Source organism: Lingula anatina, chromosome 6, assembly GCF_051362555.1.
Source record: "Lingula anatina isolate TDL-2025a chromosome 6, LinAna3.0, whole genome shotgun sequence".
NCBI lineage: Eukaryota > Metazoa > Brachiopoda > Lingulata > Lingulida > Lingulidae > Lingula > Lingula anatina.
In genome coordinates, this window is record NC_141772.1 from 1,385,972 (window position 1) to 1,447,394 (window position 61,423).

General features: G+C 36.3%; 2 protein-coding genes and 1 long non-coding RNA gene across 5 annotated transcripts; 2 read left to right on the forward strand and 1 right to left on the reverse strand.

Moving 5' to 3' along the window:
- Window positions 1–8,830: 8,830 nt before the first annotated feature.
- Window positions 8,831–12,167, reverse strand: LOC147760966 (uncharacterized). 3 transcript variants are annotated; one of them, XR_015335051.1, is made up of 3 exons: window positions 11,486–11,754; window positions 9,980–10,072; window positions 8,831–9,572 (listed from the first exon to the last, which is right to left on the reverse strand). It is a non-coding gene; the product is annotated as an uncharacterized LOC147760966 (long non-coding RNA). The 3 variants fall into 3 exon arrangements; XR_015335050.1 differs by lacking the exon at window positions 11,486–11,754 and adding an exon at window positions 10,196–11,059; XR_015335049.1 differs by having other exon boundaries at window positions 9,980–12,167.
- Window positions 12,168–17,211: 5,044 nt separating this feature from the next.
- Window positions 17,212–23,353, forward strand: LOC106157810 (uncharacterized). The gene is made up of 6 exons (XM_087015092.1): window positions 17,212–17,718; window positions 17,936–18,004; window positions 19,566–19,603; window positions 20,631–22,278; window positions 22,963–23,118; window positions 23,298–23,353. The coding sequence occupies exons 1-6, from the start codon at window positions 17,235–17,237 to the stop codon at window positions 23,351–23,353; spliced, it is 2,451 nt and encodes an 816-aa protein (XP_086871218.1). The 5' UTR covers window positions 17,212–17,234.
- A 1,436-nt stretch (window positions 23,354–24,789) lies between these two features.
- Window positions 24,790–32,563, forward strand: LOC147760967 (uncharacterized). Its single transcript, XM_087015093.1, has 4 exons — window positions 24,790–24,795; window positions 25,234–25,381; window positions 25,956–26,045; window positions 30,696–32,563. Exons 1-4 carry the CDS (start codon window positions 24,790–24,792, stop codon window positions 32,078–32,080), a joined length of 1,629 nt encoding a protein of 542 aa, XP_086871219.1. The 3' UTR covers window positions 32,081–32,563.
- Window positions 32,564–61,423: the final 28,860 nt, after the last annotated feature.

Below are 61,423 nucleotides of genomic sequence, written 5' to 3' on the forward strand. Positions count from 1 at the left end.
GCCAAGTATAATATAAATATACCTATAGATCAATGAAATGAAAAGAAATACGTTTCCTTAAACTAGTAAATTTACATAAATATTGATTTAATAGTTGGTAGGATATCCCATCACTTCCGATATTCATGGTCATTTATGAAGCATTGTGCTACATTTAGCATTACGTAATGTTTGTTAGGTGTAGATTGTATCATCGTTCGTGGAAAAAAGGCGACATTGCAAAAAACACAGCTCTGGGCAATCAACAGGCAAATCATCAACGGTACTAAAGGAGCTCATTGTAAATTATAATTTGCAAATGGAGCATAAAGTGCGGACAGAATCTACGTGGGGTCAAAGTTTTTCTAACATTTTCTTATATCTGGGTGCACATATTGGTCAGTTTTTATTGATGAAACAGGCTGTTACTATGAAACATTTGAAAAATAGTTGACGGTTAATCTACTTCGTGAAATCTTATTATGCGCTTTTGAACACTAAGAAGGCTGACGTTAAACCTTTAAAGGATTATAATTTGTACGACAACCCATATCGTAATTAACTACGTGTTTTTTTATGGGGGGAGGGGAGGTTGCACACACAAATAAATATATATTACTATTCTAATTCGCTTATGCCTAAACGTATATAAATTATTTATCGTCTAATAACTCTCAACGAACAAAACCACTTTATCTTCAAACAATAAATTATTTATTTATAAATAGGAATGAATCAATGTGCGTCTGCCTGTGTACAGACACCAGCGGGCAAATTATGTTGTTTTAACGTTGAAACAACGTTGAACCATAACGTTGATAAGACGTTGGATAAACGTTGGATTTGAAAGTTGAATCAACGTCAGATAACAACATTGTATCAACCCCAATTGTTAGACAACATTCTTGCGTGAAAAGACTTTAAAATGACCTGAAATGTTTTTATTTTTGGTACAAAACACAGGTACACAATTGTAACGTACACTGTAAAAACATCCAAGCGCCCGCTTTTTCTGATTTTTTTCAATGCATTTAGCTCCTACATGTAAGCATGTTTTGCACCGAAGCATGGTACACCCTTTTAGCCTGGATGTGTTTAGCATTAGGATGGCTTAATATATGTAGGGTATATATAATATAATATAATATAATATAATATAATATAATATAATATATTATATTATATTATATTATATTATATTATAATATAAGATAATATAATATTATATTATATTATATTATATTATATTATATTATATTATAATATAATATAATATAATATAATATAATATATGTAGGGTATATATGCAGCGACTTAATCATCCCAGTGTTAGCTGACCTTGCAAGGAAGTTTATTGGAATGTATTTCTGAATAACAAGTTAATAAAATTCACTAGTTCACTAAAGACACAAAACAACTGTCACTTTTACTTTAAAACACTTTAAATGTTTTGATAAAGTTAGTTACAGTATTGATAAACAAAGTATTATGTTTTCAATAATTAATATTTTAGATTACAATCCATGTCTTGCATCACGACTGCCAAACAACAACGTTGAGTCAATGACCAAAATACAACGTTTAGTCAACGTCACATTATGACGGTGTTTTGACGTGGCTGGATCAACGTTGATTTTACGTTGAATTTAGGTAGATCAACGGCAATTCAACGTATCAACCTGTTTTCAACGTTGATTCAACGTCACTATGCCTGCTGGGTAGTGTGCTGTCTGAGACGATCTAATATTACATACGTGTACATACGTTTGTTCCGTCACCAGTTAAGCTACTCTTACAACCATTCGTGTGTGCTTCTACGAGCGGTTTGCGTGAAAAAAAAAAATGGCCAAGTAGTAAGATACACGCACGTGGAACGTACTGTTTTTGGTGGACGCAAACACGACGCAAAGCACGCAGCCCGAAAACTGGCCGGCCAGTTTTTCGCTACGACCTGTCTGCGACAAATAGAACGCCTGGAGCACGCTCGTAACACGCAAGACAAAAGTACTTAGTAAATGCTCTGGGCGTGCGTGTAACGCAGGAAAAGCATGCAGAAATTCCGGGGTATTTTACCTCAAAGACGTATACTTACGACGCAAGAGACTCCCCAGCGGGCAAATTATGTTGTTTTAACGTTGAAACAACGTTGAACCATAACGTTGAGTAGACATTGGATAAACGTTGGATTTGAAAGTTGTGTCAACCTCAGATAACAACGTTGTATCAACGTCAGAAAACAATGTTATATCAACCGAACCCAGCGGGAAATTAGCCTGGATGTGTTTAGCAGTAGGACATGTTTGATGGCTAATTATATGTAGTGTAGAAATGTATGGCCGTTAAGTTAAAATTTCCAAGGTTTATATATATATATATATATATATATATATATATATATATATATATATATATATATATCAAAGTCACAGTCACCTCAACCTGTCTATCTATAACAGGTTACCAAGAACTGTTAACTCCATCACATTTACAGCAACTTATTCATCCTAGTGTTAGCTGACCTTGCAAGTATTTCAGTTTATTGGAATGTATTTCTGAATAACAAGTTAAGAAAATTCACTACTTAACTAAAGACACAAAACAACTGTCACTTTTACTTTAAACCCCTTTTGTTATTATATTGATAAATTTAGTTACAGTATTGATAATTAAAGTATCATGTTTTCAATAATTAATATTTTAAATTACAATCCATACCTGCAAGGTTGTGTCATTGACCAAAATACAACGTTGAGTCAACGTCACATTATGACGGTGTTTCGACGTGGCTGGATCAACGATGATTTAACTTTGAATTTAGGTAGATCAACGGCAATTCAACGTATCAACCTGTTTTCAACGTTGATCCAACGCAACTATGCCTGCTGGGTCGTACGTTCAACTTGCTTTCAATGTACGTGTTAAAGGACAATGTTCATGTAAAAATCCATTTCTCGAATTTTGAAGATACAGCACTCAATCTATACACTAGAGGTATGTTTTAATCGATCCCCGCCATTTAAAAATTATAAAAAAATCTATTAGTAGAAAAAAAAGCGTTTTAGTAAACCTCACCTCAATATGCAAAAATGAAGCAACAGATCTGGGTCACGTGGTACTGTGACGACAATCACGATAAAGGTCTATGAGACTCAACTGAGCTGCATGGTGCATACTGTACAGACGGAGAAGTTAAGGAAAGTTGTGTTGAACGGAGTTGAGGAATTTTCGTTATGCCTCGGTGTGTTGCCGTGGGATTCAGCAAAATTGCAGCTCTCGTTGACAATCTTTCTTTGTCTGTGACGGTCTTCCGTGACTTACTAACTTCGGTGACAATAGTTGCGATGCTCTAGATCATGGTCACCTCAGGTGGTTTAGATCATATCAAGAGCTGGTAGTCTTTCAGATTAACTGTCATCAGTTGGCAAACTTACTGATTGCTGATGCATTTCAAATGCATTGTAGTTGACCAAAAGCTCGTTTACAACAAACCTGTTAATTATGCACCTCTGCAATTCCCAAGCCAGGTAATAACAGGTATGAAACTCGTCTTGGTGGGCTTTCATATTTTTCAATATATCTCATTTATTTCATGGGGTTATTTTATTGGTATTTGTAAATGACGTTAAATATCAATACTTAAACAATTAAGTTCAAACACGGTCGCGAACATTAATAAAAGAAATTGCTCTCAGGGTATCTTGAAGCTTCCGTGGAAGAAAACGTGTTGAGGAAAAACAGGAAAAAGAGCGTTATATTAAAGAAAAAATGGGAACTGCTATAATAAAATGGTTCGTTATCCTAATTAGTTTATGCTTTGAGGATTTGTTTCTGAAGATTATTTCATCTGAAATATTAAATAATTTAAAAGATTGATCATTTTATAACTTGAAACGCAAATTCTGCGTCAGTACGCATTTTTTTTTTTTGCAAATTTGTAAGCTTATAACACCGTGCTATAAAGATCTACTCAAGAAAAAAATTTGCTTGGGTGAAATTGAGTACGGAATGAACTGGAGACACTTGGCTTGTCATTAAGTTTACACGAAAATATGTCAGGTAACTTTATACTGTCTTTGAAAGAGTAAAGATTGAAAGATAATTTTAGACAAACTTTGACGGGGGAAATACCTACAAAGAGTAATGGGCTATTTCGCCAACATCTTGTTGAAAATTTTACACTGCAATTCTATTCAAATAAGCTAAGGAACTAATTGCCAAATTAATACTTTCATCACATAACAGGGGGGTAACCAGACCTGCAAAAATTGTACGCACATATTTAAAAAGATTACAAGCACATACAGCAAAATGTAGACTTACGCAAAACATGAACGACAGCGTAATCACAGCAAATGTACCTCATATAGTAGCTTAATTTCCATTAATAATAAAATCATCATTTAAGTCAAAAATATTCTTGCGATTTAATAACTTTTTTAATTTACCCAGAACGGTATATTTATTTTAAAGGCGGTTAACTGAAATATAGTTTTATGATTTGTTTGTGAAAATTGCCCATGTCACCCTGTTAGTTTGGAGGTCTAAGCTGGATCAAGTCCGTGTTAAAATTCCTATGAAGTTGTGCAGGAAAAATTCTTCCTTTCTTTCTCTAGCTCCTCGATAAACCTGGTGTTCAGATTTTATCTAGTACCCCCAGGTCTACGGGAGCTGCGCTTTGTAACTAACGCACAGGTAGATTTTTACCTGAGATAACTGGAGTAAAGCTTAGATAGAGAGTGCGTTCGATACAAGCAAGACAAATTGAATGCCATTTAACCCTCTAATTAAGAGGTAAAGGAAGTTCCAGTTAGATGGATGATTAAGATAGGACTTGTCAAGGTAACGGGCATTGTTTACCTCAGTTTAATAAAAGTATGCAAGACGGAGTGTCAGCGGTTTAATAAAATAAATTAAATTTCACAAATAACATGGACCTCATATGCAATAATCAACATTTCCCTTAACTCATTCAAATGCAGTGTTTAATACAACTTGGGATAACCATCATGAAATGCTTGTTAAAGAAATGACTAGACGGGAAATGGTTTTACACAGCTTCACGAGGATTTAGACCCCTCGGGTAAGAGATTTGAATGAGTATAAACTTTTATCAGAAGCCAGAGAAGTCATCTTACAGGTAGACAATGCAGCTCAGTTTGACAGCTAAGCACGCTCTGTTCTCCAGTGGCTCGATTGTCGTCATTGGACCACGTGACCTCGTAGCTCATTAACTCCCAGGCCGAGCAAATAGGACGTTTTTTAAAGCCAAAAATTTACAAAATGAGCTTTTAATTTGTGTATTTGGATTAAGATATCGTTAGTTGGGCATGTTTTCTGAAGAATATGTTCCGTTCAGGCCATTCTGACGGCATGAAGCAAACCCTTTAAAGGACAATGTTCATGTAAAAATCCATTTCTCGAATTTTGAAGATACAGCACTCAATCTATACACTAGAGGTATGTTTTAATCGATCCCCGCCATTTAAAAATTATAAAAAAATCTATTAGTAGAAAAAAAAGCGTTTTAGTAAACCTCACCTCAATATGCAAAAATGAAGCAACAGATCTGGGTCACGTGGTACTGTGACGACAATCACGATAAAGGTCTATGAGACTCAACTGAGCTGCATGGTGCATACTGTACAGACGGAGAAGTTAAGGAAAGTTGTGTTGAACGGAGTTGAGGAATTTTCGTTATGCCTCGGTGTGTTGCCGTGGGATTCAGCAAAATTGCAGCTCTCGTTGACAATCTTTCTTTGTCTGTGACGGTCTTCCGTGACTTACTAACTTCGGTGACAATAGTTGCGATGCTCTAGATCATGGTCACCTCAGGTGGTTTAGATCATATCAAGAGCTGGTAGTCTTTCAGATTAACTGTCATCAGTTGGCAAACTTACTGATTGCTGATGCATTTCAAATGCATTGTAGTTGACCAAAAGCTCGTTTACAACAAACCTGTTAATTATGCACCTCTGCAATTCCCAAGCCAGGTAATAACAGGTATGAAACTCGTCTTGGTGGGCTTTCATATTTTTCAATATATCTCATTTATTTCATGGGGTTATTTTATTGGTATTTGTAAATGACGTTAAATATCAATACTTAAACAATTAAGTTCAAACACGGTCGCGAACATTAATAAAAGAAATTGCTCTCAGGGTATCTTGAAGCTTCCGTGGAAGAAAACGTGTTGAGGAAAAACAGGAAAAAGAGCGTTATATTAAAGAAAAAATGGGAACTGCTATAATAAAATGGTTCGTTATCCTAATTAGTTTATGCTTTGAGGATTTGTTTCTGAAGATTATTTCATCTGAAATATTAAATAATTTAAAAGATTGATCATTTTATAACTTGAAACGCAAATTCTGCGTCAGTACGCATTTTTTTTTTTTGCAAATTTGTAAGCTTATAACACCGTGCTATAAAGATCTACTCAAGAAAAAAATTTGCTTGGGTGAAATTGAGTACGGAATGAACTGGAGACACTTGGCTTGTCATTAAGTTTACACGAAAATATGTCAGGTAACTTTATACTGTCTTTGAAAGAGTAAAGATTGAAAGATAATTTTAGACAAACTTTGACGGGGGAAATACCTACAAAGAGTAATGGGCTATTTCGCCAACATCTTGTTGAAAATTTTACACTGCAATTCTATTCAAATAAGCTAAGGAACTAATTGCCAAATTAATACTTTCATCACATAACAGGGGGGTAACCAGACCTGCAAAAATTGTACGCACATATTTAAAAAGATTACAAGCACATACAGCAAAATGTAGACTTACGCAAAACATGAACGACAGCGTAATCACAGCAAATGTACCTCATATAGTAGCTTAATTTCCATTAATAATAAAATCATCATTTAAGTCAAAAATATTCTTGCGATTTAATAACTTTTTTAATTTACCCAGAACGGTATATTTATTTTAAAGGCGGTTAACTGAAATATAGTTTTATGATTTGTTTGTGAAAATTGCCCATGTCACCCTGTTAGTTTGGAGGTCTAAGCTGGATCAAGTCCGTGTTAAAATTCCTATGAAGTTGTGCAGGAAAAATTCTTCCTTTCTTTCTCTAGCTCCTCGATAAACCTGGTGTTCAGATTTTATCTAGTACCCCCAGGTCTACGGGAGCTGCGCTTTGTAACTAACGCACAGGTAGATTTTTACCTGAGATAACTGGAGTAAAGCTTAGATAGAGAGTGCGTTCGATACAAGCAAGACAAATTGAATGCCATTTAACCCTCTAATTAAGAGGTAAAGGAAGTTCCAGTTAGATGGATGATTAAGATAGGACTTGTCAAGGTAACGGGCATTGTTTACCTCAGTTTAATAAAAGTATGCAAGACGGAGTGTCAGCGGTTTAATAAAATAAATTAAATTTCACAAATAACATGGACCTCATATGCAATAATCAACATTTCCCTTAACTCATTCAAATGCAGTGTTTAATACAACTTGGGATAACCATCATGAAATGCTTGTTAAAGAAATGACTAGACGGGAAATGGTTTTACACAGCTTCACGAGGATTTAGACCCCTCGGGTAAGAGATTTGAATGAGTATAAACTTTTATCAGAAGCCAGAGAAGTCATCTTACAGGTAGACAATGCAGCTCAGTTTGACAGCTAAGCACGCTCTGTTCTCCAGTGGCTCGATTGTCGTCATTGGACCACGTGACCTCGTAGCTCATTAACTCCCAGGCCGAGCAAATAGGACGTTTTTTAAAGCCAAAAATTTACAAAATGAGCTTTTAATTTGTGTATTTGGATTAAGATATCGTTAGTTGGGCATGTTTTCTGAAGAATATGTTCCGTTCAGGCCATTCTGACGGCATGAAGCAAACCCTTTAACGAAAAGGTGGGTGAGCGCACTTCCTCCGTGCGTTTATCCAAGGAGTTATAACAGAAGGAGATTACACGCAAGCCTTTCTTTTGTCCGATGTCTGTTACGGTGGGCGGAGCTAGCTACGGGGGGCCTCCGGTCTCAAGGTTTCGTCTGCGTCGCTCTCCTCAGCTTGGAGATAAATTTCATATGCGTTATTTCGCGTTAGAATTCGAGATCAGTAATGTCAAAGCGCTGCTGTATGCTGACGATTTTTTTCACAGGTAATTATTTGGACGATGTGCTGGAAGGGAACGATATCATAGAAAGCGATTATAAGGTGGTGACTGAGGATGGTCGCCATGAGCTTTTTTAAGTCGGTGATAGATGGCTTTTTTATGGCACAACCCGGTGAAAAATCACCAAGGAGAAGTCAAAAGAAAACGTCCCAACTGTGGTTTGTGAAAATGACATTCAAGTGAACGTCTGTCCTCACTGCCAAAGGACATAATATTAATACATTAACGTTTGGACCCTCCTGCCCTTAGGTCCCATAAACATATACATTGTGACAGTGCCTACGCTTTGTGTCTGGTTTTAAATTTCTTAAAGTATTTTTTCTCTCACTCGGTATAATTTTAATATTATAATGCATTTAATTAAAATTTTAATCCAAGGTTGAGGCAATGCCACGACACGTCAGTTTACTGAATACTCGTTATAAATTTCTTTATCTTGGAAATTTCCCTTTTTTTCAGGATTATTTGACACGTACTAACACTGTTCATATTTGTCGGTAAACAAGTGCACAGTGCTATACATTAAGAATAATTTTTATTCATTCATAAATATATTTATGTACAAAACATATCAGAAATTTTAGTATTCACTGAGCTCTTTAAAGTGAAACAAATAAAGATGAGAATATTGAATTTCAAACTATTATTTACTATATTAACTTAAAATATCTTTTAAGTCAACTCTATACTCAAGCACTCTATACTCTATACTCATGAAAGTAGCATCTGTGAGTGAAACCATTTTATTATATCAATAGAAGAACAAAAACAAAAATTTTACACATAAGCAGTAATAAATGAAGTCATAAGAATGATTAAGTTGCTACAGTTTTCCAGTTTTATGCAGTCTATGATGGCATTTTTTTCAACCGTGCAAATAGAAATAATTATATTCTTTTTTATCTGACTTGCTGATACCAGTCTGTGCCAGATACTATTCCACTTACAGGCCAGCAAGGTCTGAGAATCTAATGGGCCGAATGAAAAAAAAATCCTAGAAGATAAAGTGGTTAATTCTTACAAATAGGATAAAAAACATGGGATTTTCAAAAGGTTATTATAGATCAAGACAACACTTAGTAAGAACATTTATAAAATGTAACAGCTGAAAAAATTAACTGGTAAGTAAGCAGTAAGTGACTGCTTTAAAGAAATTTCACAGAAACAGAAATTTCACTGGCAATCAGGTAGACTGTTATACCATGGCACTCAACAATTTATATATAGGTTTTGAATTTTTTTCCACGTAACAGTAACATAAAATTTATGTCCACTTTTGCAATGTATAGAGTCAGTTAGGTGACTGAAAATATTTTAAAATGTCATAAAGGAGCACTATTAATTTAATGCAATCTCTGTTGGCCAGTCTTATCCAGTTTCTTCTCCAAAAAGGACAACTCAAGTGAGAATTTCTTCAGGGCCTTTTCTTCTGCCTTGCTAATGCCATGCCACTCAGAAAAGAGAGAAACCTGTAGGTTAGAAAAAAAACCATAATAATAGCATTATGAACTAATTGTATCCATGTAGACATTATGGAATTACGCAGTGAAGTTTAATGTGTCTTGTTATGACTTGACTGAAATAATGTTCACCACATAAATGAACAATTTACAACTAAATTTATATAGAACATCAAGATTCATGATCACAAGCTAATAACCCCAAGAAACTGAAAGAAATTGTACTTATTACAAGAAATTATTTAAATCCGCCCTGGTTCCTACTCTTCTGACAGGACAAAAAGGGGATTTCAGAGAGGCTGGTTGCTAAAAGGAAAATGCCCAAGGTTGTTGTATTTTGAAAAAAAAAATTAAAAAGGGTACTGTTGTTAGTGAATGTTTAATGCATCTTAGGCATTATGACAAAAGTAACTTACCCCAGACACACTGACCTCCTTTTTTCATTGACATATTTTAATTTTTTCCAGCCTGACCATAATTCATATATTCAATGCAGCCTTCTCCCACATCTATAATAGAAAAAAAAACTTGAGTAGTGTTAAGATATGCATGTCAAATTCATTATCAATTTTGAGAGAATTTCTGTTTCAACACTACAAGATGAAATATTTAATTTCAAGTAATGAATAAACCTTAATAGAGTTCTATTCTTTTGCAACCACCAAGGCAAAGCTTCTTTCTTAAAATGAACTGAAACATCCAAGCTTGCCACCTAACATGCCAAAGTAGTGAAGTATAATTTAAGTAGAGAAGCAAGTACCCCTTAATTATAGAGGTGTCTTACACAATAAGGTGTGTCTTACACACCTTGACTCAAAGAGAGATGTGTAGTGAGATAACAGGTTAAGTAATTGGTGGAGCCTAGGTGAACTTAAAACCTTAAGACTTTAAATTAAGAAGCACCAGGATTCATGTGTGTTCTTTTTTCAAAGGTTTAATATGAATTAAAACATACATATGTAAAAAGAAGACTAAATAAGTTAAAAATAACTATACCAAAGACACTGTGAAGTCAAACTTCCTGTTAGACCGCCATGATGGAAAATGCTGGGTGGAGGCAAAATTTTCCAGTCAAAAAAACTGAGCACTTTACTTTAACAACAAAGTTACCACTCCAAAGCCACCCACCATGGTGAGAAGAAAAATGATGACCAACTGTCATGATAAGTCTTTTTAGATTTAAACATGAAAAAGGTAAAGGCCAAAATGGTACATTTACCCATAACACTAGAGTAAAAAATTGGTATTCTGAACAAATCAGGTTATTTTTTTCAAGAAATATTGGAGCAGTATCCATGCAATATATACCACGCCACGACCAAGATGTTCAAGAATCTAAACACACCAAATTTTTTTATAATCTTGCATTTGAAAAGTACAAAAAGCGGTAAGGCTTTTGGCCGTAACAAGCGTAACACTTTTTGATCGGAACTCATGAAAATTGTCAATTGTCGTATCCAAGCTAGACCACATGTAAAATCGCATAAAAAAACAATACTGCTCAAGCAAGTGTGTTGCACACATAAAAATTAGTTAAATTTTATGACTGTCATGTGACACAAGTTTCAAAAAGTAGGAGGAAAATGTCTTTTGGAGTAATTTTTTTTCGAAATATTAACAAGATGGCGGCTTAAGCATCTGCTTGTTATTCGGCTACTGAAAGTGCACCTAAGTTTTATTCTTTGCTATTGCCACAAATTACTTAACAATTGCAACTGTATAAAGACCAAACTTTCTTCATCTGATACTATATTTATAGGCACTTGTTATGAGTGGGAAATATTTTTCGTGCAATATTTATTCTCCACACACCACCTCGCGAGATCAACGTGTAGCTGGACACTTACACAGTGAGACCCTACGACATAAAAGTTGCAATTTATCTTCATATTTCGTGTAGTTATGCATTTAAAAGCACTTACCTGTTTTTTTGAAAACCTTGTCCAACGTAATATCATATAAATTCTGTATTTCTCTCATTTTTTAGAAACTTGGGACTCCGTTTCTGTTTCTGTCCTCAAAAATCAACAGACGAAGGCACAGATACTAACAAACGAGATTTAAACGAGAGCAACAATTAAGCGTAACAGAGATAGGCATCCATTGTTCTCTGGGTTCTATTCATTCCGACCAATGAGAGACCGTAATACGGGCTCCGCCCCCACGCGTGTAATCTCCTTCTGTTATAACTCCTTGGTTTATCTTACTTCCAAAGTGCGTGGCGAGTACTACTATCGTACTTATGAAGTGCGTCACACTGAGACGACGCATGTGACCAGCACGATAAAAGTGCGTCACAAGTACTTGCTTAGGTGCATCGTGCGCCTATATCAAAGCTGATACGAACAGTCTGCTTTCAGTTCAAAGTCGATGGCGCATCCTTCTTGGAATTGCCGATTTTGGAAGACAAAACAGTGAATGATAAAGAGACTCGGTTCTCCCTTTTATACTATTTTGATTATCCGTGCGTTCCACCAATTTGACGCACGAGTGTCGTGCTTAACACTCCCGTGCTCATTACGTTTCTCTTACGTTTCTCTTATTTAGTAAGTACGATTTCTGAAAACACTTACGATTATCTCACTCACTGTGTGCGACACAAGTACAGATCGTGCGTGCGCCTTACTTCTTCCAACTTCCACGTTTAGAGCACGACACACCTACTCATGAAGTACATACTACTTACTACTTAATTTTCATCCTGCGACAACGCTACGCCTGACAAGAACTCCGAGGACGTACGATCTCTTAGCACGCACGACGGGTTGTAAGAGAGGCTTTAGATCTCCCTCATAGCCCAATTCCAATTCCGGTACAATTCGTACTTAGACAAATCTGATAATTTTACAACGCAGAGAAAACCTTATTAATATTTATATAATGGTTTTATACAAAAAATGTTATTTGGAATAAGCTGGAATGTCCGTACAGCAGCGTAGCTTGACTTCGAATGGTCGTTTCCCTTGTATTCCTCGCGTGATCTGTTCACCTTTTGAATACAGCGCCCCCTGTACCTCCTAATGACCTTCCTTCTAAGACACGTCATCGTCGACCCGTTAAACGACAATTAATACATTAATTCGCCCTAAACTATGAAATACCTGTGAAATAGAAAATTATGCTGTGTATGCATTAATTGTGGCATAATTCAAGTCTCAGACAGAAGGAAACAGAAATATGCTAAAAAAAAAAGATGAACATAGATTAGTTGTCCCCCTGCAAGAATCTAGAATATCACTGTCTGTTACTGATATCACATGATCTCTGCTAGTACAACCTAGCCCTGGTTGGTTTACAACTTAACCTAATTTTGTTGCCTCGACCAGGTGACAATTTCCAAGAACTGTAGATAACCTATATTAAACTAGTACAGCTTAGACTTTAGATCCGCCCTGGTTGTTGACAACATCACCTGATTTTACTGTGTCGATTGGTAACAGTTTTGAAATTATACATAACTTATTAAACTGGTGGGTGCGCAACTGCCTTGATAGTAGCTGATTGAGTGTGTCAGCCGACGAGCTGGGGGTGGTGGGGGGGGGGTTGACTGAGCCCACTTAGGTCCCTTGGTGCAAAAAATTGGCATTTCATTCAATTAAAAGATAAATAATAAATTATATTATGTAAGCAGCACTTCAGCTACAATGTAGCTGCCATAAGCCCCCATTCTTTGTTCCCTTTGAATATAAACATTTCAGCCTTTACTGCTAAATTAAGTTTTGAACAATGGGTTTAAATACGTTTACTAAAATCCCGTTCACTCTGAGCGGCGTCCTTTCTGCGTCCTTCGTGCGACCAAAGAGTTATAACAGGAGGAGATTACACGCAAGCCTCTCTATTGTCCGATGTCTGTTACGGTGGGCGGAGCTAGCTACGGGGGGCCTCCTGTCTCAAGTTCTCGTCTGCGTCGCTCTCCTCAGCTTGGAGATTGATTTCATGTGCGTTATATCGCATTAGAATTCGTGATCAGTGGTTTCAAAACGGCGCTGTATGCTGACGATTTTATTCAGAGGTGATTATTTGAACAGTGTGCAGGGAGGGAATGATATCATAGAAAGAGGTGATAGGATGGTGACCGAGGACGGTCGCCATGAGTTTGATTTTCTATCGATGATACAAGGCTTTTTATTCCACACCCTAGAGATAAATCACTTATAAGTCGATAGAAAACGTCCCAACTGGCTTGTGAAAGTGACATTCCTCTCTGCCAAACGATATTATATTAAAACATAAAAGTTTGGACACTCCAGCCCTAAACATATAGATTGTGACAGCGCCTATGCTTTGTGACCTTGGTTTATAATTTCTTAATTTTAAGTATTTTTCCCTCAGTAGGGCCTATAAATTTTAATATTATAATGCATTAAAGTGAAGTTCTAAACACTGAGTCGAGGCAATACAATACATGTGATAGTTTTCTGAATACAAGTTCAAAATTTATTTATTTTGGAAACTTTATTTCAGGATAACACATACTAACACTGTTTATATTTGTCTGTGAACAAGTGACTGCAGATACAAACATAGTGCTTATCATTAATAATAATTTTTATTCATACATAAATTTATTTATGTACAAATCGATCAGAAAAATTAATATTAACTGAGCTCTTAAAAATGAGACATGAATGAAGATGAGAATACAAATTTCAATTTCTATTTACCATATCAACTTTTTAAGTCAACTCTGTACTAAAGTTTAGTGATAGTAAGATATGTGCATAAAACCACATTTTACTGTATCAATAGATGAACAAAACCAAAATTTTACACATAAGCAGTCATTAATAACTACACAAGTAAGATTAAGTTGCTTCAGTTTTATGCAGTATAAGTTTGCTTTTTTCAGTTTTGCAGATAAAAATAATTATATTCTTCTACATCTGACTTGATTATTTCAGTCTGTGTCACATACTTTTCCAACTCACAGGCCAGCAAGGTCTAAGAATCTTATAGGCCGAACGAAAACAAATCAAAGAAGATAAACCGGCTTCTTATTACAAAGAGGATAAAAAATTACAGTGGGATTTTCAAAAGGTCATTATAGATCAAGACAACATTTAGAATGAACATTTATAAAATAAATTGGAGTACATGTTACAGCTGAAAAAATTAACTTGGCTAGTAAGTGACTGCTTTTAGGGAAATTTTAGTGAAACAGTCCGAATTTTGCAGAGAATCGGTAACATTTTATTATTAAGAAATATAGATATCTAGGTTTTGGGTTTTTTTTCCACATGACAGTAACAAATTTATGTCCACTTTTGAAATGTATAGAGTCTGTGAGGTGATTGGGAATCATTACAAATGTCACGAAGAAGCACTATAAATTTAATGATATTTCAAACAGTCTCTGTTGGCCAGTCTTGTCCAGGTCTTCTCCAAAAAGGACAGCTCGAGTTATATTATTTTCCTCAGGGCCTTTTCTTCTACCTTGCTTATGGCATGCCAGAAATAAGGGAAACCAGTATGTTAGAAAAAAATATAATAATAGCATTATGAACTATAAGTATCCAAGTATAAATTATGTAATGAAGCAATGAAGTTTAATGTGTCATTGTTGTTATGACTTGACTGAAATAATGTTTACCACATTAATGTACAATTTACAACTAAATAAAAAAAGGCTTCTTGATTACAGGCTCATAATCCCACGAAATTGAAAGAGTTTGTACTGATTACAAGAAATTAGATATCATTCATATCAAAATTATTTAAATCTGCCCCGGCTTGGACATAATAAGATTCCTTTTTATGTCCAAGGCCCTGGTTACCACTCTTCTGACAGGACACAAAGGCCATTTCAGAAAGGCCAGTCCCAAGGTTGTTGTTTATTTGAAAATGGTGAAAAATTAGTGAAAGTTAGTGAATGTTTAATGCATTGTAGGCTTACCTCAGACACACTGAACTTCTTTTGTCACTGATATTTTAATTCTTCCCAGCCTTACCATGATTCATATTCAATGCAGCCTTCTCTCATATCTATAATAGAAATAAAAACTTGAGTAAAGTGTTTAGTAAGAATGTCTGAATCATTATTAATTATGAGAGAATTTCTGTTTTGACATTGCAAGACGAAATGTTTAATTTCAAGTAATGAATAAGCCATAACAGAGCTGAATACTTTTGTCATCACCGAGGCAAAGCTTCTTTCATAAAATGAACTTATACATCCAAGCTTGCCACCTAACATGCCAAAGTAATATAGTATAACTACAGTACGGAAGCAAGTACCCCTTAATTATAGAGATGTATTACACACCTTGACTCAGAAGATGTGAAGATGTGTAGAGTGTAGTGAGATAACAGGTAAAGTAATTGGTGGAGCCTAGGTGAACTTAAAACATTGTGACTTTAATTTAAGACGCACTGGGGTTCATATAAGTATTTTCAAAGATTTAATTTTATTTAAAACACATGTAAAAAGGGAAGTTTATAACCATAGCAAAGACTTAAAGCCAAGCTTCCTGTTAAACCGCCATGATGGAAATGCTAGGCAGGGGCCAAACCTTTCCAGTCAAAATAATTGAGCACCTTACTTTTACAACAAAGCTACCACTCCAAAGCCACCTGCCACGGTGAGAAGAAAAACGATGACCAACTGTCATCTTAATTTCTTAAAATTTTAAGCACAAAGAAATTAAAGGCAAAAATGGTGCATTTAACCATAAAACTAAGGTGATAATTTGGCACTCTGAACAAAAAGGGTTATTTTTTTCAAGAAATATTGAAGCAATATCCATGCAATATATACCAAGCCGCGACCAACATGTTCAAGTACCCAAACACACCAAAATCTTTCATAATCACGCTTTTGAAAGGTGCAAACAACTTTTAGGAGTTTGGCCGTAACAAGCGTAACAGTTTTTGATCTGGACTCGTGAAAATTGGCCTGGTGAGCCTGGAAGTTTAAGTATCGGTTGGTGTGAGTGGCCTACCTGTAGCCTTTCGAATGACCGCCACTCTCATGTGTGATTAATGAATCAAAAAAAAAAAAAAAAAAAAAAAAAAAAAAAAAACAATAGACTTGTTTTCCTCCAGCTCTCTGGTGAAATTAATGTTATGGTTTTGACTGCTGATAAAGTCAGAGAGGGCAGTTACAGCCTGTAAGTGATTCATGTGGCAAACGGTGAACGTGTCATGTACATATCCCAACCAAAGAAGTGGAGGAGTGGGCATGGACCCAAATGCGCTTCACCAAAGTTCTCCATATATAACATTGGTTAAAAATATTGTCCTACCTCCAGTATCATGTGCTTTTATTTATAAATAATCACATCACAGGCGAAAATTGTTATAAATGATGATTTTCATGTACCCCCTCAAATCCGACGTTTCACTGTGATTTTCACAGGGGTAAATAAATGTCCATTAAATTGAAAAGACGCCACCAAATGTCACCAAATTTACACACATTTAGCATTAGGGTGTCCTCGTTAAAGGCATTGTGTCTTATAGCGTCTGTGCCTACCGCGTACTGTAATTATCGTTTCTTTCTCTTTTTCATTTGCTGTATACTATCTTTTGACATTTAAAATTGTGTAAGTTCATTTGTTAAAAAATGAAGCGTATTGACAATTTGATATAATTAAACCCACATAAACTGATAGAATTCCCATTTACCATTACACTCCAGATAAGGCAAAGAGAAATGTAGAAGTGAAAGATACTATGGCAACAACCCTAGGGACAAACGGCTGCTCCGAATGGGATAATTTGTGCATTTTGATTTCTAATTATGCCCTGGTGGCTTTGCAAGATGTTCTTCACAAAGAGCTTCAGACAGTGTATCCCGAACTATTTGACCCAAACACGGGGTTGCTGAAGAAAGTGCTAGGTGATAAAACTGTCAGGGACAAACTCTTTGGATTGCCACCAAGGGTATTAAACCAACACCAGCGAAACCAGCTGTATCCTGGTGGGAATCCCTCCACATCAGTAACTGTTGGTGACTTAGACCTCACACTGATTGTGCTTTTGCTAAGGAACATCACCTCGTTTAGGGCACATTTCTCAGGTCTCAAGTCCAATCTGCTGTCTCTCTTTAGTAAATTCACCAGTGGGGATTATGAACTTGATGTTACCTTACTAGATTACGTACAGAACATTGTAAACCTTAGATTGGCACATGATCAATCTTTTGAAGTCATTAAAGGTATGTATTCAATGCTTTTATATGTTTCCCTGAAATCAGGTTTACAATAAATTGCCTTTATGGTTCACATTTGTCTAAAAGGAACGTGTTTTAATTAATTTCCATTATTCCTCTTGTGATTGGATGAGTAGTTAGTAATGACAGTGTCATCAGCGACATATAGCTGCAAAAAATCCTTTTTAAATATCTTACATCTTGAGACCTCATTCTTTTACAGGAATTCAAGAAAAGGTTCAGATGATTTGTGACTGGGTTCAAGATACGCCCACACTAGAAGAAAATCCAGGTAGGCTAATGTGTATAGTTCAGAAAAAGTTAGAGAACAACCGCCATCTAAGATACAAAGCTTTGAACCATGCATACTGTTATTAAAACAATTCTAAGAATGACAGTTCTAAGTCAAGTTAATCTTTCTGTATTGGATGAAATTTCTACTCCCACTGTGTTACAATAAAAAATTGCAGTTGCGAAAAGTGATGATTATGATTATTTGAGGGAAGGGGGTGAAATATCTAAAGACATTGGGTAAAATTGTTTGGCTTCCCAAATACCAGGGCCTATATCCGGGTGAAAACTGAAGCTCTGATGGATAGATAGCATGCTACACGGTATATTGCTTTATTGAGAATAATATCATGGTTAATCCCCAAAAATTCTACGCACAGTGCATTCGTGCGTAACCTGGTTACGCCCTTGCGCTTTGCGATCATTCACGTGAATCAATGTAAAGCTGGCAATTCATATGAAAGGGTTTTTCTTTGTATGCAAATTGCCATGGTCAGGGTAAGTATGTCGATACAAGTACGTGTATTGTGTACAGCAAAACACATTGATCATATGTTAATTCTGACCGGATGACCCTGTGTTTAGAATGTCCGCCTCCGGATCTGGAGGACGTGGGTTCGACCCCGTCAAGGGACATGCCAGCCCTCCCCAGGGAGGTGAGAGCGACAACTTAGAGTGTGCAATAGGGCCAAAATGACCAGGCTTCCTTTGACTTGTGTTTTAAATAAAATATATATGTATGATTTTAACCCTCGGATCATGCAGCAATACAGCCAAGGGAAAAATAGATATCTTTTTAAAAATGATATTGTAACAAAAGTAGTAATAACACAGTACAAGAAGATCATATAAATCAAAGTGCAGTTTTGTGTACTACGCAAAAAGTGCATTCACCGTGGTAGGCTCTCAAATGGAGTGACCTCCCCCCTCCCTCCCGCCTTTGCATACAGTTATCATTTTCGGAGTGGTTATACCACAAAATATACATGTTATATACCAAAGAACATTTTAACCATTTTCTTTTTAAAGTGGTTTAAGAATGCAATATGTGTTTTCTGCATAATAGTACGTCATTTACAACTCGAATTAAATATTTATGGAATATGCAAGAAAACTACACAGCCCCTTTGGCATTTCAAATAATGACCTTGACACTGGGGTGTGTGTGTGAAATAATCAATCTGTTGTTTAACTTTTGATCACATTGTAAATTTGCACGCAATTCTCTCTTTCATAGTTGTACAGGATTTGCAATTCCACACTGGAGAATTTGATTGCAGTTTAGCAGAGTCCAGAATATGTGATGATCGTCATGTTATCATATCATAATTATATCCATTTAAACGGTGTATATACAAGGGGTACGAAAGTAATGGTTTGATAGCAGTAAAATGATCGACAAGTTAAATTTTTTTCATATTGAAGAATACACAATGGCAAACCATTTTAAATAACAAATTACCAGTTATCGGTGTGTGTGAACTGAAAACGTTACGTGGCGTTGGCATGTGGAGTTTGTGCATGTATTGATGCTATTTCAACAGAATAATTTTCTTTTGCAGGCAAAAAACAAAAAAGTAAACCAGATACCACCTATCAGGTACGCTCAGAACTTTATTCCTTTACTGTGTTCTCAGCACTTATGTCTAAATGATAATGTTAAACATTATGTACGTTAGAACTCTCCTCGTCGTTTTGCCCACTTTTCCAAGATCATATACTAGCATGTTGATGATAAGTCCGTATGTACTAGTGTATTGGACCCTATGCATTTGGACGTGTGCTATATTGCATTGCAGAAGTTCAATCAATGTTATTCTAAAACTTATTTATATTAAGACCGGTCATGTATTTTTGTTGATTTACCCAATTTTTTCATTTGTGTTGTACTGTGATTAAGCTTATATTGACATATCTTATTGAGCTTTTCAAATTATCTTGAAGATAATAACTTATATTTTACCTTATCCCACCAGTCTACTATTGCTTTCTGACTTTTTTCATCTCAAGTAAGGGCACATTAAGCAGGTATAATAATATAATAATAATAATAATGAAAATATAAAATTTCATATGCAGCCTTTTATTTTTAATTCATTAACCGATTTTCAGGCACCTGCAATTAGTCCAACTGCTTGCAGTAGTAAAAACTTTCTGCATTAAATACATGAGTCAAATACGGCGTCTTCCCTGGGACCCCGGGAGGGTGGTGGTGGTGGGGGGGGGGGGTATCCACAGAGGCTCCTGTATACTTGTGCTAGTAATTCATGATGAGTACAGGGACGGATAAAGCAAAATGTTTCAGTTTCAGTTCAGTGAGGTTTATTATTCAACTTTTTATGTTAAATCACCTACCTATATTGTTGTAATTAGCATTTGTGTGGCAATGTTTTATTTAACTTTTATTTGGTTTTGATATACGGTGTACATTATACATGTTTCCACTGAAATATATCTTATTTAGATTTTCATAATAAATGTTGCCTGTCCCTATACTTTTCCAACATTATTTGAAATAAAAACACGGCGCGAGCAAGATAATGCCTTTCATTTCAGTTGAAGGTTGCATTTTGCCTCTTATATTACCTAGCTAAATATAAAACCTTGGATGTGTTATCTATTTTAAGGTGCCTAAAACGAGTCCTGCAGAGTCAAAAAACAAGCAACTAGCCGAATTCTACATCCGTCACTTGAGCGAGATACAGCGTCTTCCGTGGGACCCCGACGACACCGAGCACTTAGATGACGTGTATGTTAACCTGCAGTGGGTAAGAGAGGAAAGGAGACCTGAAGGTGCCAATTTTGTTCCAATCCAGAGCTACACTTCAATGTTTAAAGATACCAAACAAGGAAAAATGCCAAAAAGAATATTGGTCAAAGGAGAAGCAGGCACCGGCAAAACCACATTTACACAAAAGATGGCAACAGACTGGGCAAATGATACACTGGGTTTAAAAGAATGTGATGAAGTATTTTCAAACTTTAAATACCTTTTAATTTTGAATCTGCGTAGGATTCTGCCTCATCAGACACTGAAGGAAGCAATGGAAATGCAAATTCCTTGTTTTGCAGAAAGGAAAGCAGTGATAAATGAAGTCATGCAGGCCCTAGACTATGACAGTGACCATGTTCTATTGGTCTTTGATGGCTATGATGAATATGATATCAACACTTCCAAAGAAATCACAGACATCATTCACCGCAGACGATACCAGGATGTATGCACCATCATCACAACACGTCCTTGGAAGGCAGAACGACTAATGAACCCACGAATAATAGACGGTTTGTATGATATCATTGGGCTGACATTGGACAACATTGCTGAATATATTTCTAAATTCTTTGATGATCAAAAGACATATGACAAGTACCTGAAACTGACGTCAGGCCAGAGATCCTGTTCTAGGAGTCCGGGTGTTTTGAAGTCAATAGGGAAGGGTCTTGTAGGCTACATAGTAGAAAATGAGCTGATGTCTCTGGTGAAGATCCCAATACATCTACTGTTCATCTGTCTCATGTGGCAAGATAAAAAAAGCGATGCCCAGACAGATTCATTGCCAACTTCATATACACTACTATACAAGAAAATAATACAGTTGCTTTTAAGACAAAGATATAACATTAGGAAACAGGATGAAATGGGAGAATCTGCTCGTTTTAGAAAATTTGAAGAACAAACCTTTATCAGCCTTGGAAAACTGGCTTACGACGGGCTGGTGAAACCAGATAGGGGTCTCATATATGATGAAAAGGACCTGCAGACAATCCCTAATGTCAGCGAATTGTACAGATCAGGTCTCCTCAGCATATCAAAGGTACACCACAACCTCGATATTAAATGTGAAGTGACATTTCTGCACAGAACCTTTCAAGAGTTTTTTGCTGCAAAATACCTGGCGTGGACTTTAGATACAGACAACAGCGTTTTAGATATGTTTTTGGAAAGTTTAGACACCCTTGACAAGCTCTATGACATGGACTTAGTGCTGCTATTTTTGTGTGGGCTCTCTTACAGTGCAACTACAGTAGTTTTAAACTGGGCTACACACGTGGCACGGAAGACAATACCTGCATATTCTTTCCCAAAACAAGATTTTTCAGAGAGTCAACTCACATTGGGGTTCGTCATCTGGTGTTTTGGACTCTGCGAAGAACACTGCTGTGTCTACCTTCCCCGGGGAAAACACTTTTACCCTGAGCTAACCTCCTGGTCTGAGAAACTTACAAAGTTTGTACAACTCCGGAAAGAAGGGGCATCCGTTTTAGTTCCAGGTATGTTTAATACCAATAATGATTAAAGGTGCACGTCCATTTTTATAATTCTTGTCTCCAAACATCTGTTTAATGGATTGAAAACACGCTTTTATTGTGAGGAAGTGGCGCAATTACGAAATTCAATTGCTGTTTATGCCGAACATTTGATATACCTCGACATTGTTTAATAGTATATTAATCAGGCGGCTAATTATCATAATTAACGAGGGTAGTGCTCGTTTCGGTGAAATCTGGATGTACAAAGAAGCTGACCCAGCATATTAAAGCCGCTCATCCAGGTACTTATAAATTTCGGCCCTACAGGGGGTATCCAAAGCTGACAATCACCCAATGATCATTCATTGTAGAAAGTTTCATACTTTTATCAACTTTCGCACAATTCTGGTAATTGTTCTCTAAGCTTCAGATTCAACACCCATCAGGTTTTTGTTTTCTAAATTTCTATAAATGGCACATTAATTTGATAATTGACGAGTAGGCATTCGTGGAATAAAAAAAACCTGAAGACAAAAGGAGCTAACTCTCATTTTTCAAAAAGTGGTTTCTAAACCACAGAAGGTCACCGCTTTATTTTCAACATTGAAAGTGGAAGCAACCCAATATGATAATCCTCCTTCATCCTCCAGAAAAATAATGCTATGTAATCCTTAGTCTTCTTTCTATTGTATTTCATCCAATCAGTGGCTTCAAATCCGCCACACACACCTTCATCGATGGTAGGTGTCAGCCAAGTAGTGGAGACTCAGCATCTGAGTCCATCATCAACAGAAGAGGAAATTACACAGACTATATGTACAGAGTCTACTGCTATCAGTGTTGATGTGGGACCCAGAGCAGGTACAGATTTATAATGCGTGTTTGTGTGTAAAAAGGTACAGTGTACAATAAGGTACCAAAGGCTGATTATAAGATGGATCAAATTACTCGCATTTAACAATAAGATTCAGAACTGGAAGAACTTTGATTTGTGCATATTTTACTTGACAACCTGGTTTTAATTATTGCTTTGATTTCAGCTTTGGGTCACAGAACAGAAAAGTACATAGTTTTAACCAAAGACCAGTATCTTTGAAAATCTATTTAATTTTTTTAATTTTAAATTATCTGTGACACTGGTAAAGTGTAAATGTTGGTTGTTCTACTTATACATGTATATATTACTAATGTAATTGTCAATCACATTTCCTCTGGTTCGCGGCATTCCTATGGACCACTGTTCCTTAGGATTAGTAGTCCTAATGGGACCTGTATTCCTGTCATAAATATGGATAGGACTTCTATTCCTGGCGGACCTGCATTCCGTTTACATTAGTCAGCGAAATGGAGGTCTGCCCTTATTTTATGTCCGTCCTTTTATATCACTACGAGGTAAAGGCCAGTGACGTGACTAGTATGCCTTAGTGAGCATATATAATTACTCCGTAAAATCGTCGGTTTGCCAGTTGTCTCTATGCCAGTCTCTCTGGCGTAGGGGTTAGGCAGTACAACAATGTACACCTTGAACAGAATCTTAGAGTAATCTGAAGGGAGTTCGAATCCCTTTAAGACTGAGTTTGCGCTTTTAGAATTTGCGTGATTTTTATGTCTTTGTCATGTTTGCTGGTCATTTTACTTTGCTACGTCAGATGGTTTTGACTGGTTACATATGTCACGCGCTTTCTTGCACTTCTATAAATACGCTCATTTTCTTATACCATACCCTCACTTGACTTTGGACATGTAAGGGACGAACAGCACCCGTACTAGACCCAACATAGATGTTATATTTTAATACCTTCAAGAGGGCACACATCCGATAGGCACAACACCGACACAGAAAGAGTAATTCGAAGAACTAGCAAGTCGAATTATAAAGTAAGCTTTCAATTACAGTTAATTTTCATGATGTTCAAAATACAAATCATTTCCAATATTAGCTTACACACAGACATTCATTCCCAGTAATGTAAGTCCGTCAGACCTATGCTCCCGGAATAAGTGTCCGGGGGACTACAATCTCTGGTATTTAAGGTCCGGGGGACTACAATTTAAGGGATTTTAGGTCTGGGGGACCACTCCCTCTAGGATTTTGGGTCCGAGGACAAATACTTATTATTGCTTTTCTCAGTCAAACTTTACTTACAGAAGAAAGGTTCTGTCATTAATTTTAATTTATTAATATATATAATAGTGTAATAATCATTTCCGATTGAACATGGCAAGCTATTTTATAAAGTAAATAAGAGGAAAGTGAAAGCGTCTCGGATGAAGGACAATGCAGTTCTGGTGATGGTCATGATGATCAACTTTGGCGAATAGTCGTAAGGGACGGAGAGGAAGTAGAGAAAGTTTTGGAAACACTTCATGCATCCCCCATTGGTAAATATTTATTTTAATTATTGATTAAAAATATCAGTTACCACAAAATCAAATTCTTTGTTTTTTATCGTTTATTCCTGACACTGAAAATATTTAAGTGTGTATCAAAAGCGATTACTTTCAATTACTTTGTTTAAAATTTAGGTGGTCATGAAGGTTGGGGCAAAACTCTTGTCAAAGTTGAGAAAAGTTTTTTTTTGGCCCAACATAGTTGACGATATTAAAAAATTCCTCTAAAAATGTGACATATGTCAACGAGTGAACAAACAAACAAAAAAAAAAAAAAAAAAAAAAGAAAAAAAAAAAAAAAAAAAAAAAAAAAAACGGCTGTCCACCGCTTAACCCCATAGCCGTGCATAAGCCTGAGGCGTGGAGGATGGTAAACAAGACATACCTATTCATCTAATAATCTAGTCATTTTTATCAGTAACATTGATATAGAAAAAATCATATTTTTATCACTATACCTTTTAAAGATATAAATCTTAAGATTTGGAAATCAGATGTCTTTAATTTTGCAGTTATTTAAACAATTAAATTCTACAAATTTAGAGTTAAATCAAAAATGAAATATTGTTTTTTTAATTTTTATAGATTGGCATTGAACCCATGCCTCAGACCAAAACGGGCAATGCATATGCATGCACTGTTATGTGCTATTATAGCAAACTGGCCCAGGCACGCGCATTGCCCAGTAAGGAGGCGACAGGTGTGGCCAGTTTTCTTTTGGAACTGTTTTTACGTAAGTGTCGCATTTTAGGCATATTAAGATTGATTCATAAACATCGATTGATTGCACCATTATATGTGTAAGTTATTGATTTATATAATTAACTAAAATAATACTTACTTCATGTCATATGTCATTATAAAGTAATATATCCGCAAAATCTCATACAGAGTGAGTTGTTAACTGAACAATCATGATCAAGTGTTTTTTTTTCGGCTTAGGATTTCCCAAGGAAATGTGAACTGACCAGGGAAGGGAGTTTAACAACAATTGGTTACATTCCATAACCACATCCCTCAAAATTAAACACAAGAGAACCACAGCTTACCATCCTCAATGCAATGGTCCCACTGGTATGTTTTATTGATATTCTTTAATAAACACATTTTATACATGTTTGTAATGCCATATATTGTCACTTATTTTAGCCCACAATTTAGGTAAGGGTTAGATTGGCCATTTTATATAATACAGGTACATACTTTATCATGCCTTCTATACAAGTTTTCAGTTTGGTGAGATGAGTGAATGTTCTTCTATAACATTTATGTATTGGATGAATTTTATGATTTATCCTTTTTTCCAGAACGTTTTAACCAAACCATGAAGGACATGCTGTTAAAGTATACCAGGATGATCACCACTGGGACGAAGTTTTGGGGGATGTTGTCTTTGCGTATAATACGTCCATCCATGCATCGACTCGGTTTTCCCCTTTTTATCTGATGTTTGGGAGATAAAGAGGAATTTTTAATTTTCTTCACCATAAATATTGAATTATTTGGCGTTTTGTTAAAGATTATATCCACATATTTTTTTCAATGATGTAAGTAATATTGAACAGTGTCGTCTTTTTATTATAGGTTATCTCGGATGGATATAATAAATAAAATTTAAGGAAAGGGTAACTGTACATAGAATTAAAATTTATTTTGGCTCTAGAGAACCTGAGCTACCAACAACAGATGTGTGCATAAGTGATGGAGAAGAGGGTAAGGAAGTGCCAGGGCCAAGTGGCATAAATGTGCCGACTGTTTCTGATTGTCAAAAAGAAGTGGAAAACCCAGCAGGCATAGTTGCGTTGGATCAATGTTGAAAACAGGTTGATACGTTGAATTGCCGTTGATCTACCTAAATTCAAAGTAAAACAACGTTGATCCAGCCACGTCGAAACACCGTCATAATGTGACGTTGACTCAACGTTGTATTTTGGTCAATGACACAACCTTGCAGTTATGGATTATGATTTAAAATATTAATTATTGAAAACGTGATACTTTGTTAATCAATACTGTAACTAAATTTATCAATATAATAACAAAATGGTTTTAAAGTAAAATTGATAGTTGTTTTATGTCTTTAGTTAACTAGTGAATTTTCTTAACTTGTTATTCAGAAATACATTCCAATAAACTTAATTCCTTGCAAGGTCAGCTAGGATGAATAAGTTGCTGTAAATGTGATGGAGTTCGATAGACAGGGTGAGGTGACTGTGACTTTGTTATATATATATATATATATATATATATATATATATATATATATATATATATATATATATATATATATATTAAAAGTAAAAACGTTTTTTCCTGTTCGAGTAATATTATATATAAATAAAAGAAAAAAAGAACAAAAGAACAGCAACTATTTTTGCCCCGACCGGTTTCTTTCTTTCTTCAGGGGGTTTTGTTTATTTGTTACTAGGTGATGTCATAAAGGCTAAAATGTGACGTCTGTAACAATGGGTGTTTAATTGTTACTTTTACCAATGCTTTTATCTATTCAATGTAGGTTTATACTTATTAATGAATAGATTTTCTTTCATTTCCATTTCTGTTTGGGTTGTTTCCCTAGTGAATTTATAAAATGGGAATACCGTGAAGTCCTTGTTTTTGTTCATAGGGCATTCCCTAATATGCCCACTCACAGACGTGCACTGATATTTAGGTTGTCTTATTTGTTGTCTGTGAACGGTCATTCTATGTCGGAGAGTGTCTCCAGTTTGTCCTATATAGTTCTCACCGCATCCACTGCAAGTTAAAACATAAATTAAACTTGAGCTAGTGCAGGTGAATGGGTGTTTAATTCTAAAAGTAAGTCCATTTTTAAATGTTAGATGGCTCCCCTCTTTAATTAGTGGGCAGGTGCCACACCTGGGTACCTCACATTTCTGTACTCGTATTGTTGAGGTTTCCACATTTGTCCTGGAATTGTTCTCAAATTTTGCTTTTGTTAAAATTTGCTTTAATGATGGACTTTGTCTCTTACTCTTTATAATCTGCATTTCGGTTAGTATCTCATTCATTTTGTCATCTTGTTTTACCAAAGGTAAGTTTCCAAATATGACATTGTGTACTTCCGGATTTTTTGGATTATATGTTGATATGTATGGTATGGCTTTCTTTTTAATTTTGTCTTTGGTGGTCCTCAGGTCGTTCTTCGGTATCTGTTTTGCCTTTTTAATCCCATTTTGTATCAGTTGTCTTGGGTATTGTCTCCTTAATAGGAATCCTTCCAGCTCTTTGAGCCTTTGTTTTAATATGGTTTCATTTGAGACAATTGTGCATAGTCTTCGAGCTAGATTGTATGGTATGTTGTGCTTAATGTGTCTGGGATGACACGAGTTAAAAGGGAGATATTGTTTTGTGTCTGTTGTTTTGTAATACACATCTGTCTCATTGGTAAAAGTAACAATTAAACACCCATTGTTACAGACGTCACATTTTAGCCTTTATGATATCACCTAGTAACAAATAAACAAAACCCCCTGAAGAGAGAAAGAAACCGTTCAGGGCAAAAAAAGTTGCTGTTCTTTTGTTCTTTTTATTATATATATATATATATATATATATATATATATATATATATATATATATATATATATAAACCTTGGAAATTTTAACTTAAAGGGATAATAACTCTTTGTTTTGGCCAAAAAATGAATTTTCCTGGAGTAAACAGCAATTTCCCCATACTTAATTATGGTTAATGAATCCATTTTTACATTTAAAGTTAGTCCCTGTGTTTTTTTTTTGTAAAAAGTTTGGCTTTTTGTTAAAATCTCTTAAGAGATTATAACTGAGTAGAGCTATCGATGGAGGTCACGTGATCTGAAGACAAGCTCAGACATCAGAATAATAGCTATAACTGCCGTTTTTTGAGTTGTTCACAATGTTTTTATTGTGAAATATAGCTATCACACGAAGAGTTATTATCCCCTAATTTCCCGCTGGGTGGGATTGATATAACATTGTTATCTGAGGTTGACACAACTTTCAAATCCAACGTTTATCCAATGTGTTCTCAACGTTATTGTTCAACGTTGTTTCAACGTTAAAACAACATAATTTGCTCGCTGGGAAAAAGGGGTGGACACTATGAACAAGACAGTGGGAGAGGCAGCACTGAAAATATAAGAAAGGCACAACAAGAGCAAAAAAAAAGAAAAAAAAAAAAGAGATATGATGCTCGCCATTCTACAAATGAGGTAATACATTTCAGTGAGTGATCACTGCGTTTATTTTCTTTTTAATATATGTATATACATTACCAATAAAACTTTTCTTTCACATATTACGACCGTTATAAGTACACCGTTTGCCTGAGGTTATGTATGCTTATTTTTTGCTCAATTTCCATTTTTATAAATTTTAATTCATCATCATCATTTATCATCATTTAGAGCCTATAGTGTTCCACTGTTGGACAAAGGCCTCAGCATCCTTTTTCCATTGTTTCCTATCCTGAGCCTCAGATTTCCAGTTTGGCCAAGGTTTCTTCTTCTAAGACTTCCAGTAGTCATCTAATTCATCCCTCCATCGTTTGACCGGCCTTCCTCTTTTTCTTTGTCCATACCTTGGGGTCCACTCTGTAAGCCTGATTGTCCACCTACTGTCCTTCATTCTTTTGACATGTCCTGCCCACCTCCATTTCATTTCTTTAACTGTGAGCAGTACGTAACCATGCATTCGTTTTCCGCTCTCTTGGACTGATGTTCAACATAATCCTTTCCACCTTTCTCTGAGCTACTTGTAGCTTGTGTTCCATGGAGGCATCCAGTGTCCAGGTCTCTGAACCATAGGTGATTGCCGGCAGCACACAAGCATTGAACACTTTCTTTTTCAGGCAGGTAGGAAGGTTGCTCTTGAAGATGTCATTGTGCTTCCCATATGCTGCCCATCCTGCTTTTATCCTTCGTTGGATTTCTTTCTCCAGTGTTCGGTCACTAAGGCTGAACCGTTGCCCAAGTTATATATACTCCTCTACTGCTTCTATCTCTTTGGTGTTGACCTTCACTGTGCAAGGGGTGGTTAGTGGTCCAAACATCACCTTTGTCTTGCTGGTGTTCATCTTTAGCCCACTTTTTGCGCTTTTAATTTTAATTAAATTATTATCAATTATGTCAAAAAGGCTTATCATAATTAAATCTATTACACAGGTTTTTACCTTAGGTACAAAGGTTCTAAAACACAATCTAAGAAGATCAGACAGAAAAGGTGGAAAGCAGGAAGATCCCTGGCTAGGGCCTTATGTAATAAAAGGAATATCACAAACTGGAGCGTACATCTTGCAAATAGAAGGAGGATGCACCCTTTAAGGTGCAGTCAGCGGCTCGAATTTGAAAATTTATCTGACAAATGAATGGGCCTACTTAAATGAAAATAAATTTATAACAACTTCTTATTTGTGTTATTTTTCAGTATTAATTTTTGTTTTTTCATTCAGTTTGTGAACATCAAAATAATAAAGGTAACGGCAAAGGTCACTTTAATACATATATATTATTATTAATTATATGTAACATATATTTAAGTGCGAGATAAAAGTCAAATCGGACATAATGTCCTCGTATATATCAGGAAAACAGGTCCCATCCGGACTTGCATTCCTTGCAATGGGACTTACATTCCTTGTAAACTGATGTCCCACGGACGTTAATTCCTAGTAACGTATGTTCTAGGACATCCGTTCCTAGAAAAGCTAGACCAAGGATTTGCATTCCCAGGACTTGCATTACTAGGACTACAATTCCGTTCACACCGGGCAAGTTACAATATATTCCTCGTCTACAGACGACGGTCGTAAAGGTGTTGGTCAACTTGGCAAGATTGTGTTGAAATACTGCCAAAGTGCTGTCGGGCTAATAGTTACACTGCCGGTGGCCCATTAAAGGTTCACGGATGCTAGTCTTAATTCGACTTGTATGGTTTTTCATTTTTGGACATTTTTCACAATAGCGTTTTTCACTGTGGAAAAGCTCAGCTTAGTAGCTATAATGAGCCATTAACGATTGTATTTATTTATTTTTGTTTTGTTTTTGTAGATGCCATTGAAACGGCTTGCTATTCATTTCCACGGAAACCTGGGGTTATGACCGTTTTCCCAGCATACAAAGCAAATGGACAGCATCCACCATTCATTGCAGTGCTAGTGAGCATAGAATTCTGTGAAGATAAGATGGCAGAACATGATGGATTTGCTGTTAATTACTATTCATGGGACCTGCCAGATATGGAAGCCCAGAAGGCCTTCTTTTCAAAAGCAGCTGAAGACAACCCGATTCCACCCAGAACATCTATTGAAATTGGACAGGCCATACAAAAGTCTTCAGAACATCTTTTTAAAAACCACAGAAATCTGACAATAATTTCGGCATCTCCTGTTAAAGCGCAAGGAGGTGAAATAACATGTAAACCATGTATAGTATTATATTGTCGCGCAAAAGGTGTGGTCCCATTGGGTGATTCCCTGTTTCCAAAGTTAATTGAAGGTATTCCAGTAGATGTACGCGAAGGATTTGTTTCCTTGTCCATGCATAATAGTAGCCCACAAACCCCACAAAATGTGCACTTTGGCCAAAATACTACATTTTACTGTAACCCATTGAGGATGGGATGCAGTGTTGGACTGACAAAATCGAGTTTTACGGGTACCTTGGGAATGTTCGTACAACATGAGGGGACACCATGTTTCCTCACATGCTCCCATGTATTAGGCATCCCACCACCTGCCATAGAGGCTGAGGTCTGCCAACCGTCTGATGCAGATGTAAGGACAAACAACTACAACAAGCAAGATATTGCATCTAAAGCCAAAAGCAAAGTGTGTGGTGTAGTCAAAAAAGTTTACTTTGACAATTTTGAATATAATGGTAAAGAATATGGCATTGATGCAGCTCTTATCGAAGTCAAGCATAGAGATATCCATGCTGTACCAGCAGGGTTAACGCCTGAAACATTGCAAAATCTTAATCTTAGTGAAGATGAATTGTCCTTTAACAATGCGGAATGCATTGAACCAATGAACAATGAAACCAATACAGTTTTAAGCCCCAATGTAGTTGTGTACAAATGTGGTAGGACTGGTCTCACCCGTGGTTGTGTCAGTTTTGAAGGAGGCACTGCTTTCCAAACAAAAACTATAAAATTTAAGAAGGAGCAACCAGGTGGTACATTTACATATCTTGAAAAAGAATTTCGAAATGTGGTCGAGGTGCGTGGTGTTGACTGCGTGTTTTCTGACGAGGGAGACTCTGGCGCTGCAGTATTCCTGTTAAAGGGACCAGATAGACATAAAAGCCCTCATCCAGTGGGAATGGTGGTGGCAAAGACCTCTTATCATTCTACTTTGATGTCACCCATTTGGCCAATTTTTGAATGTTTTAACATCAAACTGGCAAGAATAGAGGAGGGAATGGAATGTGAGTGACATGGTTGAACCATAAAACAACATGGTAAAATGTGTAGACCATACCATAATTATGGTTAAATTTAGACTTTATTTAATACTCATATTACCAATAATGATGTAGTTTTTGGCAGCAATACGTACATATAGACTTCGTTGACATAAAATTCTGAAAAGAAAAACGAGTTTTGTCAGAAGGTATATTTTTAAAAACGTTGTTTTATTGAAATGAAAAAAGTGAAAGTGATATATCTTAAAATAGTTCAATGGATTATAAATTGAGGTGCCTGAAATTGGTTGATAACTGTGTTCAGCATGATGTCCCTTGTTAGTGGTGAGATTTATAAGTGACATACATGCGTACATAAATATAATAGACGAAGGCAACTTCACTGTGATGAGAACAGTAAGTGTTGCTTGGAATTGGTTTTATCCTATTTTTATTGCACTATTATATATACATGTATGCTAGCATTATTATTATTATTATTATTATTATTATTATTATTATTAAATTTAACAAAAATGTTAATCCAGTGTGTAAATGAGCATGCATACTGATGGATGAATTATGGGTATTTAAATAGAGGCTTTAACTCGACTAATGGTAAAACAAGTTTTGTCAGAAGGTTTCTAAGTTATTTTAATGTGGTGAAAAAGTGAAACAACTAAAATTGATTCAATGGATTATCGAAAATGAGGTATATGAAATGTGCAGTTGATTACTGCAATTCGGCATGATATCCACTTTGGGGTTTAGAAGTGACAGTTCATGTAACATTGGCTGTCTTAAATCCGTATTTTTTCATTTCATTCATATGTGCTTTTTTATCAGTTATATCCGTTTTTTAAGTACATTAATCCTTAAATAGTATTGTTCAAACGCACCCACATGTATAAAGGATAACGTATTATTCGCGGAAATTTAACCTTATTTACAATGTATAATCATACTGAAAGTCAGTCTATGTTCGGGTCTATTTACTGAGCTTGATTTGAGGGAATATACTACCTGCATATTGTGTGAATTATACGCAGTATGTGCCTCCTTTATTACATGTATGGGAAGATACTGGGCTTAAACCTTAAACAGGTAAAAAGTAAATGTATTTACATACACTGTATATAAATATGAAACTGCAAGTCGATATTTTTATTTTATTTTATCTTATAATATTAATATGTTTTTATTATCATTAGTCACAAAATATGGTTTATATCTTAAAACGTTTGACATAATTCATACCTGTATATACAATATTTTGGTAGGGGAAAGGCGGCGTGTAGTCCTAGGAAAGAAAGTCTGGGTTCCCATATGATAAGTAAAGGTTAGTTGTTAGTTGGGGGTATTGGAGTTAGAATAATTGGACAAATGTCACCTGTACAAAGTAACGGGAAACGGACTACGGTTCCTAACGAACTTATCTTATTTTTATTGCTCTATCATACATACTTGTATGCTATCATCATCATCATCATCATTATTATTATTATTATTATTATTCACAAAAATGTTAATCCAGCGTGTAAATGAGCATGCATACTGATGGATGAATTATGGGTATTTAAATAGAGGCTTTAACTCGACTAATGGTAAAACAAGTTTTGTCAGAAGGTTTCCAAGTTGCTTTAATGTGGTGAAAAAGTGAAACAACTAAAAATGATTCAATGGATTATCGAAAATGAGGTATATGAAATGTGCAGTCGATTACTGCAATTCGGCATGATATCCACTTTGGGGTTTAGAAGTGACAGTTCATGTAACATTGGCTGTCTTAGATCCGTATTTTTTTCATTTCATGCATATGTGCTTTTTTATCAGTTATATCCGTTTTTTAAGTGCATCAATCCTTAAATAGTATTGTTCAAACGCACCCACATGTATAAAGGATAACGTATTATTCGCGGAAATTTAACCTTATTTACAATGTATAATCATACTAAAAGTCAGTCTATTTTCGGGTCTATTTACTGAGCCTAACTTGAGGGATAATACTACCTGCATATTGTGTGAATCATACTCAGTCTGTGCCTCTTTTATTACCTGTATGGAACGATATTGGGCTACTTTAAACAGGTAAAAAGTAAATGTATTTACATACACTTTATATAAATATGAAATAGCATGTCGATATTGATATTTTTATTATATCTTATAATTTCAATATGTTTTTTTTTAATTCAACCATGATCAGAAGTTTGTATATATCTTATAAGTTTGACATTTATCTTACCTGTTCATACAACATTTTGCCAAGGGAAGGGCAGCATAAGGATACAGATGATGTAATTAATATACGAGGGCACCTTAACTGTGATATGTACAGGAAATGTTGTTTGGGATTGGTTTTAACTTTTTTCATTACTCTATCTTATTTACATGCCTTTTATTATTATTATTGTTATATTTAAAAAAACATTAACACGGTGTTTAAATGAACATATGAATTATGATGAATTATGAATATTTTAATGAAGGCTTAAACTCGACCAATGGCAGTGTGTGAAAATTTTAGTGTGTTGGTAAAAAAAATGTACGGTAAAGAAGTTCTATATTACTTTGCGTGTCAGAACTATTTAGATTAAATATGGTTTCTTAAGAATATGTGTTAGCCAAAATCAGACTGAAGTGAGCGTATATTTTTATTTCAAAAAAGTTGTTGATGTCATACTATTATGTATATCTACCTGTATGTACACTTTTCGCTTCCAGGTAAGTAATTGTCACTGTGCTGATGATGTATTGAGCACAGGCTATGGAGTGAAAGTGCCTTTTTGGTTTCTTAGCGATTTTTATTACATGAGCTCGTATCGATAAAAAAATTAACGGCAAATAGTATTTGTTAAGATTTGACCACCAGTAACGTGAAAATTAACACTTAATTTCAGTGGCCCCTTATTTAATAATACCATTTTTAAATATGTTATCAAAATCTTAGGCACCAGATCCTTATTTAATCTTTGTCAATCACTCACAAATTTTGGCGATATTATCTGCAGCTGTTATGGAGTTATTCACTGCACCAATTGTTATTTCACCCGATTTTGAACATTGAGGTTTTTGTTACAAACTTAAGTGTACACGAATACTATCACAATGAAGAATTACATGTATAATCTCACAACTCTTATTTAGAACTTGTATTCACCTATGTGTGTTTGTTCTTATCAGTGTTGTCATTAACCCAAGAGTTGTTGTTTTCACATATCTGTTTAGTATCTGTACTATTGTGCTTTAATATTCCTATATTATAAATCTTTATTAGGTTTGAACATTGACGTTTTCGAATATATCAAATCGCATAATTCTTTAAGGATCTAATGTTGTCTTATTTTTGCTTTTTATTTTTTATTCATTTTAGAAAAAAACGTTTATTGAATGATAGGAATGTTTTAGTGACTGCTTAAACTTGATACACAGCAGAACATTAAATTTTAGTATGTTAATGAAATATATTGTGAAATAAATTTTATGTGGCTTTATGTGTTTGTACTGGATATATTGATTTGGAAACTCCATCAGTTCCCAATTACGAGGGATTGCTATTTTGACGCTTTCTGGCTATTAACATGCATTAAATGTTTCTTTTAAAAAGAGAAAAGTAAAATAAAATTAAGTGATTCTGTCAATAGCAATAAACACTTATTTTTAGCGTGTTACACGTAATTATCATTATTGTACCCATGTATGTCCATGCTCAGAGGAAATGGACATTTCTTCCACAGAGTATCCAACACAACTATAAACTAGACTGCAACTGGCTAAAGCCAGTGGCGGAGGATTCCCCTGCAAAATAGGTGTGGAAATGCTCTTACAAGGTCATGTGAAGGTCATGGGTTAAATTTGACCCCATTTTCTGAAAGGGCATGTGCGAATTGTGGGGGGGGGGGTCAACAAAACATCACTTTAGCCCACTTCAATATTTCTCCATGAAATAGCCAAATGATCTTGAAAATATGGGGCAAGGTCAAATCTGACATTTGATTTGGGGGTTTTGGGTATATGTGTGGGGTAGTTTACTAAGCATGCTTTGACCAAAAACCAGTGTTTCATGGAGAAATTGAGAAAGTCACTATTTCTTTGAAATAATTAATATTTAAAAATCTATATTAAAAAATCTAATCAGTCAAGTGTCAATATTATTAGCGACTGCACTGGCTAGATATCTGGGGCAACTTTTTACATCATCTTTGTGGCTCTGTGACATCTGGTTTACCCCCTGCCGAATGCCAACCACTTAGAGCATATCGTGCAATAAGTTGACCTTGACCTGACCTACTTTTCTTAAAATTAGGTCATATGATATAGAATCATTGTGTGACCTCAACTTTGAAAGGATTTGTCAAAATGTTGAAAATTCTAGGAGATATTGCATTTTGAAATTTGCAAAATTTTCACTTTAAAAGGCTTTGTGACCTTGAAAATTAGGTCAAGGTAAAAAAAAATGGATGGACCGGAATAACTTTTCATAGGCTATCAGTATGAATTTTTTCAGAATTTTAGAAAGAAATTTTTTGACGAAAAATAATAATAACTAGACTGCAACTGGCTAAAGCCAGTGGCGGAGGATTCCCCTGCAGAATAGGTGTGGAAATGCTTTTACAAGGTCATGTGAAGGTCATGGGTTAAATTTGACCCCATATTCTGAAAGAGCATGTGCGAATTGGGGGGGGGGTCAACAAAACATCACTTTTAGCCCACTTCAATATTTCTCCATGAAATAGCCAAATGACCTTGAAAATGAGGGTCAAGGTCAAATTTGACATTTGATTTGGGGTTTTTGGGTATATGTTTGGGACAGTTTACTATAGCATGCTTTGACCAAAAACCAGTGTTTCATGGAGAAACTGCCAATCTCAAGATTTCTGCAATGTCATAAATATTTAAAAATCTATATTAAAAAAAGTAGTTAAGCAGTCGCTACCAAAGTATGGCTAACCTTAGATAAATATATAGGGCATCATTTGCCACTATGATTGAGGCTCTGGGCCTGAGAAATTGGGATATCTGCACCTCTCACAAGCATGTGTTAATTATAACATCCCTATCCTCCAACAGATGGTGTCCTTGAAGTACATTAACATACTACCGGAATGTGTGGTATCACCGAAAGTTCCACCTATACTGGGAAAACTGCCTGGTATACGTCACGATTTGATTTGTATAAATCTTTACTCATATCTCGGTGTTGAGGGTGTAAAACTTCTGTCGAGTAATCTTCATCATGTACCAGTATTGGAAGAACTGGTGCTGGAACGGGTATTCAAGAAAGGAATCATTTTTAGTTCTCACTTGCAGGGACTTAGTGCAAATATGTTCGAATACTATAAAATTGATGCGATAGAAGATGATAAAGACGTGTATCAAGCTGTACTTGAACTGAGCTATGGTGTCAAACACACCACCAAATTGAAATACTTCTCAATCAACCGCAATCAGTTGGGTCGGTACCATGGTATCACCAGTCCACTCACAGCGTTAGTACGGTCCCTCAGAACAGTGTCCAAAAAGACCAGAATGAGGATTGGAATGAGAGATAATGACCTTGGCAGAGTTGACCGCCTCAATGAGCTAATAAAGAGCATTAAGAGCACCTTCAAGTATGTTTGCAGTTGGGGCATAACGTTTAATGGTATTACATATGATGACCTACTAGTACAGATGTCCGACTTCGACAAATGTGCAGTGGGTGCTGATTGGTGATTACCCGCAAGAAAACGCAGTAGATACTCCAGCGCAGTAGACTACTGCAATCATACCGCAAACCTCAGTAGACAACTGCAATCATACTGCAAACATGCTTCAAATCTGCTTCGATTTGGGAGCTAATTAGCATATTTGAAACATGCTTCTATCATGCTGCTAATCTACTGCGTTAATGCTCCTCTCTGTACAAACCTTTGTACTTTTTGGAGTAGAATTGCAGTAGGCTATGCTGCATTTCTACTGCAAATATGCTCCACACCACTACTGCGTTAATGCTTTTTTGCTACTTCGATACTGCATTTTCGCATTTCTCGCGGGTAGAATAGAACTTAATGACCTTCTTCTTCTCGAATTGTCTTTATTTATCAATTATTAAGCACGCATGACTGAAATTGAATAAAAGGTATATTATCACGTACAAGTATCCAGAAATAATAGCCTTATATAATAACCTTGATACAGTAATACCTTGACCTGTATTAACGTTTAGTGTTCTTTCCTCATAAGTCTGATTATTAATCAATTATTATGCAGGCATGTCTAAAGTAAATTAAAATATGTATAATCACATCCTGAAATAATTGTCTTATGTAATAACCTTGATAATACCTTGACCTGTATTAACGTTTGGTGTTCTTTCCTGATAGGATCAGTCAGAGGGTGGCAAGGTGGGGCCAACAGATTTCAACCAAATTTAGTGTACGGTTACACACATAGAAGAAGGCAATAACCCTTAAAGAAATCATTAGATTTAGCAATAATCTTCTCATTTATCCTCGCCTTTGGGCTATTTAAAACAGTTAATTAAGATATTTTCTTCATCTTTTGGTGTGTTGCATTTCTTATAGGGTTAGTTTATGTTTTTATTTATTTATTTATTTATTTATTTATTTATTTATTTATTTATTTATTTATTGATTTATGTTTTTATTTATTTATTTATTTTTGAAAAAGAAAGAATGAAAGAGAAATAGAAAAAGAGCACTAGCGAAAAAAATTAGCTAATTGTCTTGGTATACATGAACAAGGTAATCAGTGATTTTCTGATGCTGAAGGGCCACCACGTAGAGGTTGTATTTCAAAATTCCCAGTGATTTCTGGGATTACGTATATTATTTAGACCATGGGTGCTATCATCATTTTTAATTTTCCAACTGAGCATAATCGTGGATGTTTCATTCCTGCATATAAGTCAAAGTTTAATGAAAGTTAAAAACTTGATATAAACATCATGACTCAACTCCCCATATTACATCCTTGATACAACTATATACACATTTATTCTAACTGAATATTGCAGAGTCGAAACTACACTGACACAAGCCAGCTTATTTAAAATATTTTTTTAAAAATAAAATTTTTGATTTGCGCAATGAATTTCCTCGTGTGAGAGTTGTGGAATAAGGGTTCATTCCCATTGAAACTAAAGGTCTGCGTAGAATGATCCAGCTCCGCGGGATCTCTTGCTGAATGCAATCAGTTGAACACGCCTCCACTTGTTTCCAATAATCACCAGCTTTTCTGTATTCTATTCAACAGAAGGAGGTGTGTTAATCTGCTGATTTGATAGCATTCAACCAGAGTCCCTGCGGAGTTGAATCGATCTAAGTAGACTGATACATGTAGTTTCTATAGGATTGAACCCTGAGAAACCCCTTTGTTTCCCGGCAAGTACGTGCAAAAAGATAATAATCTATACCCATGTAGAGTTGTCGACCTACTGTTGACAGTAAGATACTGCTCTCACTGCGGTTACTTAATAACATGACTTTATTACTAACAGAACTCTACCGACCACCGTCTAATGGATATTACAGCTTCCATACACAGCACCACTGCTGTATACACATATAGTATACATACACTTACAGCCAGACGGTTGTGTTTCCAACCACAACGGGTTTCAAATTAAATGATGTATTCATTGATAACATATCCAACTAATTAAATACTATATCATATATTCAAGGGTGCAAGCGGCAGTACAGTACCAGGTACATGTAGTCGCAGTAAGCACGGCAGGTATCTAAATGAGCAGTAATCCTCTGCTAGCAATAATTGTCACAGAGAAGTGCCCCTATTCCATACTGACTACGAATTCCACGAACTGCCACGAATCGGTAATTTTTAGAAATCAAGAGAAATCGTGGAATTTTGCTTATTTTTGGCAGAAATCTTGTCCCCGCTCGGGCTTCATTTCCAAAATTTATGTTCAACATATAGCAACCATAGTATTTGCCCTAGAACTGAAATATGGACATCACCTAGTGATAAATAGAAGACAAGTTCGAATTTTTTTGTGCCGAGTTCAGGATCTCTCAAGTATTGCAAGAACTGATTGAGGATAAAAAGAATCAGAGCTTAAATAATCCATCACAATTAAACAAAGAACCCTGGGATCTATCAAGTAAGAGACGCGACGGCGCCTCTTAGGATGCTTTAGCGCAAGTACTCGTGACCCTTGCCCCGTCTCTTAAAGCTAAGTAAAATTTCAGTAGTGTCATATAGGTATATGTTTTATTTTAATAGCATAAGTAATGGCCACATTAAAAAAGGATGGGGGTTGACTGGAGAAAAATAGCAGTGGGAATAAAGCTGGTTGGACATATGCGACTCGTTGTTTGCCTCTACTCGATAGACGAACAGAATATTGAACCTTACGCAGTGTGTAATGACAGAGAGATCTCTGTAATTGCCCTCAGTTGTTTACTTCTGAAAACCACTAGAGCAAACAGTGAAATTTAGTACAATTGAGAACTATGATTTAGCTAGTCAAAATTCTAATTTCAAGAGGGGGATATTGGTGTGACATATTTTTCAGACAGCTGTAATAGGTGTCGGTGTACAGTGGTAATAGCTAGTCCACTATAAGTGCAACATACAAGTCTCAAAGCTGGCTGGAAACCCTTTAAAACTTTTAGTTGTTTGTTTGTTTACATTGTATATAATGGAGTACTATCTTGAGTTTAAATAACTATGAATATTCTTATTTTTATCATTACTAATACTATCCGACTGTGCTATTATGTCAATGTATTTATACAACTCTTCATGGATTGCCAAATCATTTAATTAGAGATCATTATAATTCCATAGTTTTTAATATATATATATATATATATATATATATATATATATATATATATATATATATATATACATATATATGAAGGGATTTTTAAGTCTTTTTTTTACTTTATTTTCGTGTTATGTACGATTCACCTTCCTTTTCGAAGAATTCACCGCACATGACAAAACATGGTTTCTAATTGGATCACCAAGATCAACAGGTTGTCAGCTTGTTATCGACTTGTTAAGGGGTAAATTAGCTGTCTGGCGGGAGAAGTGCGCACGGTACCCGTGGGTGACGTGCTACGAAATCATTAGTGCTATATATGTATGGTGATAACAAGTTTTCTGTGAAGAAAAATGTCGGAAATATCTCAAACTTTTGACGCGTGTTTACCTACTACTTGTACAGCGGTCGTGCTTGTGTGGATAATGATCTACGAAAAATAAGTTTGAGTTTCGAAACAGAAATGTCGGCAACATTTCTGCAGTAATTCTTATGAATATTGATTGGAAACGTGCAAATTCAGCTCCATCAACCACTTTACCATTTTCGACACCTGCAAAATTTAATTCTAAGTCAGCAACATTGTAGAATACAATCAGTTGTTATTAAGATATATGCCTTTTTTATTTTTGATCTGACAATATTTATACAGTAATGATCACTGTCACCTCCATCAATTAAAGAATCTTAAAACAAAAACTTAAGAAACCCCACCAAAGTAACGAATTATGAAACAAAATCTCCCAATTTAAATGTATACTAATACTCTCAAAAATTTGCATATGCATCTTAATTCGAAAATTCAAATTAATTACAATTAAATCGAGGACCCAAAATATAGATCCTAGATTTAATCTACGATAATGTATACTAAGTCAGCTCTGACGAGTCTTGTACATGACATGAGGTTCATTTTGTGAGTTCTGCAAATACATTTTAGTTTGTTTTTTTACTTATCATCAAGATGCTCTTTATCGACGACTTGTGTGAAGTTGAAATACTGGGATTTTCACATTACATGATAAATATGTATTTGAACTCACAAAACAAAACCACTGGAATTTAAAGTAAAAAAATTGAAATAGAAATGTAGATAACATTTAATTATTGATTATATATTGACGTTATGATGGTTTATGGTATCTGACCACAACTGTTTTCATCTTTTGTTTTATGTTTGATCCATAAATAATAATAATAATAATAATAATAATAATAATAATAATAATAATTCTTGAGATTTATGGATTATAAGTAATGAAGTTTTTAAGTGTTTGGTCTTTTCTTCTATTATCACATTACTAACAAATTTCTATCCTTTTCAAAGATATCACCGTACATGACAAACCATCACCATACCGTTCATCACTAACGTCTTTGTGACTTAGGTGTGATTTCCAGAAAGGCTGTCTAAGGTTTCCAAAAGGTTATACAAGTCAAGTAGCAATCAAAGTGCTCTCATCCTCGATATACTGGTCATTAATTCCACGAACCCTATTATTTTGATCGTGTTAGGTTGTGCTGGAAGTTTTGACGTTAAAATAATCAGAAAGTTAAACAGGCTGGTCATTTTGACGCAGACGTGAGCTGACGCGAGTGAGCAAAGAACAAGTGGATCTTCAAAGTGCATGGTAAGATAATAATTGTTTCTTTCGGTGTATTGAAATACAAGTAGAATTAGGGGGCATGCGACATGAGGGTGTGTCGATGTCGCTTGAATGTGTAAAATTGCGCTTATTTTCAGTCAACTTTTTTCAAGTAAGTTGCTGCATTGATCAACAGCGTGAAAGAGCACGTCACGGAGACCAGTTTCTTGAAAGAGTGTACAAAACGGTGTCACTTGCATTTTTTAAATTTAAACAGTGTTATATGCCCATATCTAATTATTATCTGTCGTTTAATGGTGTGTGATACAATCATAACGGTGTTGAAATTTTAAAGGGACCTTTTAAAAACCATGAAGTAGTTTGCACCTATTAGCTGAGTCGTAATGAACCACGTACGTGGTGTTATGGGTCACGTATTTTTTATATTATTTTGACCAGTTTTTAGATTTTTATTGTCAAGTAGACCTATATTGCACATAATATCAAACTAGTAGACCTACGGCACCGTGTCGCGCGCTAACACCAAAATACAGTAGGAATGAATTTAAAACTACAGAGATCCTATCAAATTCAGTGGTGAGGCTGTTTAACAAGTCTGTAATTACAAACTTTTGGGTGTTGAATTTAACTCTAGACTTACCTGGAATGAAAACATCCCGAAGGTTTTTTTTTTAAAAAAAGAAAAAAAGCTACGAAGCGCATGCACCTTCTAAGGATTTTTAAAGCTTTTGTCAGGAATATGTCCATTTTAACGAATTTATACAGGTGTACGTTTTTTACAGAAATTATTCTAAGTGATGCTTTAGTCTTATGACATGGGCGTGTCACTGTAGAGAAAAAAAGCAGGGAAGTTACAAGTCTAATTGACGTGCGTGAGACATATCATATGTTCGTTACCCGTAGTTTGGTATAGTTAGTTGGTCTTCTTGATATTTATAAGGCACCGTATACAAGTACCGGTACATGTACCACCTTAATGTCAGTGAGTATAAAAACTCACCTAAGTCTGATAAAGAACTAAGTCCGGGTTGACCTCAAGCTAACGGTATGGAAAATATTCTCAGCTTGTGTTAAATAATTATCATATAAGTACAAATGTACACGTATCTTAATACGGTGGATTCGAATGAATTCTCGATTAAGTCTAAAGATGAGTGTCTGCGACAAGTGTATATTAATAAGCTGCTCGAAAACCCACATTGCTGCGCTCTAGCAGGGCTTAGGTGAGGTATTTCAAAATTTGATACATACATGTACCACAATATTTAATTTAGGCTGCGTTCACATGAAAAATCTATTTTCTAAAAATCTAAAAATCTATTTGCGGTATCTTGTGATCATGGTCTGTGCCCTGAATACCCCGCGGCGTAATTACTGGCAGCGCCGAGAATTAATTACAGCTTTGGAAATAACTGGCTAGCGCTGTCCGTAATTATGCCGTGGGGTATTCAGGGCACAGACCATGAACACAAGATACCGCAAATAGATTTTTAGATTTTTAGAAAATAAATTTTTCATGTGAACGCAGCCTTAGTGAACCTTCTGTACTATGAGAATATTTGCCTGGGGTTTCAGAAATGATGTCATCACCATATATGGTCTAAGATAATTTAAGAGAATAATCCAGTAATTTACCACAGTACAATATAGCCACTGAATGTAATCTTATCTGATGTTTGGCTGTTGTTCTTGATTACTTCCTTAATTTCCTTGAAATTCTTTAAAATTTTGGCAAACCTTAAAACTCGCTCTCTCCGTATCTAATAATCGTTTATTGTATATACCTATTTTATTCTCAATTTCCGACATTTCTTGATTTTTAATCGGCGCGTTTCTTTTCTTTGTTGAAGAATTACATTTCTGTGAGAAAATGCCTTCATGGCCACCAGACAATCATTCAACAATCTCTTTACAAAGGTGTACTGTTTTTAGCCAACTCAGTTCATGGCAAAAAGCTCACCCTCCCTTAGGGAGCTATCCCCCAGGCTGTTATCAGGTTATTGTTTACCCTGACTGTTTGAAATGAAGTCCAATTGGAGTGTTGTGTTGAAAAAATGACTGTACTTATGGCAAAATGAACCCACAATTTCTGACTTCTGATTGAGCAATAAATAACAGTTAAAATGCACCAGAATGCAGTATTATACATACAGTTTTTAAAATTTTTCCACACCGTGGGAGGGGGAAACCCCTTCCCACACCCTCCCCCCTCGGGGGCTTCGACCCCTCGTGTCCGCTTACTGCCCCCCCCCCCTGGCATTTTGTTCAGGCTACGGCCCTAATTAAGATGAATATTCATCAGTTCTGTAAGTTCAAAGCCAAAAAGTAAAATGGTTTTCCACTTATCGTGTTATCCATGAAAGTACTCAGCGACCACGACGTAGACGGCGACGACAGACGCATGTAATAGCTGTGTCTGTACGTAAAAAGTACAAACGTCGTATTCCTATTGAAATTCCATTTTCCATCCACATCTTGAAGGGTTTAAAGTCCCAATCAATAAGATGACAGCCACCCTTGATTATCATTTTTCGACTTGTGAAAAACTTAAACAATATACCGATTATTCCATTAGGCAACTGTCACCATAACAAGACCCAAGACGCCTTTTCTTTTTTCCTACTTACAGGTAGAACAGTATTTTTGTCAAGAGAGCCAACGAAGAACTCAACACTACTGAGTAACAGATAGCGGTATTAATGTGAACTATGTTAAGAAGCGTGGCAGCAGTATAAAAGGCAACACGCGGTCTGCTCTGCGTTACTTGTAAGTGCCACTGCTGCTATTTATTTATTTATTTATATATTTATTTTATTTTATTTCATTTTAAAGAAAGATGGAGATCGTCCACCTGACTTTATGTGGGCTGATATTTCTTCACACAACGCTAGAAAAAGGTCAATCCACTGGAATCACTCAAGATTCAACTAATCTGGGGATTTGGGCGCCTGAGAGACTGCGCAGGGAGTCGCCGTTTGCTTGGGATACAACACCAGAAGTAACTACCAAAGACGTGATGCAAGAGGCAACCACACAAGAGTCGCCCACTACTGAGGGGGGAATGAACGTGGAAGCCACACTAGAGTCGCCCACTACTGAGGGTGGAATGAACGTGGAAGCCACACTAGAGTCGCCCACTAATGAGGGTGGAATGCACGTGAAAGCCACACAAGAGTCGCCCACTTCTGATGGTGGAATGACCGTGGACGTCACACAAGAGACACACACTACTGAGGGGGGGAATGCACGTGGACGTCACACAAGAGACACACACTACTGAGGGTGGAATGCCCGTGGACGTCACACAAGATTCGCCCACAACTGAGGTGGGAATGCACGTGGAAGCCACACTAGAGTCGCCCACTTCTGATGGTGGAATGAACGTGCAAGCCACACTAGAGTCGCCCACTACTGATGGTGGAATACCCGTGGATGTCACACAAGAGGCGCCCACTACTGAGGGTGGAATGAATGTGGAAGCCACACTAGAGTCGCCCACTACCGAGAGGGGAATGAACGTGGAAACCACACTACAGTCGCCCACTAGGTAGTAGTTCTTGTTACTGTTCTCAAAACCGCTCAAGACAACAGGGTTGTTGTACGCCATACAGGCATCTCGTAAAGCTGAGTGCAGGGGGAGTGGACGAGGTACACGACGCACGCTTCCATTGACAACACTGAACTTGCAAGGACCGAAGACATCGTCCTCAACTTCCCTGAAGCATGTTCTTAAATTCCATTCCGGTTTTGGCTCGAAAATAACATTACATCCTTCATCTTTTAGTTTTTTTAACACGCAGTCCGAGGAGCTGCAATTTGCAATGAAGTCTAATGGTACGTTTCTAGTGGAATAGACGGCGAGTTCCCATGGTTCCCCGCCGCCCTTGATACCATTACAAGCTGCACAGTACTTGTTTCTGAAGGTGATCATTGTATCTGGGTTGGTGACTGGCTGGTACAAGAGCACGTCTTCTGTGAGGCTAGTATTGGAGATATCAGTACACTTGATACGACTATCTTTTTCTTGCCAAGACGAAGGGCACCGGTCCACCATCCAATACTGCAGTCCAAGGGTGTCCAAATAGGGTAATGTGCTTTGTCGTTTTTTTCGATGTAATGTTGGACTTCTTCTACAGGAACTTTTATGTGCCAGGGAAATAGACACAGTGTCTGCTTGTTTTTCCCCCCTTATCGAAGATGTTTTGTTAGGGGATGCAGTCGAGTTGGTGCTGTCACTTTGAGTTTTTGTGACGTTGGTTCCAGGAAACGTTGCAGATTGCATTGGGCCGTGTGTCCTTGTTAACCTGACAGAAGCAGCGCAGACAGCTGCATTTTCTGTCACCCCATAACAGCAGTCACCATACAGGACACACACAGGATCGCAGTAGCAGTGGAGCTGGATGCTGTATTTACCTTCCCTTGCACAGAGCCATCTATACGGCGTCAGAGTCACGTCTGGGAAAGAAGATGTTTCACTGCTGTTGTTATATATTTCTCGAAATGTATCCTCTTGACTGGATGGCTGCGTGACGTGCATTCCCCCCTCGGTAGTGGGCGACTCTAGTGTGACTTCCACGTTCATTCCCCCCTCGGTAGTGGGCGACTCTAGTGTGATTTCCACGTTCATTCCCCCCTCGGTAGTGGGCGACTCTAGTGTGGCTTCCACGTGCATTCCCACCTCAGTTGTGGGCGAATCTTGTGTGACGTCCACGGGCATTCCACCCTCAGTAGTGGGCGAATCTTGTGTGACGTCCACGTTCATTCCACCCTCAGGCGTGGGCGACTCTAGTATGACTTCCACGTTCATTCCCCCCTCAGTAGTTGGCGACTCTAGTGTGGCTTCCACGTTCATTCCCCCCTCAGAAGCGGGCGACTCTAGTGTGACTTCCACGTTCATTCCCCCCTCGGTAGTGGGCGACTCTAGTGTGATTTCCACGTTCATTCCCCCCTCGGTAGTGGGCGACTCTAGTGTGGCTTCCACGTGCATTCCCACCTCAGTTGTGGGCGAATCTTGTGTGACGTCCACGGGCATTCCACCCTCAGTAGTGGGCGAATCTTGTGTGACGTCCACGTTCATTCCACCCTCAGGCGTGGGCGACTCTAGTGTTACTTCCACGTTCATTCCCCCCTCAATAGTTGGCGACTCTAGTGTGGCTTCCACGTTCATTCCCCCCTCAGAAGTGGGCGACTGTAGTGTGGTTTCCACGTTCATTCCCCTCTCGGTAGTGGGCGACTCTAGTGTGGCTTCCACATTCATTCCACCCTCAGTAGTGGGCGCCTCTTGTGTGACATCCACGGGTATTCCACCATCAGTAGTGGGCGACTCTAGTGTGGCTTGCACGTTCATTCCACCATCAGAAGTGGGCGACTCTAGTGTGGCTTCCACGTGCATTCCCACCTCAGTTGTGGGCGAATCTTGTGTGACGTCCACGGGCATTCCACCCTCAGTAGTGTGTGTCTCTTGTGTGACGTCCACGTGCATTCCCCCCCTCAGTAGTGTGTGTCTCTTGTGTGACGTCCACGGTCATTCCACCATCAGAAGTGGGCGACTCTTGTGTGGCTTTCACGTTCATTCCACCATCAGTAGTGGGCGACTCTGGTGTGGCTTCCACATTCATTCCACCATCAGTAGTGGGCGACTCTAGTGTGGCTTCCACGTTCATTCCACCATCAGTAGTGGGTGAATCTAGTGTGGCTTCCACGTTCATTCCCCCCTCAGTAGTGTGTGTCTCTTGTGTGACGTCCACGTTCATTCCACCCTTACTAGTGGGCGACTCTAGTGTGGCTTCCACATTCATTCCACCCTCAGTAGTGGGCGACTCTAGTGTGGCTTCCACATTCATTCCACCCTCATTAGTGGGCGACTCTAGTGTGGCTTCCACGTTCATTCCACCCTCAGTAGTGGGCGACTCTAGTGTGGCTTCCACGTTCATTCCAGCCTCAGTAGTGGGCGACTCTAGTGTGGCTTTCACGTGCATTCCACCCTCATTAGTGGGCGACTCTAGTGTGGCTTTCACGTTCATTCCACCCTCAGTAGTGGGCGACTCTAGTGTGGCTTCCACGTTCATTCCCCCCTCAGTAGTGGGCGACTCTTGTGTGGTTGCCTCTTGCATCACGTCTTTGGTAGTTACTTCTGGTGTTGTATCCCAAGCAAACGGCGACTCCCTGCGCAGTCTCTCAGGCGCCCAAATCCCCAGATTAGTTGAATCTTGAGTGATTCCAGTGGATTGACCTTTTTCTAGCGTTGTGTGAAGAAATATCAGCCCACATAAAGTCAGGTGGACGATCTCCATCTTTCTTTAAAATGAAATAAAATAAAATAAATATATAAATAAATAAATAAATAAATAAATAGCAGCAGTGGCACTTACAAGTAACGCAGAGCAGACCGCGTGTTGCCTTTTATACTGCTGCCACGCTTCTTAACATAGTTCACATTAATACCGCTATCTGTTACTCAGTAGTGTTGAGTTCTTCGTTGGCTCTCTTGACAAAAATACTGTTCTACCTGTAAGTAGGAAAAAAGAAAAGGCGTCTTGGGTCTTGTTATGGTGACAGTTGCCTAATGGAATAATCGGTATATTGTTTAAGTTTTTCACAAGTCGAAAAATGATAATCAAGGGTGGCTGTCATCTTATTGATTGGGACTTTAAACCCTTCAAGATGTGGATGGAAAATGGAATTTCAATAGGAATACGACGTTTGTACTTTTTACGTACAGACACAGCTATTACATGCGTCTGTCGTCGCCGTCTACGTCGTGGTCGCTGAGTACTTTCATGGATAACACGATAAGTGGAAAACCATTTTACTTTTTGGCTTTGAACTTACAGAACTGATGAATATTCATCTTAATTAGGGCCGTAGCCTGAACAAAATGCCAGGGGGGGGGGGGGGGCAGTAAGCGGACACGAGGGGTCGAAGCCCCCGAGGGGGGAGGGTGTGGGAAGGGGTTTCCCCCTCCCACGGTGTGGAAAAATTTTAAAAACTGTATGTATAATACTGCATTCTGGTGCATTTTAACTGTTATTTATTGCTCAATCAGAAGTCAGAAATTGTGGGTTCATTTTGCCATAAGTACAGTCATTTTTTCAACACAACACTCCAATTGGACTTCATTTCAAACAGTCAGGGTAAACAATAACCTGATAACAGCCTGGGGGATAGCTCCCTAAGGGAGGGTGAGCTTTTTGCCATGAACTGAGTTGGCTAAAAACAGTACACCTTTGTAAAGAGATTGTTGAATGATTGTCTGGTGGCCATGAGTGCATTTTCTCACAGAAATGTAATTCTTCAACAAAGAAAAGAAACGCGCCGATTAAAAATCAAGAAATGTCGGAAATTGAGAATAAAATAGGTATATACAATAAACGATTATTAGATACGGAGAGAGCGAGTTTTAAGGTTTGCCAAAATTTTAAAGAATTTCAAGGAAATTAAGGAAGTAATCAAGAACAACAGCCAAACATCAGATAAGATTACATTCAGTGGCTATATTGTACTGTGGTTAATTACTGGATTATTCTCTTAAATTATCTTAGACCATATATGGTGATGACATCATTTCTGAAACCCCAGGCAAATATTCTCATAGTACAGAAGGTTCACTAAGGCTGCGTTCACATGAAAAATTTATTTTCTAAAAATCTAAAAATCTATTTGCGGTATCTTGTGTTCATGGTCTGTGCCCTGAATACCCCACGGCATAATTACGGACAGCGCTAGCCAGTTATTTCCAAAGCTGTAATTAATTCTCGGCGCTGCCAGTAATTACGCCGCGGGGTATTCAGGGCACAGACCATGATCACAAGATACCGCAAATAGATTTTTAGATTTTTAGAAAATAGATTTTTCATGTGAACGCAGCCTAAATTAAATATTGTGGTACATGTATGTATCAAATTTTGAAATACCTCACCTAAGCCCTGCTAGAGCGCAGCAATGTGGGTTTTCGAGCAGCTTATTAATATACACTTGTCGCAGACACTCATCTTTAGACTTAATCGAGAATTCATTCGAATCCACCGTATTAAGATACGTGTACATTTGTACTTATATGATAATTATTTAACACAAGCTGAGAATATTTTCCATACCGTTAGCTTGAGGTCAACCCGGACTTAGTTCTTTATCAGACTTAGGTGAGTTTTTATACTCACTGACATTAAGGTGGTACATGTACCGGTACTTGTATACGGTGCCTTATAAATATCAGGAAGACCAACTAACTATACCAAACTACGGGTAACGAACATATGATATGTCTCACGCACGTCAATTAGACTTGTAACTTCCCTGCTTTTTTTCTCTACAGTGACACGCCCATGTCATAAGACTAAAGCATCACTTAGAATAATTTCTGTAAAAAACGTACACCTGTATAAATTCGTTAAAATGGACATATTCCTGACAAAAGCTTTAAAAATCCTTAGAAGGTGCATGCGCTTCGTAGCTTTTTTTCTTTTTTTAAAAAAAAAACCTTCGGGATGTTTTCATTCCAGGTAAGTCTAGAGTTAAATTCAACACCCAAAAGTTTGTAATTACAGACTTGTTAAACAGCCTCACCACTGAATTTGATAGGATCTCTGTAGTTTTAAATTCATTCCTACTGTATTTTGGTGTTAGCGCGCGACACGGTGCCGTAGGTCTACTAGTTTGATATTATGTGCAATATAGGTCTACTTGACAATAAAAATCTAAAAACTGGTCAAAATAATATAAAAAATACGTGACCCATAACACCACGTACGTGGTTCATTACGACTCAGCTAATAGGTGCAAACTACTTCATGGTTTTTAAAAGGTCCCTTTAAAATTTCAACACCGTTATGATTGTATCACACACCATTAAACGACAGATAATAATTAGATATGGGCATATAACACTGTTTAAATTTAAAAAATGCAAGTGACACCGTTTTGTACACTCTTTCAAGAAACTGGTCTCCGTGACGTGCTCTTTCACGCTGTTGATCAATGCAGCAACTTACTTGAAAAAAGTTGACTGAAAATAAGCGCAATTTTACACATTCAAGCGACATCGACACACCCTCATGTCGCATGCCCCCTAATTCTACTTGTATTTCAATACACCGAAAGAAACAATTATTATCTTACCATGCACTTTGAAGATCCACTTGTTCTTTGCTCACTCGCGTCAGCTCACGTCTGCGTCAAAATGACCAGCCTGTTTAACTTTCTGATTATTTTAACGTCAAAACTTCCAGCACAACCTAACACGATCAAAATAATAGGGTTCGTGGAATTAATGACCAGTATATCGAGGATGAGAGCACTTTGATTGCTACTTGACTTGTATAACCTTTTGGAAACCTTAGACAGCCTTTCTGGAAATCACACCTAAGTCACAAAGACGTTAGTGATGAACGGTATGGTGATGGTTTGTCATGTACGGTGATATCTTTGAAAAGGATAGAAATTTGTTAGTAATGTGATAATAGAAGAAAAGACCAAACACTTAAAAACTTCATTACTTATAATCCATAAATCTCAAGAATTATTATTATTATTATTATTATTATTATTATTATTATTATTATTTATGGATCAAACATAAAACAAAAGATGAAAACAGTTGTGGTCAGATACCATAAACCATCATAACGTCAATATATAATCAATAATTAAATGTTATCTACATTTCTATTTCAATTTTTTTACTTTAAATTCCAGTGGTTTTGTTTTGTGAGTTCAAATACATATTTATCATGTAATGTGAAAATCCCAGTATTTCAACTTCACACAAGTCGTCGATAAAGAGCATCTTGATGATAAGTAAAAAAACAAACTAAAATGTATTTGCAGAACTCACAAAATGAACCTCATGTCATGTACAAGACTCGTCAGAGCTGACTTAGTATACATTATCGTAGATTAAATCTAGGATCTATATTTTGGGTCCTCGATTTAATTGTAATTAATTTGAATTTTCGAATTAAGATGCATATGCAAATTTTTGAGAGTATTAGTATACATTTAAATTGGGAGATTTTGTTTCATAATTCGTTACTTTGGTGGGGTTTCTTAAGTTTTTGTTTTAAGATTCTTTAATTGATGGAGGTGACAGTGATCATTACTGTATAAATATTGTCAGATCAAAAATAAAAAAGGCATATATCTTAATAACAACTGATTGTATTCTACAATGTTGCTGACTTAGAATTAAATTTTGCAGGTGTCGAAAATGGTAAAGTGGTTGATGGAGCTGAATTTGCACGTTTCCAATCAATATTCATAAGAATTACTGCAGAAATGTTGCCGACATTTCTGTTTCGAAACTCAAACTTATTTTTCGTAGATCATTATCCACACAAGCACGACCGCTGTACAAGTAGTAGGTAAACACGCGTCAAAAGTTTGAGATATTTCCGACATTTTTCTTCACAGAAAACTTGTTATCACCATACATATATAGCACTAATGATTTCGTAGCACGTCACCCACGGGTACCGTGCGCACTTCTCCCGCCAGACAGCTAATTTACCCCTTAACAAGTCGATAACAAGCTGACAACCTGTTGATCTTGGTGATCCAATTAGAAACCATGTTTTGTCATGTGCGGTGAATTCTTCGAAAAGGAAGGTGAATCGTACATAACACGAAAATAAAGTAAAAAAAAGACTTAAAAATCCCTTCATATATATATATATATATATATATATATATATATATATATATATATATATATATATATATATATATATATATATATATATATATATATTAAAAACTATGGAATTATAATGATCTCTAATTAAATGATTTGGCAATCCATGAAGAGTTGTATAAATACATTGACATAATAGCACAGTCGGATAGTATTAGTAATGATAAAAATAAGAATATTCATAGTTATTTAAACTCAAGATAGTACTCCATTATATACAATGTAAACAAACAAACAACTAAAAGTTTTAAAGGGTTTCCAGCCAGCTTTGAGACTTGTATGTTGCACTTATAGTGGACTAGCTATTACCACTGTACACCGACACCTATTACAGCTGTCTGAAAAATATGTCACAGCAATATCCCCCTCTTGAAATTAGAATTTTGACTAGCTAAATCATAGTTCTCAATTGTACTAAATTTCACTGTTTGCTCTAGTGGTTTTCAGAAGTAAACAACTGAGGGCAATTACAGAGATCTCTCTGTCATTACACACTGCGTAAGGTTCAATATTCTGTTCGTCTATCGAGTAGAGGCAAACAACGAGTCGCATATGTCCAACCAGCTTTATTCCCACTGCTATTTTTCTCCAGTCAACCCCCATCCTTTTTTAATGTGGCCATTACTTATGCTATTAAAATAAAACATATACCTATATGACACTACTGAAATTTTACTTAGCTTTAAGAGACGGGGCAAGGGTCACGAGTACTTGCGCTAAAGCATCCTAAGAGGCGCCGTCGCGTCTCTTACTTGATAGATCCCAGGGTTCTTTGTTTAATTGTGATGGATTATTTAAGCTCTGATTCTTTTTATCCTCAATCAGTTCTTGCAATACTTGAGAGATCCTGAACTCGGCACAAAAAAATTCGAACTTGTCTTCTATTTATCACTAGGTGATGTCCATATTTCAGTTCTAGGGCAAATACTATGGTTGCTATATGTTGAACATAAATTTTGGAAATGAAGCCCGAGCGGGGACAAGATTTCTGCCAAAAATAAGCAAAATTCCACGATTTCTCTTGATTTCTAAAAATTACCGATTCGTGGCAGTTCGTGGAATTCGTAGTCAGTATGGAATAGGGGCACTTCTCTGTGACAATTATTGCTAGCAGAGGATTACTGCTCATTTAGATACCTGCCGTGCTTACTGCGACTACATGTACCTGGTACTGTACTGCCGCTTGCACCCTTGAATATATGATATAGTATTTAATTAGTTGGATATGTTATCAATGAATACATCATTTAATTTGAAACCCGTTGTGGTTGGAAACACAACCGTCTGGCTGTAAGTGTATGTATACTATATGTGTATACAGCAGTGGTGCTGTGTATGGAAGCTGTAATATCCATTAGACGGTGGTCGGTAGAGTTCTGTTAGTAATAAAGTCATGTTATTAAGTAACCGCAGTGAGAGCAGTATCTTACTGTCAACAGTAGGTCGACAACTCTACATGGGTATAGATTATTATCTTTTTGCACGTACTTGCCGGGAAACAAAGGGGTTTCTCAGGGTTCAATCCTATAGAAACTACATGTATCAGTCTACTTAGATCGATTCAACTCCGCAGGGACTCTGGTTGAATGCTATCAAATCAGCAGATTAACACACCTCCTTCTGTTGAATAGAATACAGAAAAGCTGGTGATTATTGGAAACAAGTGGAGGCGTGTTCAACTGATTGCATTCAGCAAGAGATCCCGCGGAGCTGGATCATTCTACGCAGACCTTTAGTTTCAATGGGAATGAACCCTTATTCCACAACTCTCACACGAGGAAATTCATTGCGCAAATCAAAAATTTTATTTTTAAAAAAATATTTTAAATAAGCTGGCTTGTGTCAGTGTAGTTTCGACTCTGCAATATTCAGTTAGAATAAATGTGTATATAGTTGTATCAAGGATGTAATATGGGGAGTTGAGTCATGATGTTTATATCAAGTTTTTAACTTTCATTAAACTTTGACTTATATGCAGGAATAAAACATCCACGATTATGCTCAGTTGGAAAATTAAAAATGATGATAGCACCCATGGTCTAAATAATATACGTAATCCCAGAAATCACTGGGAATTTTGAAATACAACCTCTACGTGGTGGCCCTTCAGCATCAGAAAATCACTGATTACCTTGTTCATGTATACCAAGACAATTAGCTAATTTTTTTCGCTAGTGCTCTTTTTCTATTTCTCTTTCATTCTTTCTTTTTCAAAAATAAATAAATAAATAAAAACATAAATCAATAAATAAATAAATAAATAAATAAATAAATAAATAAATAAAAACATAAACTAACCCTATAAGAAATGCAACACACCAAAAGATGAAGAAAATATCTTAATTAACTGTTTTAAATAGCCCATAGGCGAGGATAAATGAGAAGATTATTGCTAAATCTAATGATTTCTTTAAGGGTTATTGCCTTCTTCTATGTGTGTAACCGTACACTAAATTTGGTTGAAATCTGTTGGCCCCACCTTGCCACCCTCTGACTGATCCTATCAGGAAAGAACACCAAACGTTAATACAGGTCAAGGTATTATCAAGGTTATTACATAAGACAATTATTTCAGGATGTGATTATACATATTTTAATTTACTTTAGACATGCCTGCATAATAATTGATTAATAATCAGACTTATGAGGAAAGAACACTAAACGTTAATACAGGTCAAGGTATTACTGTATCAAGGTTATTATATAAGGCTATTATTTCTGGATACTTGTACGTGATAATATACCTTTTATTCAATTTCAGTCATGCGTGCTTAATAATTGATAAATAAAGACAATTCGAGAAGAAGAAGGTCATTGAGTTCTATTCTACCCGCGAGAAATGCGAAAATGCAGTATCGAAGTAGCAAAAAAGCATTAACGCAGTAGTGGTGTGGAGCATATTTGCAGTAGAAATGCAGCATAGCCTACTGCAATTCTACTCCAAAAAGTACAAAGGTTTGTACAGAGAGGAGCATTAACGCAGTAGATTAGCAGCATGATAGAAGCATGTTTCAAATATGCTAATTAGCTCCCAAATCGAAGCAGATTTGAAGCATGTTTGCAGTATGATTGCAGTTGTCTACTGAGGTTTGCGGTATGATTGCAGTAGTCTACTGCGCTGGAGTATCTACTGCGTTTTCTTGCGGGTAATCACCAATCAGCACCCACTGCACATTTGTCGAAGTCGGACATCTGTACTAGTAGGTCATCATATGTAATACCATTAAACGTTATGCCCCAACTGCAAACATACTTGAAGGTGCTCTTAATGCTCTTTATTAGCTCATTGAGGCGGTCAACTCTGCCAAGGTCATTATCTCTCATTCCAATCCTCATTCTGGTCTTTTTGGACACTGTTCTGAGGGACCGTACTAACGCTGTGAGTGGACTGGTGATACCATGGTACCGACCCAACTGATTGCGGTTGATTGAGAAGTATTTCAATTTGGTGGTGTGTTTGACACCATAGCTCAGTTCAAGTACAGCTTGATACACGTCTTTATCATCTTCTATCGCATCAATTTTATAGTATTCGAACATATTTGCACTAAGTCCCTGCAAGTGAGAACTAAAAATGATTCCTTTCTTGAATACCCGTTCCAGCACCAGTTCTTCCAATACTGGTACATGATGAAGATTACTCGACAGAAGTTTTACACCCTCAACACCGAGATATGAGTAAAGATTTATACAAATCAAATCGTGACGTATACCAGGCAGTTTTCCCAGTATAGGTGGAACTTTCGGTGATACCACACATTCCGGTAGTATGTTAATGTACTTCAAGGACACCATCTGTTGGAGGATAGGGATGTTATAATCAACACATGCTTGTGAGAGGTGCAGATATCCCAATTTCTCAGGCCCAGAGCCTCAATCATAGTGGCAAATGATGCCCTATATATTTATCTAAGGTTAGCCATACTTTGGTAGCGACTGCTTAACTACTTTTTTTAATATAGATTTTTAAATATTTATGACATTGCAGAAATCTTGAGATTGGCAGTTTCTCCATGAAACACTGGTTTTTGGTCAAAGCATGCTATAGTAAACTGTCCCAAACATATACCCAAAAACCCCAAATCAAATGTCAAATTTGACCTTGACCCTCATTTTCAAGGTCATTTGGCTATTTCATGGAGAAATATTGAAGTGGGCTAAAAGTGATGTTTTGTTGACCCCCCCCCCCCAATTCGCACATGCTCTTTCAGAATATGGGGTCAAATTTAACCCATGACCTTCACATGACCTTGTAAAAGCATTTCCACACCTATTCTGCAGGGGAATCCTCCGCCACTGGCTTTAGCCAGTTGCAGTCTAGTTATTATTATTTTTCGTCAAAAAATTTCTTTCTAAAATTCTGAAAAAATTCATACTGATAGCCTATGAAAAGTTATTCCGGTCCATCCATTTTTTTTTACCTTGACCTAATTTTCAAGGTCACAAAGCCTTTTAAAGTGAAAATTTTGCAAATTTCAAAATGCAATATCTCCTAGAATTTTCAACATTTTGACAAATCCTTTCAAAGTTGAGGTCACACAATGATTCTATATCATATGACCTAATTTTAAGAAAAGTAGGTCAGGTCAAGGTCAACTTATTGCACGATATGCTCTAAGTGGTTGGCATTCGGCAGGGGGTAAACCAGATGTCACAGAGCCACAAAGATGATGTAAAAAGTTGCCCCAGATATCTAGCCAGTGCAGTCGCTAATAATATTGACACTTGACTGATTAGATTTTTTAATATAGATTTTTAAATATTAATTATTTCAAAGAAATAGTGACTTTCTCAATTTCTCCATGAAACACTGGTTTTTGGTCAAAGCATGCTTAGTAAACTACCCCACACATATACCCAAAACCCCCAAATCAAATGTCAGATTTGACCTTGCCCCTTATTTTCAAGATCATTTGGCTATTTCATGGAGAAATATTGAAGTGGGCTAAAGTGATGTTTTGTTGACCCCCCCCCCCCCCCCCACAATTCGCACATGCCCTTTCAGAAAATGGGGTCAAATTTAACCCATGACCTTCACATGACCTTGTAAGAGCATTTCCACACCTATTTTGCAGGGGAATCCTCCGCCACTGGCTTTAGCCAGTTGCAGTCTAGTTTATAGTTGTGTTGGATACTCTGTGGAAGAAATGTCCATTTCCTCTGAGCATGGACATACATGGGTACAATAATGATAATTACGTGTAACACGCTAAAAATAAGTGTTTATTGCTATTGACAGAATCACTTAATTTTATTTTACTTTTCTCTTTTTAAAAGAAACATTTAATGCATGTTAATAGCCAGAAAGCGTCAAAATAGCAATCCCTCGTAATTGGGAACTGATGGAGTTTCCAAATCAATATATCCAGTACAAACACATAAAGCCACATAAAATTTATTTCACAATATATTTCATTAACATACTAAAATTTAATGTTCTGCTGTGTATCAAGTTTAAGCAGTCACTAAAACATTCCTATCATTCAATAAACGTTTTTTTCTAAAATGAATAAAAAATAAAAAGCAAAAATAAGACAACATTAGATCCTTAAAGAATTATGCGATTTGATATATTCGAAAACGTCAATGTTCAAACCTAATAAAGATTTATAATATAGGAATATTAAAGCACAATAGTACAGATACTAAACAGATATGTGAAAACAACAACTCTTGGGTTAATGACAACACTGATAAGAACAAACACACATAGGTGAATACAAGTTCTAAATAAGAGTTGTGAGATTATACATGTAATTCTTCATTGTGATAGTATTCGTGTACACTTAAGTTTGTAACAAAAACCTCAATGTTCAAAATCGGGTGAAATAACAATTGGTGCAGTGAATAACTCCATAACAGCTGCAGATAATATCGCCAAAATTTGTGAGTGATTGACAAAGATTAAATAAGGATCTGGTGCCTAAGATTTTGATAACATATTTAAAAATGGTATTATTAAATAAGGGGCCACTGAAATTAAGTGTTAATTTTCACGTTACTGGTGGTCAAATCTTAACAAATACTATTTGCCGTTAATTTTTTTATCGATACGAGCTCATGTAATAAAAATCGCTAAGAAACCAAAAAGGCACTTTCACTCCATAGCCTGTGCTCAATACATCATCAGCACAGTGACAATTACTTACCTGGAAGCGAAAAGTGTACATACAGGTAGATATACATAATAGTATGACATCAACAACTTTTTTGAAATAAAAATATACGCTCACTTCAGTCTGATTTTGGCTAACACATATTCTTAAGAAACCATATTTAATCTAAATAGTTCTGACACGCAAAGTAATATAGAACTTCTTTACCGTACATTTTTTTTACCAACACACTAAAATTTTCACACACTGCCATTGGTCGAGTTTAAGCCTTCATTAAAATATTCATAATTCATCATAATTCATATGTTCATTTAAACACCGTGTTAATGTTTTTTTAAATATAACAATAATAATAATAAAAGGCATGTAAATAAGATAGAGTAATGAAAAAAGTTAAAACCAATCCCAAACAACATTTCCTGTACATATCACAGTTAAGGTGCCCTCGTATATTAATTACATCATCTGTATCCTTATGCTGCCCTTCCCTTGGCAAAATGTTGTATGAACAGGTAAGATAAATGTCAAACTTATAAGATATATACAAACTTCTGATCATGGTTGAATTAAAAAAAAAACATATTGAAATTATAAGATATAATAAAAATATCAATATCGACATGCTATTTCATATTTATATAAAGTGTATGTAAATACATTTACTTTTTACCTGTTTAAAGTAGCCCAATATCGTTCCATACAGGTAATAAAAGAGGCACAGACTGAGTATGATTCACACAATATGCAGGTAGTATTATCCCTCAAGTTAGGCTCAGTAAATAGACCCGAAAATAGACTGACTTTTAGTATGATTATACATTGTAAATAAGGTTAAATTTCCGCGAATAATACGTTATCCTTTATACATGTGGGTGCGTTTGAACAATACTATTTAAGGATTGATGCACTTAAAAAACGGATATAACTGATAAAAAAGCACATATGCATGAAATGAAAAAAATACGGATCTAAGACAGCCAATGTTACATGAACTGTCACTTCTAAACCCCAAAGTGGATATCATGCCGAATTGCAGTAATCGACTGCACATTTCATATACCTCATTTTCGATAATCCATTGAATCATTTTTAGTTGTTTCACTTTTTCACCACATTAAAGCAACTTGGAAACCTTCTGACAAAACTTGTTTTACCATTAGTCGAGTTAAAGCCTCTATTTAAATACCCATAATTCATCCATCAGTATGCATGCTCATTTACACGCTGGATTAACATTTTTGTGAATAATAATAATAATAATAATGATGATGATGATGATGATAGCATACAAGTATGTATGATAGAGCAATAAAAATAAGATAAGTTCGTTAGGAACCGTAGTCCGTTTCCCGTTACTTTGTACAGGTGACATTTGTCCAATTATTCTAACTCCAATACCCCCAACTAACAACTAACCTTTACTTATCATATGGGAACCCAGACTTTCTTTCCTAGGACTACACGCCGCCTTTCCCCTACCAAAATATTGTATATACAGGTATGAATTATGTCAAACGTTTTAAGATATAAACCATATTTTGTGACTAATGATAATAAAAACATATTAATATTATAAGATAAAATAAAATAAAAATATCGACTTGCAGTTTCATATTTATATACAGTGTATGTAAATACATATACTTTTTACCTGTTTAAGGTTTAAGCCCAGTATCTTCCCATACATGTAATAAAGGAGGCACATACTGCGTATAATTCACACAATATGCAGGTAGTATATTCCCTCAAATCAAGCTCAGTAAATAGACCCGAACATAGACTGACTTTCAGTATGATTATACATTGTAAATAAGGTTAAATTTCCGCGAATAATACGTTATCCTTTATACATGTGGGTGCGTTTGAACAATACTATTTAAGGATTAATGCACTTAAAAAACGGATATAACTGATAAAAAAGCACATATGAATGAAATGAAAAAATACGGATTTAAGACAGCCAATGTTACATGAACTGTCACTTCTAAACCCCAAAGTGGATATCATGCCGAATTGCAGTAATCAACTGCACATTTCATATACCTCATTTTCGATAATCCATTGAATCAATTTTAGTTGTTTCACTTTTTCACCACATTAAAATAACTTAGAAACCTTCTGACAAAACTTGTTTTACCATTAGTCGAGTTAAAGCCTCTATTTAAATACCC

What these genes read in the sequence shown, in the direction of transcription:
- LOC147760967 (XM_087015093.1), top strand. An exon ending in TCTTTTGGAACTGTTTTTAC is followed by an intron (nt 25,382 to 25,955) that starts GTAAGTGTCGCA and finishes CCTTTTTTCCAG; the next exon opens with AACGTTTTAACCAAACCATG. An exon ending in TTGGGGGATGTTGTCTTTGC is followed by an intron (nt 26,046 to 30,695) that starts GTATAATACGTC and finishes TTGTTTTTGTAG; the next exon opens with ATGCCATTGAAACGGCTTGC.
- LOC106157810 (XM_087015092.1), top strand. Translation starts at nt 17,235, where the DNA reads ATGGCAACAACCCTAGGGACAAACGGCTGCTCCGAATGGGATAATTTG. An exon ending in ATCTTTTGAAGTCATTAAAG is followed by an intron (nt 17,719 to 17,935) that starts GTATGTATTCAA and finishes ATTCTTTTACAG; the next exon opens with GAATTCAAGAAAAGGTTCAG. An exon ending in CACACTAGAAGAAAATCCAG is followed by an intron (nt 18,005 to 19,565) that starts GTAGGCTAATGT and finishes TTTCTTTTGCAG; the next exon opens with GCAAAAAACAAAAAAGTAAA.